General features: G+C 36.3%; 1 protein-coding gene across 1 annotated transcript; it reads left to right on the top strand.

The window, feature by feature from the left end:
• The first annotated feature begins 27,026 nt into the window (after window positions 1-27,026).
• LOC129272476 (solute carrier family 28 member 3-like) lies at window positions 27,027-64,833 on the top strand. The gene is made up of 11 exons (XM_054909620.2): window positions 27,027-27,125; window positions 42,346-42,444; window positions 45,984-46,267; window positions 53,860-54,016; window positions 55,800-55,994; window positions 56,591-56,752; window positions 57,650-57,906; window positions 58,833-59,001; window positions 60,173-60,331; window positions 62,978-63,158; window positions 63,703-64,833. Exons 1-11 carry the CDS (start codon window positions 27,027-27,029, stop codon window positions 63,798-63,800), a joined length of 1,860 nt encoding a protein of 619 aa, XP_054765595.2. The 3' UTR covers window positions 63,801-64,833.
• Window positions 64,834-72,089: the final 7,256 nt, after the last annotated feature.

The raw sequence follows: 72,089 nt of genomic DNA, 5'->3' as shown, positions 1-72,089 counted from the left end.
TCCCTCTCTCCCATCCTCTCTCTCTCTCTCTCCACCATCTCTCATTCCCACCCCCTCTCGCTCTCTTTTCTCTTCCTCTTTCTTCTCTGCCACCTCGTCCTATCAACTCTCTCTCCCTCCTGGGTCCCTCCCTCTTTCTCTCCAATGTTCACTGAATTCATGATCGATAACAAATGCACTTTTGTGGGTGATTTAACCACCACTCGGTGGAACAGGGAGGGAATGAAAAGGAAATGTAGGGCTTTTTAGCTTAGAAAAAAGGCGATGCCAATATAACCTTGATCCTTTCCCCCATGGAGTTGTGATCAAAAATTCAAACGTTAATCAATCTATATCCTACATCGTCTAAATATATTATCCTGACCCAAACGTCATACCGTACAGGTGCATCTAGACTTTATTGTTGTTGTTGTTGTTGTTTATCAATTTCAATTTTGATGACGTACAGATTGGGGTTAAACTTGCCATAAAAGAATAAGAGGGAAGTGTCCACACTGTCAGGTGTAGCATGTTGTAGGTCCATTGGTCATGTTGGTGAAGTGACTTTCAGCCTGAAATCAGAGGAGCAGGTCATTTTATTCGCTTTGCCACTCGCCACCCATGCAGGTGATGCCAAATAGGCCTATACAGTGCGTATCGAAGAAAAAACGGGACAGTTTTGAAAAGTCTATAAAAAATTGTTTCAAATTATTATATCTATATTTTGATGTTAATAGATGCTCTGAGATGTTATCTTTGAAATGCCATTTAAAAAAAATAAATTTTGTTCATGCTTGAGCGAACATGGGACGTTTTTGTCGGGGGTTCAAAAAGAGGCTTGCGCCAAAATGGCAGAAATTAGAAATGTGATGATTAGACTTTTGGCTAATCAGCAGACTTCCTCTTATTCTTTTGATTGTCTTTGCCATAATTTTCGAATTATGCTGTCAAATTTCGTTTACAAATCTATTTATTTACCTGGATTATTTTGTTTTTCATTTAAACTTCTTTTACCTTTGAATTTTCCTTCATAAGTAAGAAAAGAAGACTTTTTGTCAACCCAAGTAAGAAGATTTGCATTATTAATTGGGAGAATTTGTAATTATTCAAATCCTTTTATTATGTGAAACAAATTATGTTATGGTACCTATAAAAGACATGAATCCTATTTTCAAGGGGTTATGGAGTCCTTCACCAAGTTTATGTGCTTGACATGACAAACAGGAAAGGATTCATGTCTTTCAACGGCAATGGTGTATTAGGTCAATTTTGAAGGAGCAAGATATGGCAGATCGGGTAAAATGTATTAAAAAGTTGTGAAGCCATCAAGCAAAAATTTCCACTTTTTTTATTAAAATATAAAATTTTGTGATTTTGACATAATATTCAGAAAATGATATCATATTTCGCTTTCTATGTTTTCTGTTTTTTTTTTTTTTTTTTTTTTTTTTTTGGGGGGGGGGGAGCACCCCAAGCCCCCACCCATCAGTATGCCACTGTTCAAAGGTACCATAACCTTTGTAGCACACAATCAAAGGATTTGAAGAAAAAAAAACACGCTCTCCCATACTTCGGTTTAAAAAAAATGTTCTTGCCTAAAGAAGGAATATTCAAAGCTAAAAGAGAACATATTAAAAAGGAACAACAGAACAATTCAAGCAAATAAGTATATTTGGAAATGAATTTTGACCGCATAATTCGAAAATTATGGCAAAGATAATGAAAAGGTTAAGAGGAAGTCTGCTGATTAGCAAGAAGTCCAACCATCATATTATCATTTTATGTCATTTTGGCGCAAGCCTCCTTTTTAACCCCAGACAAAAACATTCCGTGTTCGCACAAGCATGAACGAAACTAAATTATTTTAATGGCATTTAAAGGATAAGACTTCAGAGCACCTATTGACACCAAAATATAGAGATCATAATTTGAAACAAAAATTTTATAGACTTTTTAAATCTGTCCCGTTTTTTTTTATACGCATGCACTGTATAGCTGCAGAATTTAGACAGTGTGTGAGCATAGACAGATGGAGCCTTTACTGGGCCTATTAGTGGTGAAAATAGAATTCATTGTCTTTCAAAGAAACACACAATATACGGGCTGAAAATACATCGAAGTACGTAGAGTTAAAAGTTTAGAAATGTTCGATCCAACAAAATCTTACACTAGGCCGAGCAGGTCAATTGTACACAATTAACGCTGTCCCTATTCATTACTCGCACAATAATCATCAATAGATTCTTTGAAAATATTTGGCCTTGAGATGAAGCTTCCTGCGATGGAAAAAAAAATCAGTCAGGAAAATGCGAACAGATTGAAGAAAATTAAGTTAATAGAACGCATCGCAGATTTAATTCCCCGAATATGATCACCGTATAATATGAAAATGCAGGTGATTAAAATGGTGGATAACATGCCTTTTCCATTCGGTAAATGAGTGTGTAGCTGGTGGATAATTGAATACGGTTTGTTCCGGGCGACCCTGCACCGATGGAGCAAATCAAATTGGGATTTTATTGGTTCGTTTATGATTTGTCCGTTTTAATTTCCATCCGTCCAAGCACATCGTCTTTGATGGTGGCCGCGGACCTGGGGATGCTTCGTGATCGTGAACGGGGTCGAGTGAGTAGGAAATCCGGTACGGGAAGGGGTGGGGGGGGGGGCTGGGAGGGGCGGCCGCTGCTGGTTTGACCTATCACGATCTAGGGCAGTTAAAGATTCGGGTATCCCCCACTTAAAAGAAAATATCATGTTCAGGCTTACACCACATTACAGTAACGGACTACAATATCAATCATCAGCAAAATCAGTTGCAATAAAATTATAGAGGTGGCCATTCATTAAAAATGTTCATACCTCATTGACTCGAGTCTTTAGAACCCCAATGATTCGCAAGCATGTATGTACGTATAAGGTATTGAGATATTCAACATTTATTGTCTTGCACTAAGTAAAAATAAATCAACATTGGATTAAAATCATATTTCGGCACCGCTGCAAAAACAGAAGTGCCGAAACTGCACTAATTAATAAGTTGGTGCTGCGGGGGGGGGGGGGGGATCAAGCAGGCGCCGGGCCATATTGTTATTCTTTTTACCCTCACACAGTTATTCCCCGTTTTCTTTTTTATAGGGCAAGTAAACCCATCAAAAAGTTGATTTGAATTAAAAGAGAAAGTTTTGCTTAATATAACAAATAATTATATTCATATCCAGGCCGGTATACAAACTAGGTCTGATGACATCACCCACTCACTATTTCTTTTGTATTTCATTATAATATAAAGTAATTTATTTTTCTCCTCACTATCATGTGAAACAATGTTTCATTCCTCCCTCATCATGTGGAATTACCATTGTTTAAACATTTTGTTGTTCAGTCAAATTGGTCTTTGTTGTCAAATCTGTAAAAATTGAAATATCATCTACTTCAAACAATAAAAGATAAAAGAAGTAACGAGTGGATGACATCATTCACTCTCTCATTTGCATAAATTATTACCGAGTTGTGCATATAAAAGTTTTGTGAAAATAAGCGAAACTTTAAAATGTCATAACTTTCTTAAATCACATGATTATGCTGAAATCTTCAGCGTTAAGATTCTTTGATTTTCTCTACTGATTTAAATCTATTTTTTTCTAGGGTGGATTTTCTGAACTGATATCAAACATTATTTTGAGTTCTCTCTATTTGGTCATCGAATATCCGCAGCTGTATAGGAGATCCGTGAGGCCGGTGTAAGAATTGGGGGAGGGGGGTGTTCGGACAGACCCCATCCCCACGTAGGACCTAAATCGATAAGCTAGAGCAAGTGAAATATATATAGGTACGCTTTCTATGTAAAAGGAAAAGGGGGATATATACATGTACCTCTTTAATGTTCTAATGATGGCTCAGTAAATACACCACCGCCATGGTGATATTGATTTATGCGTGCAAGAGGAAGAAACTTGTGGTTTATCGGCGGTGGTTAAAATTCCATAATCTGGCAACATGTCTTATAATTAAATCTTTCTCATGTTTAATGTAAAATAAAATATGTCCTCATGCATTCAGTATACTCAATTCTGATTGACACTTTTATTCTTTTTTTTTTGCATGATTAATGCATTCGTATGCTCATGCAACAAGACGTGCTCATCGAATTCAAAGTAAATACCCCCAAGGAAAATGTCGACCGTTTTTTAAGTTGATGACAGTTTTCTTCTTAATTATTTTGAAGGAGGCAATATCGACTAATTCTACTTCTATGGTCTACTGGTTTTGTCGACGAGAACAATTTTTTGAGCAGTGCACCCTTCAAAAAATTACAACATTGTATCATATATATGGGGGAAATGAAAACTTTCTTTTTTCCACTTCCCCACTTTTTTCCAAAACCGTGTACGAAATGCGTAAAAATTATTATCTGAATGTCATTTTTTCTGTTTAGTTTTTTTTACGAAGTAAGAATGCCCTTCTGTAAAATTGTACTTGATTTGTATTACTTTATATTACTTTGTATTATGTTTTTTGAATGGAAATGAAATAAAAAGAATTGAATTGAATTGAATTTTGCATGGTCAGTTCCCTGGTCAGTCCCCCCCCCCCCCCACACACACTTTCAAAACTGTTCCGCGGCCCCTGTTACCCCCTATTATGGGTTAACCGCGGACCGTCATAAGCCTAAGTGGTCTGTCCAAAAATCCTGTAATAACACGATAAATGCCTATTATAAAACAATAACTTTGCCTTGACCGAATCTGAAGCCCATCTGAAGTGAGAAAGTTTTTATTTCAACTGACCTGGGAATTTGGAGTTTTACTGCGCAAGCGCAAACTCGAGGCAAGTACCTAGCTAGACAAAACCAAAACAATCGCCAACGATCTGCTACACGTGTAAAAATTGAAACCACCGAAGCTTGGTACAGGGGGCACAGCGGCGGCCGACCTACTCAACTCGTACTGTTCCGTTTTGCAGCTCTCTGTGCTAACTCAGTCTCGAGAACCGTGCTCCAAATTTACAACCGGAGCTATTGGCAGAGGGCTACCGCTCTTACAAAGTTTTTATTTTGGAAATATTTTTTGTGGAAGCTATAAATTTCTTCGTAGTGATGGGTTCCAAATACCGAGAAGTTCCTCTGAAAGTGGAATATCACCAGAATTCGTGCGATTACGACCCAGTGAAGTGCGTCATCGAACGAGGCGAACCAGAGACGTTACCCGACGGAGAAGTCCCCGACAAGAAACAGGTGAGGGGTGGGCAGTTTGTAGGCCAAGGCTACTTGCACTGTAGACAGCTGGCAGCCGTCTGTTTCGAGGAGTTTTTAAACATTTTTTTTAATTTTTTTAATTTCTCCTTATACACAGACGGCTCGCTATCGTGCAGCCACCATTAGGGGACTTACAATGCAAAATCCCCCTGTCGGGGCTCTTCAATTTTTGTCTTTAATGAATCAAACTTTTGAAAATTAACGCAACCGAAATGCAAATTAATATTCCCTCTTGGCATTAAATGCCAAAAAACAGGGAAAATCAAGTTAAAAGGAACAAAATCAGTGACTTACCTCGGCTGTCGCGCAACTTCACTGCCCTGTTTTATCCGAACTTAATACACATAAACATATGGCCATTGAGTCCCCTGTACAGATCGCACTAGAACTTCGGTCTCTGTATTTGGTGAGTGAAGCCAACGGAGTTCAGCTGAACAACTAACATAACAGAGACCGAAGCTTTTGGTCTACTTGCACTGCTGCTGCCACTACCAGGCAGTGCAGTGCAGTGGCTACACAGCCTACAGGGTGGTAAAACCTAAACTGGATGTCGATCTCTTTTGAAATTGAATTGTGTTATTTTGAAAATATTTCTTATTTTTTACTGGAATTTCCTAGAAAGTTACTCAAAGTACCTTCTATGAGTATGAATATTAGACCACAGTTGACTGCCATTGCACTAGCAACTAGTTAATGCTCTCGGAGTCTATATCAGTTTTGTGTAAAAAGTACATCCTGGTAACTTTTACTTTTCTACATGCTATCGCCTTTGATTATTTAATGAGGTTTTGATCCTCTCTCAGCAACAAGTGTAAATAAAAAGAAGAAAAACTAGTAAAGGCAGTTGCACAAGTGCATTGACCTTAAAAGAGACCTGCAAGTACAACACCGAATCCATCTCTCATAACAAAGATCTACCAGCAGCAATTTGAAAATGAGTGTTGAACTCCCTGGTTGAAGGATCTGTGCCAAAAGTTCTCTCAAAACGGAACATGTTTGTCCTTTTGATGACTGACTGTGCAATCAGTGTGCATATTTGTTAAACACTTCTCTGCTGATTAAACTCTGAATTGTTAGAAGTGTTGATTTAGTGACATGTCTCTTCTTGTTTTCAGCCATGCTATGAAGGCCTGGTATTGTATTGCTTTATTTATGAATTTATCATGTTTTATCATGACATGATGACTTGTCAAGTACCATTTCTGGCAGTATTGTTTGCCAGAAGGTAGGTAGGTACACAAATGCAACTATGATCGAAACTAAAACAATTCATAAGCCTGTAAGCCTACAACAATGTACAGTTTATTACTGTATTCATTGAAGGAAATTTAGTTTCAATGTAAAACATTAGTTACAGGTCTTGGTGATATTAATTTGTTCGTACTAGTTGATTTATTATTTAGACCCGATATGGATTCACTTTCTTTTAGATAGCCTCGAAATGAGCCTTACTGTTCATTCAGTACATACCGTATGTGAAATGACCGCTCTCTGGCAGGTCTTCATTGTTCTGTGTACATGTATGACTTCCTGGATACTTGGCTAATACCGTAGTTTTGTCAAATAATATGTTGATCTGTTGGAAGCTACACCAAATATTGCAGTGCCCTGTGAACAATCGATGGTGACTTTTTTTACATGATTTGCTCTGAACTTTATGCAGTTATGGGTAGGGTTAAACCCCCTTATTGATTACTTGATACAATAATTCCTCTTCCAGCTCCAAAAAGCTAAACTGGAATGAACTTTGCAATATGTCGTGAAAGATTGGTATCGTAGTGAAGATCTCTATTTTACAATAAAAGGAGAGTGCGATGTTATAATACAGGGGCAGGCAGATTGTTAATGTGATTCCATACTTCTGTAGATAAATCAAAAGATCTGATGGATTCATTTTGTTGGGGTTTGACAATTCGGGCCATGTTTAGGTGTACTGGGGTTCAAATATTTTGAAGGACTCTCGTGTGGTAACTGTGAGTGGTTCTTGTTTGCTGATCTGCTTCCGAGGTAGGATTCGCAGGAACTTTGAGGCAGACCTGCATACAGACGGCGTAAATAGGGATTAGTTCATGCATGATAGAGGATTTATAAGGTGTGAAGACGTATAAAAGATGGAGAAATAGATCTGAAAGGAGGGAATATTTGTGATGATGAGTTTTAGGATGAGAGGGGGAGAAGGTAGGAGAGAGGAAAAAAGAAGGAGGAAGGGAATGGGGGGGGGGGTATTGGTAGAGCTAGAGGCTCGGCAGAGTAAAGCAAAGAGAAGTGAGTCGTGAGGCAGTGACTAGTTAATTTGGGAGAAATAGAAAGGTTTGGAATAAATTAGAACATTCTAAAACTATATGAAGAATGAAGACCTCACATTAGGATGAAGGTATAAATGGAAGAAGAAATGAGGAGAGCCCAGGAGGAAGGGAAGAAGAGTCAGAAGGGAGGTCAAACATGATAAAGAAATAGCATATCGGGGAGGGAGTGACAGAAAAAATATGGAGTAAGAAATATTGTTAAAAGAAGAAGAAGAAGAGAGAGAAAAGTATGGGGAGGGGTACAAAGATAATATATTTATAAAATAATATATATAATTGATTAATATGAAAGATATAAAATCTTCTAAATGATATCATAAATGGTAATGGAGCTGATAAAATCTTGACACCAGAAATGGTCTCCAATATAATGGTTAGCAGTGCAACCTACTCTACAATATTCAGTATCTGTAAGCTAGAGCAGGTAATTATACATGTGTAATATCCATGCCTTCTGAGCACTGTACAAGTATTTTGCAGTTCCAAATTCACTGTTCCTGCTGCCTATTTGTACTTTGGAAAGTGAAAAGGAAAATCTCTCATGGGGTATCACGCTAAGTGGCAGGGTCATGCTTCGAAGGACACCCACAAAAATATGAATACTTCTTGCGAGGAGAATTTTCTTCTTTTGTCCTTTTTGAAGTATTTTTTCTCTTCTTTAGTCTACATGTAGGATCTACATGTAGCTCTTGTTAAGGAGAAACTGTGGAATAACAATATGCATTGGTCTTCAGAGCCTGGTTGGAGATCTGAACATGTTCTCATTGACAGGAAAACGGTAGGCTGTTTGTATGTATCTTTCAATTGAGAATAAGGCAATCTTGTTAAAATTTCACTCTCAGTTGCAGGGATTTAAATAAGTCCAGATGGACTGTACATACTTAAGGACCAATCAAATTCTGGATTTAGTTGGAATCCTAAAAAATTTGTTTCAAATCTCGAGGAATATGAATTTAAATCCTTTGAGATTTTCCAAGAATGTTTAGTCTATGAAATTTGTATTTTGTTTTTGATAAACCTTATTAGAAAATACATTAAACATCTCTGTTATCCACAATAGCGCTAATCCATTACCCAAAGTGCGTCATGTGCAACATTAAACAAAGTTGCCCCCAAATGAAGTGAATAGACTCTGTTCGTTCAGTATCACTTAAACATTGATAATCAATTCCTACCCTGCCGTCCACTCGCAAAGTGTGGTCCAGTGAATTCAAAGCAGTGAGAACAGGGCCGATTGCCTACAGTGTATGAAGAGCTCTCTATAAAAAAAAGAACCAAAAAAAGAAAGAAGAAAAGGGACATTGAATGCAGACTCAGCAGTCGGCTCAGCAGGTTTGGGGCTATGCCTTGCCCTCTGACACCAATTATGGGAACTTTTTTTTGAAGAAAATTTTCGAGTTTGAAAACTATTATGATGAAGAATGCGATCGTTTGGCAGCAGTGAGTTTGTGTATTTATGAAGAAATGTGAAAAAATGCCATTAGAAATATGATTGGAAAAAAGGGTGGACGAAGACTGCTACATGTACATGTATGGCTCGAATGCCTATAAAGTGAGAGAGAAAAAGTTCATTGACTCTGTGTTAAACATTGCAGTTGTTGTTATTTACCACGATTAAATCGCTGTTGTCTTATCTGCTAGAATTGAAATATTTGAAACTTTATCCTGTTCAGTGATTTGATAAAAGAAATGGTGTACAACATCATTGGTTCTGGCTCTGCATATCACCTGGCTACATATTATGTGAAATTCAGCAAATCTTGTGAAACGTCATATCTTCACACTATTTTTATTTAGTTCAAGTTTTTGCTTGCAAGTTTGAATATTTACATTTTGAATCAACTTGGTGTGTGAATTGACACCTTTATTAGAATTTACAAAACGATGACACTGTGTTTCTTCCACGGGGTTAAAAACTCAACATATCAGTATCACATCAAAGACAGATATTTCTGTTGTAATCTTCAGCTATGAAAATGCTTTTATGAGTCAAATTGTAGATTCCTCTCTAGAGATGAGCTACAGTTAGAATACTTCTTGATTCATAATGACTCAAAAGTGCATGTATGCTGTATTCATGCTCATTGCAATTAAATTGGATTCCATACTAGATGAAAAGTGGGTTACTTATCTTGTTCCATGTTTAGCTCATGAGTAGTGCAATAACTGGAACTTATAGAACACAAAGCAGTAATTGCTGATTAGAAAAAAAAAATCATTTCTAATAACATTGCTCGCTGAACAGGCAACTTAAATGCCAGTATAATTATGTAGAGCGTAATATTACATCTTAAAGATCACTTACATACTGGCAATATGTATGTTGGATAATAGCTGTTAAACCATGGAGTTATTATCTAATAATAACATCATGGTTATAATATGTTGTATTAATAGCTCCATGCTTGAAGGATGTCTAGCATTCAGGGATTCTATAATTGTATACACCTCTGTATAGAGATACATACATGTACATGTACACAATTTTTTAAACAATCAGATGGTGTGAATTGGAAAATAATGATGGCATTTCAATCTTTAAGTAGAAAAAAAAAACGTAAGTGCTTGGAACTTGGAAGCATGCTATAAAATTTTGTTTCTTGATGAACATTGTGATATATGTATGAATGTTGTAAAGGGTTCTTAAAAAAGTACTTTGTGTATCATTCTGTCTGATGTTGATGGTTTTACGATTTGAAAAATCCTCTGCTTTTTCTTAATAAACAGATTCTGAAATGTCCCCCTGCATTTCTTATCAAATGTTGGGATAAATTGAATGAATTGCAATTGAAATTTGGTAAATAATGATTATAAATACTTGCTTATATAGCGCTTAACGCTTACTTTTAATTATCAAAAGTCTTTAGGCAATCAACAGTAATTAATTCACTATAGTCCAGGATAGAAGAGGCATAACCTTGTTTTTTTATATATACAATATTTTTTTATGGTTTCTTGTCAATTCGAGGGTGCTGATTACGAATCTGAATGATGCCACTCGTGTAACCTTGAGCATTTTCCGCAAATTAGCAAAATCCAATATGGCCGCCAAAATATGCAAATTACCCATGAAAATCATAAAATTGTCCGCACATTGGCTATGAAATGCATGAAATCGTGTGGCAGGAGTGAAATACTCTGTCAAAAAATGATTTTTGACAAAATATTTATTTTCCTGATATTCAAAATGGCCGCCATAGGCATTTGTATACTCTATTATGTACAATATGAATAGGGAAAACTAATTTTCACAAAAATTAGCACTTACTGCAAAAAATCGCGATGTATGAGCGAAGTAATATATGCAAATCATCATTACTAACGAGATATATCATTTATTATGTCATATATGGGAACATTGCTGTATTTTTTTATCTAAAATAGCCGCCACTGGCCCAAACAGTATTGCGTATAATGGCAATGGGGGCCAAACAATTCACAAGAGTGATCACTAAAATGCATATTATTAAGATTAAATGAGTGGAATACTGACTAAAAACATAATTGTTAACGAAATATATTATTAATATGCCATGTATGTGATGAATGTTGTATTTTTATATTCAAAATGGCTGCCAAAGGCCCTAAAAGTATTATGCACAATGAGAAAGAGGAGCAAAGAAATCACAAGAGTGAGCTCTAAAATGCATATGATAAATGCATTGATAATGCAATGATAAATTAATGGGATACTGTCTAAAAACATATTTTCTAACAAAATATATCATTCAGGTTTCAAGTTTGTGTTAAATATTGTATTTTGACTTTCAAAATGGCCGCCATAGACATTAACTGAATTATGTACAATGCAAAGTGGGAAACCAATATTCACAGGAGTGAGCACCATAAATGCACGTAATAGTGATCTATGAGTAAAATATTGTCTGAAAGCATAATTTCTATTAAGATATATCATTTATTCTGCCAGTTAGGTGATAAATACTGTTATTGGAATGTCAAAATGGCCGCTACAGGCCCTTACGGTATTATGCACAATGTGAATGGGAACAAATCATTTCAACAGATTTTGGCTTTGCTTGGCCAAATGGTGATGTATGAGTGAAATGTTGTCTGAAAACATGATTTATAACAAAATGTATCATATCTTATGTAATTTAGGTGATAAATACTGTATTTCAACATTCAAAATGGCTGCCATATACCCTTTTTGTGAACATTATTTGTCTCCATTCAAATTGCATATTATACGATAAGGGCCTATGGTGGCCATTTTCAATTTAAAAATGCAGCATTTATCACCTTAATTACACAACATTATGATATATCTCGGTAGAAACCATGGTTTTAGACAATATTTCACCCTTAGATCACTATTCACAATTATATGCAATATTTAGAGTCAAGCAAAGCCAAATTCTGTCAAAATTCTATGTCCCATGTTGCAATGTACACAATACTTTTAGGACCTATGGCAGCCATTTTGGATTTCAAAGTACAGCATTTATTACCTCCACGACCAATATGTGATGTAATTAAGTTAGAAACCATGTTTAAGACAATATTTTTACTCGTACATTACAGTTATATGCATTTTATGATTCTCACTCTTGTGAAAATTAGTTTCCCTATTCGCATGTTACATAATATAATTAGGGCTTGTTATTTTGAATGTCAAAATACAGTATTTATCACCTATATGGCAGAAGAAATGCTATAATTTATAAAAAAAAATATGTTTTCAAATAAAATTTTACTCATACAACAGGATTATATGGATGTCATAGTCAAGCATATCCAAGTTCTTACAAAATTATATGTCCCCATTCACATTGTAGATAATACTGTTAGTGCCTATGGGGGCCATTTTGAATTTCATAATACAGCATATAAATGATATGTCTTGCTATAAAACATGTTGTCAGACAATATTTTACTCGTAGATCACAATTACATGCATTTTATGTTTCTTACTCGTGTGAAAATTAGTTTCTCCATTCGCATTGTACATGATAAATATAGGGCCTATGGCGGCCATTTTGAATTTCAAAATGCAGCATTTATCACATAAATGGCATATTAACAATTATGTTTTTAGTCAGTATTCCACTCTTTATCTTTATAATATGCATTTTAGTGCTCACTCTTAACTGTCATTTTTTTGGCCCCGGCCATTGCCATTGTACAAAATACTGTTTGGGCCAGTGGGCTATTTTAGATATCAAAATACAGCAATGTTCCCATATATGACATAATAAATGATATATCTCGGTAGTAATGATGATTTGCATATATTACTTCGTTCATACATCGCGATTTTTTGCAGTTTAGTGCTCATTTTTGTGAAAATTAGTTTTTCCTATTCATATTGTTCATAATAGAGTATACAAATGCCTATGGCGGCCATTTTGAATATCAGGAAAATAAATATTTTGTCAAAAATCATTTTTTGACAGAGTATTTCACTCCTGCCACACGATTTCATGCATTTCATAGCCAATGTGCGGACAATTTTATGATTTTCATGGGTAATTTGCATATTTTGGCGGCCATATTGGATTTTGCTAATTTGCGGAAAATGCTCAAGGTTACACGAGTGGCATCATCCAGATTCGTAATCAGCACCCTCGAATTGACAAGTAACCATAAAAAAATATTGTATATATAAAAAAACAAGGTTTGGTCAAGTTTCTATGGGGCCTATCCTGGACTACTACCCTGGCTTTAGCCGGGTGCTCAGTGCTCTGTGTTTCAAGAATGAATTCCTACCAGGGGCCTGTTGCATAAAACTTTTTACCTGAGAAAACTCTGGTAAAAACTGAAAACTAAGGTTAGTCTGATTTCTGCCATTGACTGTAACACAGGGCGAAAACTCTGGTTAAAACAACCTGAGTTTTCTCAGGTAAAAATTTTTATGCAACAGGCCCCTGGTATACCAAAATACCTTACCTGGGTTGAGTGCAGCCCATTGTGGATCAATATACATGTATTGCTCAAGGAAATTTTGCCATGGCTGGTATTTGAACCCAAGACCCTCTGTTTCAAAGTCTCGAGACTAATCCACTGGGCCACAACACTCCATGCATATAGATGATAGAATTTAGTTTCCAAGTTGGTGATGCTGTGGATTATGACTGGCTGATTAATAATACCAAAATTATTTAATACTTGGAAGAACATCCAAACTTAAAACATGATTAGCTCGAAAGCTTGATGCAGAGACCAGCTGAGATTAAGATTTCATACAGTTGGTAAAATTACTAACAATTTATTCTCATCTATTTGCTGTTTGGGATGGACATAACGTTTGCCTTTCTTCATTTTAATGGAAATTTGCTCATAATCAAGCGCTTACCGTCATCTCCATCACACCCATTTTTGGCATCCATCCAAATTGATTTATTTCAAAGCTTAGTCTTTCCTTTAAATAAAACTACATGTAAGACCCTGTTCTCATCTACTTTCTTGAATTGGTTTGCAGTTTAGATTTTTTTGACTAAGATCACTTTGCTAGCATTCCCATCACCATCTCCTGAACTGGTTCCCTCAAACACTTCACACAAAGTGGCCTTGTTGCTGTGGAAACTCTCTCGGTGAGGTCATATGTTTTGCGCGAAATTTGAAACCACAGCATAGGCACTCTGCACACAGTGTGTACTGAGTAGTGTGCCCAACATGCACAACCTCTTGTACATATACTTCCATGCCTTCAATACGCTTAAACCTGTTTCACAGGTGAAAGTGGTCTTGAAATCTTCATCGAGAGATGGTTTTCCAAACTGGTTTGGAAGACCACTTAAGATCGCTTCCAAGTCTACTTTAAGTGTTCCCATTTCATAGGAAACTGGTTTCCACTCTCCTGGTTTCCACTAAACTACTTTAAGAAAGTAGTGAGAACAGGGTCTTAAAGGTTTTTGTCAACTGTTCTGATAATGGCTCTGGCACTGTATGAACATCTAGAACATATGTAGCTAATCCAGGAAAATCGTTCCAAGCATGGTGTATGCAGATATTAATCTTTGATATAAGAGGCTTTACCAAAGGATATGGATGTATGTTTTCTATAAGAGAGATGTAAGAAAAGGCAGAAGAACCCTCGAGACATTTTCAGAAAATGGGGATTCTTTTCAAGAGATAAAATCCTCAAGGTTATCTTTTAGTAAGGATTATTTTGCTTTTTAAGCCTTTGGAGACTGAGGCCGCACATATGTGTGCTAGAGTCTATGCAAAGTGTGTGTTACAGGGAAATCATTCGGTCTCCAACAACTTAAAGGTTGCTACACCAACAGTACATGTAGTTAAGTAGGGGATTATGACAGGCTTATTGATATTAACATAATGTCTGACTTTTACAGCTATGTGGAAATAGTTTGGGTTCAGGCGACTATAATTTTCTACCCAAGAATTGCGGTTCTCAAAGTCGTTTAGTGAGGAACTTGCATGATTTTGAGCACTTTTGTATTGGTCATGAAAATAAACATCTTTCAAAGTGCAAACTTGAAATGTTGAAGAAATGGTACTTTTGTTGCACAATGCTGTATAAGAAAGGCAGCAGAAAATCACTATCCTGGTTCTGTAACTTCACATAGACATTAGATTGAAAAATGTTCTTTTAAGATCATGAAATACATCCACTAATGTTTAAATTTCAGATCATCCACAACATTTATCACTAATAGAACATGAACTCGAGCAGGGACACTTTATTAAAGGGGATTTTAAATCTTAGAGAGCGGCTTTTAAATGTTCACAGATAGTGTTCATGATAACCTGAAAAATAATGGTTTCATTCTGTACAGTACAGTAGGAGTTTTATATGGTGGAAGAAATGCATGCATGGTCATTCTCCTTCTAAATTTTCTTTCTTCGCCTGTGGGCAGGGAAAAATTTCATCGGGGCTAGAGGTGATTTTTGCCTTCGAAATACTCAAAAGAGCCCTGTGAAGTGAAAAAAGAGTCCCGGAAAACCCCCTTTCACTGCAATAATGTTAAAGTTTATCCAATGTTGCAAATTTAGGCAGGTTGTTGAGAAAAGTAGCCCCAGAGAATGGAAAATTAATTTTTGCCTGCATGTGGGGGAAATATGTCTGTGAGCACTTTAATCATGATCATAATTTTTGTCTCGCCTGCATAGCAGAGCGAGACTATAGGCGCCGCTTTTCCGACGGCGGCGGCGTCAACATCAAATCTTAACCTAAGGTTAAGTTTTTGAAATGACATCATAACTTAGAAAGTATATGGACCTAGTTCATGAAACTTTGACATAAGGTTAGTCAAGTATTACTGAACATCCTGCCTGAGTTTCAGGTCACATGACCAAAGTCAAAGGTCATTTAGGGTCAATAAACTTAGACCATGTTGGGAAAATTATTTTCAAAATCTTAACCGAAGGTTAAGTTTTTGAAATGACATCATAACTTAGTAAGTATATGGACCTAGTTCATGAAACTTGGGCATAAGGTTAATCAAGTATTAGTGAACATCCTGCCTGAGTTTCAGGTCACATGACCAAGGTCAAAGGTCATTTAGGGTCAATGAACTTTGGCCAAGTTGGGGGTATTTGTTGAATTACCATCATAACTTTGAAAATTTATGGATCTAGTTCATGAAACTTGGACATTAGGTTAATCAAGTACCACTGAATATCCTGTGCGAGTTTCAGGTCACATGACCATGGTCAATGGTCATTTAAGGTCAATGAACTTTGGCCGTGTTGGGGGTATTTGTTAAATTACCATCCTAACTCTGAAAGTTTATGGATCTAGTTCATAAAACTTGGGATGTAAGAGTAATCAAGCATCACTGAACATCCCCTGTGAGTTTCAGGTCACAAAACCAAGTCAAAGGTCAGTTAAGGTCAATAAACTTAGGCCATGTTGGGGTAATTGTTGAATTGCCATCATAACTTTGACAGTTTATGGATAGAGTGAATGAAATGTGGACATGGGTGTAGTTGACAGTCTTAAGTCACCGTTCAAATGTCATTTATGGTCAATGAACGTGGTATTATGTCATTATATGAATGGTGTTTTTGTGAATGATTATTTTATAGTAGTTTTCAAAGTTAGCACTGCTGCTATATTAAATTGCGTAATGCAGGCGAGACTGCCAGAGGCGTTCCACTTGTTGTTTAATTCAGATTGTTTCTTCCACAGTAAAAACATCTCAATTCTATAACTGAGCTCATTCGTTGACTTGAGAATGTGCTGTATTATATTTTGTGACAGTGCATTACCCAGGCACAAAATACTGCCAGGGAGGTATCACCAAGCCGCCTGATAAAGCATTTGGAAATTCATGCTCCTTCTTTCGACCTGTAGATTGCAGTGACCCTCCAGCAAATTCCTACACTTTCTCAAGATGCAACCAACGATCCATTACCTTTACCTCTTGCCACAAACATTTGCCAGTTATTTAGCAGTAATTACGTCTCCACTCTTTGATCTTGAACTTCTCTTAACCTTCAGAATTGACTGAAAGCCTAATGATTTATTTCTCTCTTTCCAATCTCCAAGATCCATAAGGGATGGCTAAGTAGGAGTAATTTAAAGAAACTCCTTTGCCAAATTTGTCTTCGATATATCAAGTTTGTTGCGAGCTCGGGATGATGAGAAGGAGCGTCCCTCCCTCTCTGGTGATGCTTCCACCATCCCGTTGCATCTATAGCCGGAAGGGGAAGGAGATAATAGGTTAATGGTTTCCATTTATTGGAGGAATGGAGACCCCTAGAAAGGCGATCAAGGACCAAGATAAGATCCACTTTGAACTTGCTTCCCTGGGCTCTAATCAAGCTAAGATGCTATTTGACGGGGTAAATTTGATGATGATTGCGCCGTCCTTCGCTGCTGATGGAATTAAGACCAGAACTGCCACGGACAATGATCTCTGTCTTGCTCTCTGCCTATTGCGGTCTTCTCTCTGCCCTGGCGTCCGAACAACGTGTAATTGGAAAAGCAGGTAATGTTTTGGCATTGGATGTCGAGCTGGGAGGTCAAGTGAACATGTTCATTTTGAAATATTACCTTCTAGTGTACTGTAGACGGAATAATAAAGTGGAGATATTGACTGCAATCTGCTGTACTTTTTGGAAAAGAAGGAAATACATGTACTATTTCAAGCTTTAATTTTGAGATACAATTCATTAAAAAGTAGCTATACATGTATGTATGAGCTATCTCATTACAGCCATTTGAAATTGAATATGTAATCAATTTACTACTTTTCCATTTGTACAGTTCAAACCTGCTGCAGCATCTACCTGTATAGACTGACACCCGGTCTGTGAAGGCCACAGGTTTGCAGCGAAAAGTTTCCCCCATTGAAACCTGGTGGGTGTTTCATAAAGCTGTTCGTATGATACGAATGACTTTACGCACGACTAGTGATCATTTCTTGTGCTATGTGATATCCCTATGTAATTGAGTTATAACCTAAGAACATGTTCCAGTCGTGCGTAAAGTCGTTCGTAACTTTACAAACAGCTTTATGAAACACCCACCAGGATATTAAAATACAAAACTGTCTATAAAGACCACAGGCCTTCTCGTAACGATCACTTTCCTTTGCACCTTTTGGAGGTCTTTAAACGTAGTTTTACTGTATTAAGTTTGATAGGAGGCGTTATAAGGACACTGATGGTGGCAGTGGTGGTTGCTGTGTGATGATGGTCATAGTATTACTTGAAGTAGTCACCTTTAATCAATATCCGCAGTATTAACAGCAGCATTGATTTTGCAAGATGCACGATATACATGCAAGCAGCAGCAAATAATTGCTATTGGTGAAACTGATCTGACAAACTATTGTTTACAAAATTTGGAAGTAGCTATCTTCAGAAAGTGAAGTTTTTCACAGGAGGGGGTTGGGGGTGATGAACAAATGTATCATTCCCTACAGGAATAGAGGGACATCACAAACATACCCCCTTGCTAGTGCTCTTTCATTTTTTTTGCATCAACTTGTTGTGACTCTAACAGATCAGTGAAAACAAAACATTAAATTTTGTTTAATAGATTGATGAAATCACATTTAATACCTTCATACACTCACCACCAAATAGACAGCAGTTAAATCAGCTCCTAGCTGCACCGCCTATGCTCATGTGGTTAGTATGACGCAATGAGCAACATGTGGATATTAGTACTAGCAGCTAGCAGGATGATAATACAATCAAAACATTTGCAAAGATGGGAAAGATGACCATCTTTCATTTAGTTCAATGGAGGGATTCTTGTGAAGATACATAACGCTATCTTATTCAGATATGAATGTACCTTGCCTGTAGTCTGTAGACAGTTGTTGAGAGAGGTAGATTTTTTATTTTTAGTTTTGAAACGGCCAAATTACATGTAAATGAAATCATTCACAAATGACCAGGCCCGGGGGGTACTCGACCAAAAAAGTGGTAGGTACATGTATGTGCCGCGGGCGAGACAAAAAACGGGGGCTCTGGAGCGGGCTTATTGTATAAAGGAGGGTCCTCGGAACGGACTTCGGAACTACAAATGTTTGTGAAAACGGGGGTCCTTGAACGGGTCTCCTGCGTGTGAGTGCGTATGCATCCCTATGGAACGGGCATACATGCATGGAGCTAGCCCGGCGGCACGGGCGCCGGGTGCGCTCGCACAGAGGCGATGGTCGGACATCGCTCTGCGGCCGCTTTTCACCAAAATTGCAGCTCATTGTAGCGGATCAATGCGGCTGGAACGGCGTAACGAAAAATATGTGAAGCTTTGGAACAGATTTCTATCTTCTTTTTTCTCGATAAGAAGAAAATGCTATGCTTTGGAGCGGCTTTCTTTTTTTTTTTTTTCAATAAGATAAAAATGCTATGCCTTGGAACGGAAATTTGAGTGTAAAAATGGGGGTCCCCTCCGCGGCACATACCCACCACTCATTATATACTCAGTTCCCCCCCCCCCCCCGGATGACCAGGTACCACAAAAACAATTTAAAAACTGCCAGAAACAAATATTTTCTTCAAGCTCTCATCTGGGAGAAGAAAACCTCAGCTTTCAAATGATGTATGAATGTATAACTTGCAATCATTAGAAGATTGGAACCCACTTTACAAAGAAAGTAATTTTTACTACCATACAGTAGAATTTCACTTTTGATAAATAAGGGATTAAAGTTGGTCAATCTTTTGAACACAAAAAGATGATTAGAAATCAATGAAAGGTTTTCATAGAAAAGGTAATAAAGCTTTATCCTGACAATTGGCACACTAATTAAACACATTTTGTATCTCTTGAGTGTAAGAGCTTCTCCATCGCTCAATTCAATGGAATATTTTTCTATTAGAAGAAGCACAAATTTCAACATGATCACAAAGTAAAGAGAGTAAATATGTTTTTTATTATTAAAACTGTCAAAACATGGTAGCCAGGGTTTTATTAGTATACCCATTTTATTAAAAGAATATACTCTTTTTGAAAATACTGAAATCTTACATTCGACCTTCGATACAAAAGCCACATTTTATGCCCTCCGACTAATAATCACTAAGTGTGACTTTGTGAGTGTATTGATGCCTGGTCACAAATGTAATTGCAGATGACAATGAAGGCATAATTGCCATCTATTAAATGGATATGAGTATTGTGACAATCACCAGGCGCTAATCGAGGGCTAGGATTGGTAGATGAAAGATTACAATGACGCTGATCGTGGTGAAAAGTTTAATGCGAAATACCAACGCTTGTAATGATGATGCAATCAATTACATGATGGATAACAATTTGTGCTCCTGTCCTGACTTTAATAAGGAAGGGACCATGTAGAGAAGGCTGAAGTTCCTCTCCAGGACCTGATAATGAGAATAAGTGCCTTCTTTACTAAAGTGCACTAGCGCATCAAATGGGAATTGTGAAAACATCTCTTTACCATTGAGCTATCACGCCTCGGTAGAAATGTTCTGAGCTTTCACGCCTCAGTATAGAAAATTAGGCGTCAGTACAGAAAATCAGAACTGTTTCACTGAAACAAGGCAGAATTCAAAATTTCAACCACTTATGAATTTTCATTTGTTCTAAATGAAATTCATCTGCATTGTATCTATTCAGATCATGTGATTTTCAGCCTTGAATACCCCATAGCATTGTAGATTATTATGTAGTACCTATAGAATAATCATAATGATGATGATGATGATGATGATGATGATGATGGTGGTGGTGGTGGTGGTGGTGAAGATGATCATGATGATGATATTCAATTCTGGTAGAGCAAATATTATGATACCATTTAATGCTTCTATTGGTTTCCAAAGGACTTTGTATATTTTAACCCTATGGCTATTTGAACCCTAGATATATTACCCACTATAAATCACAAACCGGAATCACAAATCAAAATGACAGTACAAAATATGGTTATTTCAGGAGGACATTTATACCGTGTTTACACTTAATCGGCAATTGGTTCTGAACCAAATGCCGATGCAGAATCGGCATTTGGATTGCGTTTACACGTTGTTACAGCTCGCGGTTCAGAACCGCGAGCCGATGCAAAAACCTGAAATGATACGCATACCTACAATATACGTCATAATAAAGACAACGCTGGATCAGTGCGCTTACAATTACGTCACAATGGTAAAGTAATTGAAATGCGCACAAATTGCCGGTGCAGAATCGGCTTTCTGTTTACACGTAGTAAAAAAGCCGATTCTGCATCGGCTCGCGGTTCAGAACCTACTACTTCGGTGGTGCAAATTGCCGGTTCTGAACCGCGAGCCGATTCAAGTTGCTCGCGTTTACACGCTATGAAAAAGCCGATGCTGAATCGGCTCGCGGTTCAGAACCGCGAGCCGATTCAAATGCCGATTAAGTGTAAACACGGTATTATTCACCCTGGTTCCCCTCTATTTTAGTCTGCCCACCATGCATTGCAGATCAGTGACTGTGACAGGGTCAATCTTGAAGTGAAATATACAATAGGCGTATATGTCTTAAATAGGACCCATAGTAGAAGCCTGATTAATCTTTGTTGCATTAAAATTGGCTGTTACACAGTAAAAACAATGTTTGAATTTTTTATACAATACTGTTAACTATATGAACCTTACAGTAGTTGTATAACAGTTTGATTTCTTTAATTCATTGAGATTAAATATTAAGAATTGAATTTTGTTGTTTAAAACTGTTTAAAAAACTACTGTAATGTTCATATAAAGTAGTGAACAGCATTGTGTAAACATTTTAAACAGTGTTTTTATTGTGTAATGCCCATGGTTCTGTAGAATCCCCTTTAAAAACGTATCCTTTTTTAGTGTTTCATGTTTTCATTTTAAAAGACATTCATTTTCATGGTGGATGAAAGACTGAGGAATGCTACCTATGTGTATCTGTTAAAACCATCTTTTTTAGGGTAAAAAAGTATTCCTTGAATGCACTCCTAGGGTTTATTTCCAATTGGTCTAATGCCAACTCGTCTACTTTCATTTGGTCTACATGTACCATCAGTTCGTCCACTATCCTCATGGTGTAATTGCCATTTCATCTAATAACCGGTTGGTCCAAAAGCCATTTAGTCCATATACCATTTAGTCTAATTGGACTTTATTTATCACTCCTAGTACCAGCAAACTCCTTTTATATGTACTTAATGAAAAGCTGTAGGCATTTGGAATCATCCAAAACTCATCATGGTTTCTTGGAAGTGGTAATTACTGTTACCGGGATAAGACACCAGGCCCGAGTTTCATGGAAAGTTTTTTTTTTTTTTTTCACTGACTAATTTCTTCTAAGCCAATCAGATGCAAGGAGTTACAGCAGCTTGTAACATCAGTTATCGAAAATCAATGGCAAAAGCTTTCATTAAAACCCCACTTTGCACACCTTGGTTGATGGATTATTCTCATATTGTCTGAAGTCTCTCTTCAGAGAATCTCCTCATTGGTGAAATGAAACTCTGAATCGATTAATTTTCTCTAACGGGTAAAATCTGTGAAACTGTTGAATAGGAAGTGTGAAGGGGGTACAGTACGGGAAGAAGTTACAATTCAGGTGTATTTTTTAATGTAGATATATGGTGTTTTTGTTTTGGAGTATGCTCTAGGGTTTTCACATTCTAAAATAAGGTTCGAATCCTATGCATGGCATCAATTTCCTTCAGCAAGAAATTCATCTACATTGTGCTGCACTCGACCCAGGTGAGGCAAATGAGTACCTTGCAGGAATATTCCGGAAATGCCTGTCCATCAGGGAATGGCTGGTTGGGCCACACCCGGGTAATAGTGACAACAACTCCTTGAGCACTTTGCAGCATTAATTTGTAAGCTGCATTTTTATTATTATTATTGTTATTATGGACTAATTCCACATTTGATTCTGCACTTTGAATTCAATGACTGTAATACTTTCATTGAATTGCCTCTCCAATATCCGGGAATAGGGAGGATCTGATGCGGAATATTTAATCACATCCAGTTCTTTGCGCATCCCTCTGTAACAAGCACAGGTGTTTTCAGCAGCCCCAGTGTGAACAGACACACCCATTCCCTAGTTTAGTTAAAGGCATTTTCTTCCCCTATTCACACCTGACCTGTGAAGTGAATGGTCCAGGCAGGTGGCGTTTTTTTTTTCCTTCTTATTTCATCCAATTGGTTTGATAAAATTCTGTATGTGTTCTTCTCTCTTTCTCTCTCTATTACTGGGTCGGTCAAGGTTTTATCAGGTTAAAAATTGGGAGTAAACACAATGTAGTTATTTTATAATGTTAATAATGAATATCTCTTTTATCCCGAGGCATTAAATTAAAAGGAAACGTCTCTCTTTACTTCTCATAAATTTCTGCATCTCTGAGTTAATTAATAATTCATCAGGTTAAACGAAATCAGAGTAAACATAAAGTAGTAATCTTGAAGATTCTGTTATTTTTTAAATGATACGGGTTTATTTCTGAGGAAACAGAATAATATAACCTTTGATGCAAACAGTGATTTGAGTTAGATTTAATTTGTTTTTCATTTTATTGGTGATGATTATGATGGTATTTCATTGTTTCTTTAAGTCATCACATACACAACATGGACAGACATTTTTTGGTACTTTTTTCAGTCTCCCCCCCCCCCCGAACACGTTTATTTAGGTAACTAAAATGAGTCCCCAAAGGTCTTGCACTCTTACAGGGATTTTAAATAAATCCAGAATGGGGGTAAAGATATGAGCTGGGATTTGAGTCTGACAGGCACATAATGCATGATTTTAATATCACGCCTCTCCCCAACCACCACCACCACTACTGTATATAGTGACCTGATGAACTCTTTGATTTCTGTTCAAATTTTGATATTCTTGATTTAGATTCCAATCTTTAAGATGTACATCTAAATCTAGAATCGAAATTTTTCATAATACTCAGTGGATCTGGATTAATTCTGATTTCATGATATTTAAAGTGCACTGCAAAAACTCCGGTGTAGAATTAGCACCAGACCGGAATCTATATATGTCCACACAAGAGAAGTATTGAAACAACACCAGTTTGGAATCAAACCGATGCTGTTTTGATACTAATTGATGTTGTATAAGCACATATCTGGTGTTAGACCAAAACAAAACTGGTGTTGTTTAACACTTCTCTGGTGTGGACATAATAGATTCCAGGCTGGTGTTAAATCAACACCAGAGTTTTTGCAGTGTGAAGGATATCTTTTACCTTGGTCTTATCTCACCCACATTATAAACCTGGGTCAAGTGCAGCAGATGTAGATAAATTTCTTGTCTAAGGACGCAAGGGCAGTATGATCTCCAGAAAAAATACCCAAAGACCTATGTTTCTAATGCGACAAAACCCACCAAAAAAATGCAAGGTATGTAATAGTGCATTGCTTTATTCCACCCAGATAAGAAAGCAACACTGTAATAGGAGATCACTTCTGTTTTGTGCGTTTTTATAATTAGAACATTTTAAGTTAAGTAGCTCTCCAAGGAATAGATTTTGTGCACATCATTTTTTTTGCCAAACTGGGCATTACCTATATGCAAAACACCAATAGATAACATTAGGTACTTCTGTGAACAGACTTAAATCATAGGGAACACCATTGCCCTTTCTCTAACCCCATATTTGCCTATCGAGTGATTGACTTCTGTTCATTTGATAGGTCTTGAAGTGATACGATACCTAAAGAGCTTTTGGCAGATTCTTGGTATTAAAAAATGATTCTTTATTACTTGCAGTATGCTGTTCATTAATTTTGATAGGTCTTGAACTGAAATGATACCTACAGAACTTTTGGCAGATTCTTGGTAAAAATGATTACTTGGAGTATATTGATGTTCAAAGATTATTATTTGCTGTGATTTTCCTCCTGGATCTGTCTTGCATGGTCGGCTAGTAATGAAGAGATTATTAATCAATTTTTTCTTGGATTCTCTTATAAAAAGACATTTATTCTAGTGTTGAAGTAACCTTTACCCAGGCAATCTTGCCCATATAGTATTATCTGATAATGACATTGCGTTAATGTTGAAGCTTTAGTGTTTCTACCTGTGGTCATATTTGTTATACATTCCCTGCAACAAGTCCAAGCTATCACTTTCTTTCTTGCTCAGAGGCTGTTTCTTTTATCCCGAGACACAAGTCATCGATGCTCTATCAGCGCAGAAATTAAAAGAACAACTCTTGTGAGTTTGAGCAGGTCTTCGGGATAAAGAGCTACGCAACCCCAAAGTTTACAGCAGGCAGGGGTTTTCCCAGTAGAGAGAAATGACTGGTAATATTATCCACCTATCAAGTTTCTCTCACTCGTCACAAATAGGCCAACTTTCTTTCCAGATTGAAAGGCTATAAATTTAAAGATTTTGTTAGTGCTATCCATTGGCAGCCAGATGACATTTTCCCTGGCACAGATCTAATTTTTTTCCTACAGTTTTCAGAATAAATTTACTTGATTTTATTAGTACAAACCATTGGCAATCATAGGTGATTTTCCCAAAAGGATTAGAAAACTTCTAATAGGAATAAATTTTCCTACAGTGTCTTTATTTTTGAAAACCATTTTGCGTTGTGTACCTTACAACTGCTAATTTAGGGCTTACATACATGTAGTTGTACCTTAATTGCAATTCGTCACGCACAGTATGAAAATAATTTCAGAGTGTACTCTACCAAAATGTCACGTTCAGGTATTAAAGGGGAAGTTTACCCTGACAAAAATTCATTGGAAAAATAGCAGAAAAAAAATAAAATGTATTGCTGAAGGTTTGAGAAAAATTCATTAAAGAATAAAGTTATTAGAATTTTAATGATTTGATTTGTGACGTCATATGCGAGCAGCTTTTGTACATTTCGTATGGTAAAAAATCTATGAAATGTCATTTTCTCTGAAAATTGAAAATGGTTTTTACTGTACTTCCAGTATATCAATAGACAAACAATTTCACACCTGTTCCTAAAAAGAAACCGAAAATAAGTCATCACAAACCATTTAAAATTAAAAAAGTTATTGGGAAGCTGTTCGTCTATGACATCACAAATTAAAAATTGCTAAATCTTTAACTGATTTTCCTCAAACCTTCACCAATATTTTTTATTATTTATTCTGCTATTTTTACAAAAAACTTTTATTTTGCTGCTTATTTTTCTTTTGTTACAAGTGTACTGATTTGATGTTTTGTAAACCTTTGTAAATTAATAAAAACATTAAAAAAACTTTTCTTCAGAGTGAACTTCCCTTTAAATGCCAATTTGAAGATCATATTATTTTGTCATAGGTGTGACCAGATGTGTTAAAGAAATTTGCATTTAGAGAGTCAAAGTCTAGCTTTTGTTTATTAAAGTTTATGTCAGCCCATGTATTAGAATAGACAAATTGAAAGACCAAAATAAAATGATATTATCTAGTGCCTGGTGCAGTTTGAACTCTGATAATTGCCTCTTTCGCTTGGTAATTTCTTTCATTTATAACGTGAAAAGAAATTGCAATAAAACATGCCATAATAACAAGGATAGTATTACAAGTATATGAAATGCCTGCTTTATAGTTCGCTCTTGGACTTTGATGACCTTTCGACTTACAATGTAAGTTATATCCAAAGAATTATGGCCAAGCAAAGTGATGGTGATATTCCAATCCTGATGTGCCTTCAGGTAACTATTTCATATTCTTGAACGGTGCCCTCTTTCGTTAGTCTTTACACCGAGGAAAAGTTGGCAGGAGGTACTACTGTTATGGTAGTAAAAGTGTGGGTTACCATTCTCCCTCTTTAAAACTCAATACAAGCAGCTTTTCATGGCCTGTGCGTGACTATGCCGTAAGGATATCCAATTTGCCAAACTTTTTCTTAGTTTGCCGAGACCCACTCCACAGGTCCTGTTTGAGATCAAGCCCAGTGAGTTTGTGCGTTTGTCGGGGCTGAGACTGCGGGAGAGAAACAGAGAGTGGAAGAGAAAGAGATTTGGAGAATAGAATAGAATGCATGCTGGTGCCTGGTGAATGACAGGTCTTGCAGCGGAAAACTTGGCTGAAGTTTGTGAGCTTTGCGTGCTATGCCTGTGGAGGGAAAGAAGGACTGCTGAGCAATGACGGACAACCAGAACCACAGCGGGGAGAAAGGCAAAGGAGACCAAGAAACAAGCATTGAGCTGACAATCGTGCAGCCTGCCCCTGAGGTGACCCAGGTATGATTTGATTGTCTTTACCAGATCTCCATTGTTGATATCATGGTCAGTCAACATCTTGCTTGAATTGTTCTCAAACATGGATTTAAGTGTTTGACAAACATAAATGCCCTTTCCACCACAAATCGGTTTCCACCGTCAAATCGGTTCATGTGAGCAATGTCATGAGTAAGTATGAATTACCGTGCTCTTGTTCACTTTTATTCATTGGACCTTTGATTGTCTTTTGGTCACGCCTCCAAACAGGTTCTTATTCTGATGAAGTTGGCTATGGAAGAGATCTTTGGAAGGCAGTAAAATTCCGCTAGCAGCCACTTTACTCCTCTGTACTATGCATTACACAGTGTAGAGCAAATCTGTATTGAAGCTCCAGCTCCATTGGGTAGTGTAGTGCTTTAATGCTCCGTACCTTGTAAAAATATGATTTATTGCCAGAGAAGAATCTTTGGCTTCATGAGCCAGGTTGACTTCTGCATTATGCAATTCCCATGAATTCCATATTTGATGGAAACAATATTTTATCTTGAGAATATTATTATGTATCATTCTGCAGCAATCTCCTGAAAAATTATATATCCTTGTACTACTACTAGACTGGTATAAATTTTGGGTCATCTCATTTTACCCCTTAGAATTATTACTCTTCACATTTTACCCCTTAATGTCAACAAGATTTACAGAGGTATATATCCAGGGGGTTTGAAAAGAGCGGGCATGACATGTACTACAAATTACTTAGATTGAGATTAACAATCTATAAGTTATCATGGGTACAAACTAGGATACTGGTCAAGCCAGGACCTAGGAAAAATAAAGGTGCCTAAACATGGCTTGATGCCCCCCACCCACCCCCCCCCCCTCCCCCTATCTCCAAATAAACCTTTAGTAGTCACAATCACCAGCCACTGTACAATGCTCATTATACCATTGATTAAAGCTAAATTGGCTTCTGTGAAATACCTGTGGGTGAGATATGTACTATTTCCCAGGGTGCAATATAATAGTAAAATATATCAAATGCATTCATTTCAGAAATTTCATTACATGGGGATTAGAAACAGGTGATATTTTCTCATAGAAAGCTAAAGCTGATAATGATTAGCTGGCCTTGAATCTAGGATGTAGTGGAGTGCTGGCCAATAAATTCATCAATATGTCATAACTAGGTTCATCATTGTGTTGATAGAGCTGGTTTATGAAGTGGATATGTCAAGATTTAGGGGAAATGACTAACTTATGAAACTGTCTTTCTCTTGTTTCGCTCCAATTTCCAATTTCAATTGTACTGTTGGTAGCATGTTTGAAGTATGAAACTGCCACAAAATCAAATTATTTTGTTAACTAACATGAAGTATCATTAGGTCAAGGTCAAGTCCACCCCAGAAAGATGTTGATTTGAATAAATAGAGAAAAATCAAACTAGCAACACGCTGAAAATTTCATCAAAATCGGATGTCAAATGAGAAAGTTATGACATTTTAAAGTTTTGCTTATTTTTCACAAAACAGTGATATGCACAACTCAAATAAGACAGTCTATGATATCTGTCACTATTTCTTTTGTTTTTTATTGTTTGAATTATACAATATTTCATTTTTTATAGATTTGACAATAAGGACCAACTTGACTGAATCATATAATATTAAACAATGCTCATTCCACAATTTCAGGAAAGAATTAATCGTTGTTTCACTTGACAATGAGGAGAAAAAAGAATATTCCTGATTTCATATAATAAAATACAAAAGAAATAGTGAGTGGATGACGTCATCGGTCTCCTCATTTGCATACCCACTAGGATGTGCACATAACTGTTTTTTTTTAATTAAGCAAAACTTTAAAATGTCAGAACTTTCTTATTTTACATCCGATTTTGACGAAATTTTCAGTGTTACGCTTGTTGGATTTTTCTCTTTTTACTCAAATCAACTTTTTGTTGGGATGGACTTGTCCTTTGATAGTAGCTTAAAAATCAATTTTTTGGGGGAGGGTAATTATTCTTAGTCACATTTTTATTCAGAGTAAAATTCATTCTGATTTTTCTGTGGGCTAATTTAGTATTTATTTTTATGAGAAGATATTTATTCATTTAGTGGGACATGCCCTTACACAGTACATTAATATTTTATTAAAAACTATATGGTCTCAAATTATGGATATTTGTTCTGCACCAAAATATCTTGCAAATTTATTGCTATGTTGTGAAAATTTATGATAACTTCTAGAATTAAGAAACATTGACAGCATACATGTAGAATATGACATTGACTGGGAATTACTGCATGTATATATTCAAATCAGTTTTCAATGGTTTATTCATAGTGCTATCTAAATGAAATTGTAAATATTTATCATTAATAATTTAGTCATTTTCCTACAGGAGGGGCATCAGAGTGCCCAACAGATTTTTTATGATTTTTTTTGCTTCTTAGAAGTTATTTTGACACAAGTATTCCAAAAGTGGTGTTAACTCATATTTGCCCAAAATATTGTGCCTCTCTGGACAAAGTCTTCTAGGTTAGCCAATGCAGCACATACATGTAGATGATATTACAGGGAAATAAAGTCCAAATTCCTTTGGAAACGTACAGAGACGCAGGTTTATGAGGTGTCATGTGCTATAAAACAATTCAGTATTTAACAGTATTAAAGTTTATGAAATAAACCTCTCAATTTTTCTTCATTATAGTCCTGTCACACGCGATTTATATTTCTTCTGAAAAAAATGAACAGTCTTGCACATGCACCTCTGTACAATTGGAGAAGAAATGAGATAGCCAGCTGTTGTTTTTGCTTGAGTCTCATATGCTTGACGCTTTAAATCAAATTTAGCAATATCGACCATGACTTAAATCTGGAATACTACAGGAAAAAGCTGTGCCCTCCTTCAGAGGAAGTATTATGTTCTCTCTATCTTCCTCTCTTTGCAATAATCAGTTTCACTTCAAAAATAGTCTCTAAAGGTTCATGGGCATTCAATTTCATTTTTTTTTCTTCGTAATTCTTGATTTCAATTTTCATATAACGTTATTTGTCTTTTGAATGGGCAATTAATTCTGCCTTAATGTGAGCTTTGAAGGTTTGCATGGTGGTAAAACTGAATGGAGAGTTCTTGCGGTAATACCATGTTGGTTAGTCCTGAAAAGGACTGTTGGTTAGTCTTTCTGATAGTAGCTCTGAAAAGAATTTTTCTCGACGTTTCCAGCGCATAAGCTTTGCTCTTTGTCAGGAGAGCAAAGCTTATGTGCTAGCTCGAAGTGTCGAGAATAACAGTTCTTTTCAGAGCTACCATCAGAAAGATTAACCAACAGTCCTTTCAGGACTAAATTACATGGTATTACCGCAAAAACTCTCCATTTAGACCCCCCTGCCTTGTGCCCCAGAAAAAATATTTCAGAGACAAATGCTATTAAATGTTTTATCATTAAGATTGGTCAAATCTGACACATTTTGGATAATGATTACCAGTGATTTTTTCAGACACAGCGAGAGAGATTATGACGTTTATCATGTATGTTGGCCTACCCTACATGTCTTAGTACAAATAGTAAAAACTGGTCAATTTTATGCCAATTTTCTTCTTGCCTCCAATATTGTTATTGAGCTTCAAAATGCATAAATTTTGCATTGTTGACTGTTTTGATGAAAGTTTTACAATGCAACCCTTAAATTGATAAGCAACGTCATTTAGTGAAAATGATCCTGGTACCCTTTGCTGAAAGGGAAAGTGGTGAACTTATTTTCATACAAATAGTCTCTTTTCCTGCCAAAAGTGAAAATGAACTTAATTGTTTTTGTTTTGTTTTGTTCATGTTCAATGTGTGAAAAATGCACTGTACACAACTTCAAAAAAACACCAGACATTTAGAAATAGAAACTGATTGCATCCTACTGGGAGAAAGAAGGGATAGCAAGAGCTAATTAGTATGCTATCTTCTGCCTGACCTTCACTGGAATTAGATTTGATTTATTCAGTCATTCACATTTCCATTAAATGGTACTTATTAATGCATCCAACAGCTTCTTTAATGATGAGTTGTATATAAAGGATTTTAAGAATGTCAAGGTTGTATTCACTGGACTGTAATTTTTTTTTTTTTTTTACAAAATGTAGTTTTGATGTTTGAAATGAAGTTCATATGAAACTTTGAGGCTGTTCTCACTACGTTCCTAAAACTAGTTTACTGGAAACTAGTTTAGTGGAAACTAGTTTAACGCGTAGTGAGAACAGTCGAAGCGGTCTTGGAAGCGATCTTTCAAACCAGTTTGGAAAACCACCTCGCGATGTAGTTTTCAAGATCGCTTTGCCTCGTTAAACTGGTTTAAGCGTAAGTGAGGACACAACCGTTCTTCGGGACGCGATCTTCGCACATTTTGAGCGCGCTACTCCACACGACAGGTGTAGAATGCCTATGCTGCGGTTTTGAATTTCGCGCGAAACGTGTCACCCCACTGAGAGCGTTTCCACAGCAACAAGAGCGCTTTACGTGAAGTGATTTTGAAAATCACTTTCGTGTGATCAAGTGGGAACGCTGGCAAGCGATCTTCCAAAGTGGTTTCCTGAATCTGTTTCCAGTAAACTAGTTTTCGAAAGCGTAATGAGAACGGCCTCTTTGTAGAAGTTTGTACATTCAGTTATATGTGACAAGGAGAGTTGATTATGGTTTGTTACAGACTTTGAAATATTTACTACACTTTCTCCACTACTCCCCCTTTCCTCCATATTCACCACATTTTTACAGTGTTTCTTGTTTCAGTGATTCTTTAAGTACCTGTTTTCATTAAAATTTCATGTGGGCTATTCCATGGTTACCCACGTTACATTTGGAGACACAATAGGCGGTTTCAAACCGCCTCGATCACAAGAATCCCCGTTAAATTACGAGAACATTTTTAGGCTAAAAAATACCCATTAATTATTCCTGCATTCACACCGCCCCGAAACATACCCTTCGGGATAAATTCCTAAAGTTAGGAGCATGCGCAGTATGGTCTAATAAGCAGGCAAGGCGCGAGATTCAAAACCACTAGCCCAGCAGCCACCCACGGCGCCCGCGCCCAACGACACGCTTGGCTAAAAGTTCCCGTAAATTGCTTTCACATTGCCAAAATACCTGCGACCTTGGAAAAATCCCAGCGAAAGTTCTCGTAATTTCGCCAAGTACCTACTATTTAACAGGTATTTTCTTTCGGGGAAATTACGCGTAGTTTGCTTTCACATTACCAAAATACCTGGTATTTTCTGATCGGGGTAAATTTCCCGATCAGAGAATACCTGGAACTGACGAACTTCGAGGCAATCTGAAACCACCTCTTGACTCATACTTGGAGCTGTAACTCCATTATTATTGATAGGAACTAAACATCTCTTTATCACAACATAGTACGCATTCTGACTATCCTTTGTATAAAAACAAAACTTGGGAAATTTCATTATGCTCCTGGCAAATCTTTGAAATGTCTCGGTTACTCATGTTACATGATTTGGACATGCATAAAATGAAAAGTGGACATAAGTGAAAAGTGTCCTCATACAAGGCTTTTATGAAAGTTGATTTTATCCATTTCAAAGAAGTATATTAGGGAGACAAATTTGTGTATGATTAAAAAAATAAAGAACATATGGTTTTTACTAGGGGTGCAGATAAAGTGGTTACTCATGTTACGGTTCAGATGGGCTATATGTACAAAGACACATTGAGCTCATGTCCACCAACCTATGGAATTGCCCATGTGTATTACCTGACATTGTTCCTAAAATTATTATTTTTTACCCCTGCAATACTTTTTTAGCTTCTGTTTATCAGGTACATTTGTATTACAGTGTATGTAATTTAATGCTTTCTTATTGTCAATTAGAGTTGAAGTACCTGTAATTTGTTAGATATTATTTTACCTTTGTTGCATAACTGATTGAGTTTATTATACATCATCAGTGATTTGACAAAGTGGCCTAAATATCATCTGGCCTCCAAAACACTATTTTGAGATAATTGCATTCAAATTTTAATCTGAAATATGTCGATAGAGTTAAGACAGGCTTGCAGAATATGTAGAAAAACTACATTTTTTTACTTTGACCGAAGATAAGGTTTATCGCCATTTGCAAAATCGCTGACTATTGTTCTGCTGCTTTCTTGTAGATAATAGTCCTGAAGATGATCTGAATTAATTAAAGGTAAAAGAAAATGACATGCCTCTATTATGACCCTACTCAGAGTTTTATTTCTTTTGTTTATGACTACAATGACGGGGAGGGTTTCAATTATTTATTATGAAAGATTTAATTATGCTTTGACCTCTAGCTGAAGGTGTCATGGATTGATATCTCCTAGACAATTACTGATGCAGTAAAAACTCCTACATTGAAGACATTGTCAACAACTAGTGTAGTTAGCAAAGGTGTTACTTACACTTAGGACAGTGTCAACTTGTAGTGTAGATAGGAAAGTGTTACACACATGTAAAGACAATGAATATATTATGCAAATAGCAAAGGTATTGCTAACACTGAAAGCAATATCAACCTCTAGTGTCCATAGTAAAAGTGTTACTAACACCTAAGACAATGTCAACATCTAATGTAGATAGCAAAGTTATTACTGATACTGAATGCAATATTAATGTCTAGATTAGATATCATTTGTGTTAATAACACTGAAGATATTGTCAACATCTAGTGGAGATAGCAAAGATGCTATAATGCTTAAGACAATGTTAACATCTTTTGTAGATAGCAAATGTGCTACTAGCACTGAAGATTATCTTGACATCTAGTGTAGATGTCCCTGGTGTCACCAACACTGCAGATAATTTAAACATCAAGTGTAGATGTCCCTGGTATCACCAACACTGCAGATAATCTCAACATCTAGTGTAGATGTCTTTGGTGTCACCAACACTGCACATAATCTCAACATCTGGTGTCACCAACACTGCAGATGATCTCAACATCTACATGTAGTGTAGATATCCCTGGTGTCACCAACACTGCAGATAATACTGAATACAATTTCAACATATAGTTTACATGTAGATAGCACAGGTGTTATAACACTAGACAATGTCAACAACTATTATTATGTACATGTAGATAGCAAATGTGTTACTAACACTGAATACACCAGACAATTCCAACATAACTATGATGAAGATGTCAAAGGTTATAAAACACCAATGAATAATCACATTAAAAGTGATGGTTTTAAAATGTCAGCATCTTGAGTAGATACCAAATTTGTTACAAATATGAGACACATTCCAAGTTCCAATATATCCTTTCTTTATCTACTTCAGCCCTAATCATTTATTAATCTTTTAAAATCTGAAGTCACTTCACATGGTGAAGAGAAGTTAGAGAACATTGCTTTAAGTTCAAGAATGTAGACATCAGACAAGAAATGTGTTAAGATGGACACCCCACCTTAACAGGCTCTCATTATTGATCTGGCCTCCTTAGTACATGAAAGTGAAGTCCAATCCCACTTTCAACCCCCATCCCAGGAGTCTTCAACCACTTGATTTGTCCCATGGTCTGTCGGTAGATAAGCTTTTATCTTTTGACTGGCAGCACATTTCTTGCCCACTGAGCTAGAAAATATGAGTTTTATGTGGGGTGCAAAGGGCAGTGAATAAAAAAGAAATCATCATATTTCGTCCTTTTGCTTCAAAGCTAGTAAGCTTTAATCTTTGATATTAGAAAAATAACATAGTCAAGAGGATGATATGTCAACTGGGCCTTGTCTCGCAAAGAGTCAAGATTGATATGTTGAATCTCAAGTCCTCTCATATGAAAATCCATCCATCTCATTTCCACTTGCAATTTCCAATGGATTTCATTGTATTTCTAGAATGAGTACGATGTACACAGATGCATTTTAGATCGGGCCTAAACTGGTATTGATGATGTGAATTTCATCCTACATGTATAGCATAAAACTTCAACATCGTTTTCACTAAGTATGATGATGATTTACACCATAGTATAGATCATGCCGGTGGCTACTCATAAAAACATTCAGATAACATTGATACTCTCTGTAGATTGAAATAGATTGGCTATTAAGGACCAATCCAAGGTTGGAGTGAAGTTTTCAATCTTGTATAGATTTATAGTTTAATCCTATTCAATTGAAACTTTTGATCCAATTTTTGATGGGTTCCTGACCGTGTATATTAAAAAATGTCCAATGCTGATGCGCGCTTTTGTCACAGTGCGCCAAATTGAAGCCAGTTTTTATGAGTCCACTTTTCAAAACAGCTTTTCAAAGACTTTTCAAATTACTTTCAAAGCAAGATGGATGTATGTATGTATACATTAAGCTATCTTTCTAAAGGAAAGAAAGCATGTATATCCAGTTCACCGAAGAAGTGATAGTTTGTCTCATCGCTCTAGAGCAAGAGGTGATTGGTTGCTTTATATTTCACATTTGTTGCATCTAAAAATGTTATACATAGATGTCAATGGCATATTTTCTACAAGTATGAAGTTTGTTGAAGTAATCAGGGTTTTCTTTTAAAAATGATTGTTTTACTGCTCACTGTGTTTGAACTAAGAACTGACCAGGGCCCCGTCTGACAAAGAGTTACGATCGATCCGGTCAACCTCAAGTATATGGAAATCCATCAACGTCATTTTTTATTCAGGAAATTTGCATAATGTCCTTAGTAAACAAAGAGAATCAAACTGAATCTTCAAGAGAATGATGAATGTATGAATATACATCATATCTAGAAATATTTTGAACAAATTTGTATTTTAGATGTTGACGTTGCTGGCCGTCCATAGTTGTGATTGATCAGATCAATCGCAAGTTCTCTTTGTAAGAGGGGCCCAGTTGGCTTATAAAGTTCTTGCCATTCCTACTTGACTTGAGGATTGCTGCGTGATTGAATTGGCTGAAGTATCAGTGAATTTTTATTTTGAAATCATGTACAAAGTTACACTGGTTTCAAACCTCCTTTTCCCCATTCAACTCTACGTTTTGTAGACAATTTGTTTCTGTTTTTTGTCATACTATGTGACTGGAATTTGGAATTATCAACCCCTCCAATTGAATGATATCTTAGAACTAAAGGAATAGATATAAATAAATTAATATATAAGTGAATACAAAATCAAATGACTATAATGATAGCAGTGCAATTTTTATACATATAAAATAGATATAAATATATAGGCCTACATGTACTGTGCATGGAAGTTGTGAATCCATTTCCAAATCATTTTTTTACGGACTTTCCATCCTATGGTTTGAAATTTTAAACAAATAGTTAAAAATTCCTTTGACTGGTATGACATATCTATAGGCGATACCTTACAGGCTTTTGGAGTATATCAACCATCATTTGTATGAATTGCCTCTGTTTAGTTTGACCCATATATGTTACTTTTAATGATTCGATACGATGGAGGTTACCGACTTTGAAATCCCAGTAGTGAATGATCGGTGACTAGAAACGCCTTGAATTCTATCAGCAGGTTCCATTTGCTGGTGATTTTAGGCAAATCTTCCTTCTCCTCTCATCCATCATTGATCCTATGGAAGTAATGAGATGTATATTTAGGATTTGAATGAAAGCCATTGGAATATGGACTCTAAGATCATGGTTCTCAGCCCATCAGGGAAATCAGGGAAAATTATTTTACTTTTTTCCAGTCAGGGAAAAATCAGGGAATTTTGATTGGCCCAAAAGTTGAAGACATGGTAGTTAGTCAGACTCTGTTATTATATTTTGTTGTATATCAAAGTGGCGGCTTTAACACAATGTGTTGTAATTTAATGATATGTACTAGGATTGCATTGAACCAACCTCTTTCTGTACAAGGTGAGGAAAGGATGGCTGTATGGGGAGAACGGAGGCCATTACATGTGTTTGTAATAGAGCTAATAAGTTTTACATTGTTTTTATACTGAAAATACATGTAATTCACTGAAACAACATAGAAAATATGCAAAACTGGGAATGGGTTTAAATAGTTATCAGGGAATTTTTAAATGTCATGTTTGACTGGTCTCAATTCAAAGCCATCCCTTGATATTGAGAACTTAGAGTAGACAGTGCAATATTCTTTTGCAGATATAATAAGACTTTCATGTCAAAAATGTTAAATTGAGAGATCAGTGAAAATATACAGATCACCCCTTTCTGTTCCATGGTGAAACATCAGATGATTCAGTTAATTACACATTGGACTGCAGCATTATGCTTGTGGAATAAAAACAATTGCTACGTAACAGTCCCCAATCTTTATGTGTTTCCAATTTTATAATCCATCACGTTTTGGGGATGCAAACGGACCAAACATTAATATGTAACCTCATATTGACTTGTTGACCTACCAAACTAGCATTAACTTGAGTTCTGTTCCCGCAATCCTGTGAATATGTTTTCAGGGATTAGTCAATCTCGACCACTTTCAGTTCTTGAGTGTGAATGTCAAGACCTCTTCAGGTCCATTTTTTCCCTTATTTTTGAGGGCTACTTTTCACTATACCTACATGTACTGCCTTAATCTCCAACGTATAGTTTAACATTGGAGTGAATGGGGATTTTCTGCGGTTCTTTTTTTTATTATCATTTTCACGGCTCTTTTTAGCATTCCAGGACAAAAATTGCCCCGAGCCCATACATAATTTTTTCCCTGCTTGTGTATTTTCCATCTTTTCTGAGCTGAGCTGAACAGATAATCCAACTTAAAGCACTCTCTTTTCTTTGGTCTGAAAGGGGCTTATAGTTCCCCTTCTTTCCTGCCCCAATGTCTGATCAAGTCCTTGGTCTGATCGTGATGCCCATTGAATGATAGAAGCTGAAGGCTTGAAAATGAGGATATTTGGAAGGGCATGACCTGTGCATTAAGATCTCTAGCAGGGGGATGTTTTTATGTTGGTATTTGAGAGATTTACCAGGGCACTCAGGCACTTGCCTGGGGTTGACAAGAGTAGAATGCGCAGATTGATTAGTTTGACGAGCAGTGTGAACAAGAGGCCTGCAAACTCGATCATTCAAACCTGTTCTAATGTACATTATGTTCGTATGATTTAAATTCAGCTTTTCAACTAGCTCATGTCCTTAATTTCATTCATTTCATAATTTGTTTTATCACATTTTGTGACCAAATAACAATAAGCTATTTGGTCATTACAATTTGGACATGAGCTGATGAAGGTCATTATGGCCCGCATATTGGAATAATGCTTTTTGAATCACTGAGATTAGCATGATTATTTATGCTATCGGAAACTATGCTTGTGATGCCATTTAACAGGGAAGCTCACCCTGGTGATAACTTGGTTTTAATAATAAACAGAATCTTGGAGAAAAATATTGATGAAGATTTGATGAAAATCAATGAAAAAGATAAAAGAGTTGTAAATTTTTTAAAGTGTGATATCATTTGTGATGTCATATGTATGCGACTAGCTCCCCCATTTAATAGAAAATCCATAAATTCCCTTTGTAATGGAGCATGATGATTAAAAAATATTGTTCTTATAGAAGGGGATATGAAGTGATGCGTCTGATTATATATATATCCCCCTGCACTTTTAGTATGATCAAGTGATCTAAATAGAGCAGCGGAACACTAACACCTGAAGTCAAATCAATGGGTCAGATGCATGAAAAGTAGCAATTGCTTTTGCTTGGCTTTTGCTTGATTCCGTACGCATAAAAATGAGCAAGCTAATGCTTTTGCCAGTAAGCTCAAGCAATTGCTAGCTGCCTGCTAGCATTTATTAAGCCATTGCTTAAAAGCGTATGCATATGAAGGCCAACATTTTGGTTGTGCGTTTAAGCATTTGCTTAGGTTATTTCAAGCTCTGTAAGAGCAGTTTGAGTGTTTGATTGATCAGAGCCTTCGCGTTTTATAATCATGTTTATGCACGTGAGACAGAATCGTAGATGTACAGTAGCCTACATGTACATGGACATGTTTTCTTCCTAGTAAATGCAAATCGAATGCCAAATGTATAAATTAATTAATTAGAAACAAGTTAAAGGAATAGTTTGACACCACGTGTAAAGAAAAGATGTTGCATGAGAGAAGTGGTAATTTGCAATGCTACACTTTTGCAATCGAGTCCCGCTTTTGATGTGTGAGTCGTGTCCGCACCAGTGTGACGTCGCTAATCTTCAAACCGCTAGCAGTTGCTTTCTGAAGGGCAAGAAAAGGGTTTAAGCACAAGCAAAGGGTTACATGTATGCATACGAAATAAAGCATGATCTTTTGATTGGCCAGCAATTGCTTATACTTGAAGCAATTGCTACTTTTCTATGCATCTGACCCAATGTCTTGAAACAAGTATTGGTAAAATCAACCCTGAATATGACCCTTTCTGAATAAAAAGTCTGTGAAGGACTTTATAAGAGGCTGTTCTCACTACGTTCCTAAAACTAGTTTACTGGAAATCGATTCAGGAAACCACTTCGGAAGATCGCTTTGCTAGCGTTCCCACTTGATCACACGAAAGTGGTTTTCAAAATCACTTCACGTAAAGCGCTCTTGTTGCTATGGAAATGCTCTCAGTGGGGTGACACGTTTCGCGCGAAATTCGAAACCGCAGCATAGGCATTCTACACCTGTCGTGTGGAGTAGCGCGCTCAAAATGTGCGAAGATCGCTTCCCGAAGAATGGTTGTGTCCTCACTTACGCTAAAACCAGTTTAACGAGGCAAAGCGATCTTGAAAACTACATCGCGAGGTGGTTTTCCCAACTGGTTTGGAAGATCGCTTCCAAGACCGCTTTGACCGTTCTCACTACGCGTTAAACTAGTTTCCACTAAACTAGTTTCCACTAAACTAGTTTTAGGAACGTAGTGAGAACAGCCTCTAACTCTCTTAAATTCTTGAGCAAATAGTTTTACACAAAAAAATGGTTATGCTCTACCTGAAATGGGAACCTTTTGACCAACAAAATATTTCCCTGGTAATCGGGTCAAAAATTTCCCTCCTGCTGTGCATGGTGTACGATTTCATCTTTCATCGTTGAAGGATATATCTTTCAATATTCTAATGAAATCTTTCATATTCTTCAAATATATTAGTCATGGGGAAGTTTAATGCACTGTTCACATTGTGCATAATGTTCTGCTTTAATATATTGAGCAAATCGAAAGTTGCTGTTAGGGGATATGACAAATCACAGGAGGAATTTATATAAGGATGCAACATTGGCACTTGTAGTCTGTGCATGCTTGCCAAATTATTCAATTTATAGAAATAGCGACGTACTAAAAATATGAATGATGTGACATGATTTATATGGGTGACATGTTGCATTGTGTATTTACATGAATTTAGAATGATTCTGCAATTTGTACACATGTTTATATCTTTAAGGGTATTTTATGGTTAGCAATGGCTTTATGAACCAACCTGATGGCCTATGAAATAAAAAGATTTATGAATGTTTTCTCACCATATATGAACTGTTCTGGTTGTATATTTTTCATTTGAGTAATACCTTCATATTGAATTTTGTGTTTAGAAATGTGTGTTGATGTTCACTGACCTGATATGAACCAGGATTTGGTAATCAGCGGTTCTTTTGCGGTGAGGTATGTCGGATCCACACACCGTTGAATCGGCAAGCAGACAGGAGATAATCAATGTTCCTTATATCATACTAATTGCCTAGCTCTTTACTCATCAGGATTGATTGCCTTTAATGATAACAAAGTCATGATTCTTTTCCCTTATAAATTCTGCTTAAATTTAGTCTAACGACTTTCTCTCATCCAAAGAAACAGCTGTAGATGTAGATGTATTCCTGTTCTTATTACCGTGCATTGTAATTCATCTCTTCCTGTCCTGAAATTACAGTAATTCAATTTTCTGCCTTGCTGCTGTCTTGGTGCGGTTTATTTTCAATTGGTCTAATGCCAATTCGTCCAATTACCGACTCGTCTACTATCACTTTGTCTATCATCAGTTCTTCCACTATCCACATGGTCTAATTGCCATTTTGTTCACTCACCATTTCGTCTAATAACCAGTTGGTCCAAGAGCCATTTAGTCCATACCATTTGGTCTAATTTGGACTTAGTGTTAATTAGGCAAAATTAATGAAAATAAAATGGATATTAGACCTACTGGTTATGACACGAAATTGTCATACACGAACTGGTGATTAGATGAAGTGATGATTGGACCAAATGGTTATTTGACCAAATGGTTGTTAGACGAAATGTTGATGGACAGAATGGCATTAGACTAGATGAAGGTAGACCATGTAATGAGTGGACGAGTTGGCAGTAGATGAATTGGTAATTTACCCTTGTAACAGTCATATATCACTTTCTGATAATGGCATTTGGGGATAAAAGTTGGTCAATAGGTGGTTTCAGACCGCCTCGAAGTTCGTCAGTTCCAGGTATTCTCTGATCGGGAAATTTACCCCGATCAGAAAATACCAGGTATTTTGGTAATGTGAAAGCAAACTACGCGTAATTTCCCCGAAAGAAAATACCCGCTAAATAGTAGGTACTTGGCGAAATTACGAGAACTTTCGCAGGGATTTTTCCAAGGTCGCAGGTATTTTGGCGATGTGAAAGCAAATTACGGGAACTTTTAGCCCAGCGTGTCGTTGGGTGCGGCGCCGTGGGTGGCTGCTGGGCTAGTGATTTTGAATCTCACGCCTTGCCTGCTTATCAGACCATACTGCGCATGCTCGTAACTTCAGGAACTTATCCCGAATTGTATGTTTCAGGGCGGTGTGAATGCAGGAATAATTAATGGGTATTTTTCAGCCTAAAAAAGTTCTCGTAATTTAATGGGGATTCTTGTGATCGAGGCGGTTTGAAACCACCTAATGTATGGTTTGACCCCAAGTTTGGTATGAAAACTTTTGCAGCTGTTTCTGGTAGAATTTTAAGTTTGGGAAAGCTACGAGGAATCTGAGAAAACCAGAGGTTTGTAAAGCTGTCATTACAAAATAATATCCACTATACCTGAAATTTGCCATAGTTGACTAATTATCCACCCAAGAGAAATTAATTTATACATTTATGATTATTTTTGTGCCTTCTTTTTGGCCTACGTGTATTTCAAAGGGTTTTCAGGGATAATGAATCGAGTCTAGTGATGTTATAAGCAAACCATGATGCAGTATCTGAAAACTCCAAGGTCACATCCAAACTGACTGTCACTGTAACCTGAAAATATCATAATTTGTATCACAATTTTCTTGTAACCTTGTTTCCATTTTGTCTATTTTCAGGATGGCATCCCTGCATCGCCCACCAACACACATACGCTCACTAATGATGAAGAAGCTGAAAAGGATGAACTTCCATATAAGACAAATTGCTGCACAGATGTAAGTATAGCTCCTCATACATCAAGTGATGTTCCTTGTGGCTTGGTTGATAAAACCTCATATCTAAATGTTAAAATATTTTTATGACAGCACAGAATAAGCTAGATTTAAGTTATAACATGGGTAGCAACATTTTTTTTGCCTCAAAACAGTTCTTCACTGGTATAAGACTTATTTCAGACAATATGAGCCTTTTCTAAGCTGCCCTCAAATTTCTTGAATTTTGAGAGTTTTTATCAGCCCTACCACGTCGTATTTATTCTAAGAAACCTATTACCTACAAATGCAGTCTGCATGCACAGACCTTTGGTTTTTGCATAGTGCGTAGTGAAGAGTCTGAAGTAGTTAGACTAGATTCACTCATGTACTGTGGCTGCTGCTACAGACAGAGTTTGGAGTCTAGTCTTCACTATAAACATGCTGTAATATGTTAAAGTGTGAAATTTGAATGACATGGAAGTGAGCCTATACAGAGCGAAAAGATAAATTATAATAAAGAGAGAAACTATTCTTTTAATCAATTATGTTATTTATAATGATTGTCTACAGGGGATCATAGTTTGGAGTGAGATTTTTTTTCAACATTAAAACATAGCATCGTGTTGCTCCTGTGATTAAAGGTATTGTTTAACTTTGTGAGCAGCCGATTTAAAAAATTCTCAAACCAAGATGAAACATGTGTACAAGTGCATGTATTAGAACTAATAAACCCTGAAAACAACCATTATTGAGAATGAAAAGCTGAAACTACAAGGCAAACCCCGATTTTGTAAATAGGCGTCTTATAGACGCCTAAATAGTACACATAAGTGTATGGGATGAAATTAAGATGGTGTTTTCGGTCACTTTATATTTCAATTTTTGAAGCACTAAATAATTATTTTCGAACGCAATTTTTTCTGGGCTTCATTTTTGTAACATATCACAGACACAGGTGACAAGTGTGACCTTCTAGCTCAGATTTTTAAAAAGTCAAACCAATGTTAACCAATCACTTTAACCAATAAATTGCAAAGAACCGTTTGCTACTTCCTCCTTTGTTTTTTTTTTCAATTTGGGGGGAATTAGTTACATTTGATATCCAAAAGGAAATTTTGTATTCCTTCCATAATAAAATATTGATATTCCGCTTTTATATGGTGCTAAATAGATTGGATTGACGACTCTAAAAACTTAACAAATGTATCATTGAAATATCTACACAAAATTGAAATCCTTTCTAAGAAAAAAAAGTTGTATTTTGATTTATGATGGTAGTGCTTGTAACTCTGTTAACATGTCATTTACATGTAGATAGATTTTTTCAGTTTTGTAGTTTAAATTTCATTTGAAAAGTAAAAATTGTTCTTTTATGTCAATGATCTCAAGAATGACTGACAATTTGAAGTGGATCACTTTTCTTTCTCTTTTGATTTTAGTTCATTGTTGTTATGGAGGGTGAACTTTCAAACCTTATAGAGGATAAATGTGTTATTTTTGCATCTTCCATTCCATATTTTCTTTCCTCCTATTTTCTCTTTCATATTTTATCTAACTTTATATTTGTGTTGCTTTCAATTTTCTGTCACATTGATATATATACACTTATATATGGTTGAGGCCAAAAGTTTACATACACCCATGGATTTCAGTGAAATTTGTTCGCTTGCCAAACATCGTAAAATTTACTATATCTTCAGAAATATAAATACTACCATGACGAATTTGATATCGAATGAAAGAGCGTATTAAGCTCTTTCACATGATTGGGATTGTATATTTTAGGTGGAATTTTCTTTGAAAAAAGTAATATTCATGCCAAATGTATTCTATTGTTTGTTATTATGTTTTCAAATATTGTTTCATAGTAATATATAAATGTCAAATTTATGATTTATATTACATCAAATGCGTCATGATAGCAGAAATATTCTATACGATACAGTAAATTTCATGATGTTTGGTAAGTATCAACTTTTCTTTTGAATTTCCTGGGTGTATGTAAATTTCTGGCCTCAACTGTATATTTAATATGCTGTGATTTTATTCGGTACTTCTCTTGGAATCTTTTCATTAACTTGGCTTATACAAGGTACACATTATACCCCCGTCACACTTATTCGGAATCAGCAGGAATCGAGCAGAACCAGCCGGAATGAAGAACTTTCAAAATTTGTGCCACATTCGGAAGGGAATTTGAAATTTTCACTACTTTTGCAAAAATGTCGTTTGAATACTTAGAACGTCCTTTGATCCCGCCTCGAATGATTCTTGCACATTCCGGGTGTATTGACTGTCGAATGCAGCTCGAATACAGTCGAAACACAGGAAGAATATTAAGAATGCTGTTAGAATGCAGCAAGAATATTTAGAATGCAGTCAGAATGCACTTCGAATGTCGTTCGATATTTCTCCACTTCGAATGCACTTCGAAAGTTTTGAACATGAGCAAAACATTGGGGCCGGTCACAAGAATGGACCCGAATGTCTGGAATGCACTCAGAATGCAGTCAGAATTTTTAGAATGCGCTTCGAATATCCAGGAATGTACCAAGAATTTTCATTCCGACGGCATTCCGGCTCATTCCGCCTCTAGTGTGACGGGGGTTTTAAGAAAAGAATGTGCAAGTTTGCACATTCGGAAGCTTTGAGCACCATAGACATGTTGTTAGCTTTATGTGGCACCATTAAAAGGTGCATAGTTGTACCCTTCAGTGAAGGCGAATATCAAAGGCAATTTGAAAGCAATTTATGCATCCTAGAAGGTGAAAAGTTGCCATTTCTAGGGTGCTACTGGTTTTCTGTGTACAAATAGGAAAACAAAGGTATTTTTGGCCTGCTTTCAGTGAGACAATTTTTCTTAGTTTTCATCGTGTGTTTCAACTCAAAATGGCACTTAATTTTGTTTTCCTTAATTTCATTATAATTTGAACTTCGTTTATTTTTTTTCCTTAATTTTTGTTATAATTTGATCATCATTGACATACATGTAGTACACCAACATTTTTTTTTTCAACATAGCATGTATCTTGCAAAGGTAGCTATGCACAGATCATGGCAATAGAGCATCTGTCATTTAAAATTGATAGAATTTAAGAAATTATATGTGATTTATAACAAAAATTGTAACAATTCGAATGAATTGAAATATGTGAAAAAGATACAAGTTTGTAATATTTGGGCCTACATTACAGACTTTCAAATGAAAAAGTGGAAATTACTTTTTAGAGAATTAATGGTTTGACGAGATTGTATGATATTATTCCATTCATCTTGGTATATTGTAGGAATTGGTAAATAAGGTAATTACAAAAGTGTTAGTTCTATTTAAAGAAAAAAATAGAATCAGTATATGCACAAATTGTGTAAAAAGCGGTAGTTTGCTGCCAAACTTTAAAGTAATAATGCCTCGTCAAATAGCTTTTATATTTTTAATTTGTTTCAAACAGATATGTGACAAAACCATGAAAAGACAACTTTTATGAAAGTGCCTTTTGATTGTTAAATAATTAGCTGATATAGTTTTTGTATTATATTTTGTTTTACATTCCACACCATAGGGAGTTGAACATTTCGAGGAGCAGATCCTCGACTTCTACCACGACAACCACAACACCATCCACTGGAGCGTCTATGGCATCCTCCTCCTCCTCTACCTGGCTTACCTCATCTTCATCCTGGCCCACGACGCCTACCAAGCCATGCCCCTCTTCATCCTCACCACCCTCCTCATCCTCATCCTGGCCTGGAGATGGCTCTGGAGGCGCTTCTCCGGGGAGATGCACACCTTCCTGGTTCGCTACTCACAGTCGTTGTCACGGAAACGGAAGATGACGATAAAAGGGTAGGGAAGACCTCTGGGGTTTAGATCCCAAAGCATCTCCGGGCTTGGGTGGCTTAGTTTTAAAAGTATGTAATCCAGGTTGTGGACTTTCAAAGTTTAATTAATACCTTCATATCTAATGATACACACAATCCAATTTTCAGATTCTGGATACAGTAAAAATGCAGCAGAAGATATTGGTAATGATGAGTATTGAATATTCATTGATATCATATGGATTTCAGATCTTTTTTAAATTATTCCTTTCCAAGAAGTTTTCTGAATTATCATTGATTGGAATTGAGTTTGGAGCAATATTGATTGCTCTTTGGTATTCATTTTGTTATAGAGAGTAATGGCAAATTCATAATTGAATTTAAGAATCTTTAAAAGCACTTGATATCAGCCCTATCTTTCTGAACTTTGATGACATTTTGGATGGATTATCTCTGTGAACCCTGTAAAGCAAGAAGCAAGTTTAAAATACAATTCGAGCATGTGTAGTTCAAGGTTAGTTTTAAATACCACAATCCAAAAACCCACCGACATATAAAAAATGCACTAGAATTTTAAAATGTATTGAGAAACAAACATCAGATGGGACAAAACAAAGGCACAAATGAATTTGGATATGAATGACAGAATACTTTGAATAGGAGAAACAAACATGTACAAACAATCAAGACACATGAACAAACATATGAGAAAGGTAGTCAGAACCGTACAGTTAACAAATAAAGACAAAACAAAACAGACCAAAATTTAAACAAAAATACAGTTTTTTATGTTTGGATAGGAAGTACAGAATAATGTGGGGATTGTTTGGGGGGGGAAGCCAGTATACATAATTATGTGCAAACAATCCAGGTATGAAAAGTTTGCAGCTATATTATGAGTATAGCTATTGTGAACCATATAGAGTAGAGATGTCAGTGTGGTGATACTCTTGTTGCAGAATAAAGTGGACTTTGGAAGTACATGTTGCCATCATTTAAAGTCAGATGTCTCTGATGTTAACCTATGAACTGATTTATTTGGTGATGTTTGAGCACATTGAACACTTCCTGTGTCACTCCTTTCGTATCTGGAAAATCTATTTCCTCCTGGGGACAGATAATTGTGTTGAGCTCGAAACACGGGAGCCATTCATTCTGAAGGTTATTTTTTCAGATGATATTGCATTGCTCTGAGTCAGTGAAGGAAGTGAAGAAAATACTTTTACAAGCCAGTGCCGATATTTGCACAATATTCACACATTTTCCACTACAGTTATTTATCCAAAACCTTGTTTAAGACCCAATTAATAGTGCTGGGCCTTTTTGATTTTGTCATATATGGGTATATGATATACAAGGGCAGATCCAGGATTTAAAAAAAAGGGAAGAACTTCAAAATTTCAGAATTTTTGACAAGTAAAGAAAATGTGATTGCTCTCAAAATTTTGATGGACATAAAGGAGCGCTCTTCCTGTAGATGTTATGGTGGGACAAATGCCAATTGTGGCATAAAAAGGGGAAGTAGTCGGACGCATTGATCTGCCCTTAATCATTTATTACAATTCCTATTCCTTGTGTGGAAGAGAAAAAAAGACCTGAATCTGATCAAATTCAACACTTCATGCACACGAAAAAGCCCACTGAACATGGTAGTTTTATTTGTAAACATATAAGATGACATTCCCAAACTTTAACCTACATCAGTAAGTTCCCATATTCAATATATGTGTTACCACAGCATCATTCCTCAGACTGGCTGGTTACCAGTAATGCCATGAAAAGATAAAAACTCAACTGTGATTTCAGGCGTGCTTCCTAACCAAAATAATGTTGACATATTTTCAATGTCATGGGAATGGAAAAAATGTAGAATAATATTGATTTGGAGTTGAATATTGTTATATTGATGATAGATGGATTCTGGAGCTCAACTATAGCAGAAGGAATATTGATGGCATATTGATGAGTAGGTTTGTAGATTTAAGCCCTATTCAGTGACTATTGCAGGTGACTTGTCAATTTGGATAATCCCACTCTGGTTTCACACCCATTCGGTCTTATCAGATATAGCTCATATCAACTTCACCTAATAACCAGCTTGTCTACATGTACTTCCCATTCATCCAATTTCAGGAGCTAATTTTGAAGGGCTGACCATTCATAAAATCACAATTATATTGTCATCATCTTATTTATGTACATGGTTACAAAAAAAATGGGGGCCGGGCTGAAGCCCCCAACCCCCTCCCCTTTTCCATTTATAGTTGAGCACTCAAACAAATGAATGATTTCATTATAAGCTCTTAGAGACATAAGATACAAAACAATTTTTTTTAATTACGACTAGAACACATTTTCAGTTCAGAGCATTACCAGAAATGAGCTCTATGAAATATACTTAACCAAAGTACAGGTAATATTCAAAAGCACCTTAGCCCGTAATTATGAGGTTTTGGCCAAATTCTCTCTGGAAAATTCCATTTAGTATTATTGCCTGCAATGAATATCTCTTGTTTTTTAAACAGAACATCAATTATGATTACAAATTCAGGTTGTACCCTTGTACAAAAAGGAAATTACTGTAAATTAATGAAGGTGGGTGTCATTAGGCATGTATCTGGTGAGCTGCCATTGAGCTGTTGGCATGGTAACAATAAACATAGGCTGCTTGCCAAGGTATTCATTAATTTCCTTTCCCTTCACAAACGCCAAAAAAAGCAAAAATCAAACAAATGGAACAACCCTTCTAGGTCAGGGGAAAGTTGATACATTTCATATTTTATTGTAATCCTTTACTGGATCAAAATTTAATTTTAGCAATCACTGATTAGCTAGGCCACCCAAAACATATAGCTTTGTAAAGAGAAGAATAAAAAAATTGGATCAGAGCATTTTTTAAATATAATAACTCTATATAAATTATTTTTTAAAGGGAGGCCGGACATATGGTGTTTATTGCTGGACCACATTATTTTGATGCATATTATTCGAGGAATTAACAAAAGGGATATAATGTACACTGTATATTACAATTATAGTTTTTTGCCTAGAATTGTCCCCCTAAAAGTGATATGTCATATTCATATTTGCTTAAGCATACGTGGGCTTATTAAGAAACCCCTCATCAAACATATTTTTTAATTAAAAAAAAATCAGATGGAATTAAGTCAATATTATGCAACTTATTAGAGATTTCACCAGGAAGAAGTGTTTGTTTTTTTACAGGAATTTTGTTTTTAATATTCACTTTTTTATCATTTTGTATTGAAAGCATAGCAATTGTTAGATGGCTCTTCTTTCTAAATGGGCATTTTTTTCTGGGGGGAGGGGGTGATTGCCCTTTTGCCCCTCCCCATGTGTATTATTACTCCTCTGGGTTAAAGGGGAATCCAGCCTTGGCCATAAAATGTTGTGTTGGGAAGGAGAAAAATAAATTAAACAGAATGGTGAAAGTTTGAAAGAAATCGGTCAAGCAATAAAAAAGCTATAGCTGCTTTGAAATTGAGATCACTAATACTATGTAGATTTCAAATTGGCAACTGGGTAAGTAAATTACACTGATCTCTCCCTTATCGTTAGTGGAGAGATCAGTGGTAAATTATGACAAGGGGCAAGGACAACTTTCCCATAGGCCATGTACTTTATTATCAGGGATTTGTGGTTTTCTCCTAAGTACCCATTCCCCTGGGGCAGTAATCTAAATATAACCCAGGTAGTATATTGTTTTATGTCCTCATGAAAGAAAAATATAATTTTAAATAATTTTTTTTGGAAAAATGACATTTTAGCCATAATATGTATTGGAGTACATGGAAGAGTAGTCCTTGCCTTACATCACTATGCCATCCCATATGCGGCCAATTTGAAGTCTCCATGGGTATAGTGATTACCAATATTTACAACTTAAAAAAAATATATCTTTCTTGTTGTTTGTCCAATATTGTTCAAACTTTCACCTATCAACTTGTCTGATTTTTCTTTTCCTTATAAAAACAAGTTTTTATTTGGGTTGGATTCCCCTTTAAATATCGAGAAACTGTATCAAAGTTCAAAATGTTACAGAATGGAATAAGAGGATGAATGCCTGATGTTGATTTGGCATGACCGTCGAGTTCAAAGTATTATCTCACAGGGCGCATCACACAGAGGTAATTGGGACCTTTCGCAATCCTCACGGACGCTAATATTAGGGTCCCCTAACACAAAAGTTAACGCTTAATCATACACTTGATTTTTAAGATTGAATGTGCATTATAGTCAATAGAATCAAACGTAGAAAACTGCTCTACAATCAATGCTAAACTTTGTGTTACAGGGGGGTTACAGGCCCTACAGATCTGCTTTTCGTGTGCAAAATCCTTTTCTGCGACACTCGCACCATACATAGCATGTATATTACGACTGATGGTTTGAGATATTCGAAATGAAGACCTAAAATAGATTATGACATGGATAAGAAAGTGGTTTTTCAAACAAATCGAGTACATATTGAGTGAGGAAAAACTTACTGAATGAAGGCTTAGATATAGATCATTACAGTCCATCGAATCGATATTACATTTAATGTGGATTATTGGTGTATCACTGGCAATTGATTTCATGGGTCAGATCAACCTCTCCAGCCGAACATTTCGCGTGAGTTGATATGTGCACACCATTATGTAATACATTTGAACTCGTTTCTTTTTGTTTCTTTTGTTTCTTTTGTTTATTCCTTCTACACAAACGATATGCCTCTCGCACACGATGTAATGGGCATTATGTTTTACTTCCCCCAGAAATGGGGATTAGATTCAAATTCCGGGGGGACCACTTCCATTAATGAGTGGATACCAGGCACGACCATGGGGTTTCGAAAAATACCCTAAACAAGCTGGGAAGTAATTCTTTTCCAGATTATGAAAATGCATCTCTTAACAAGAATTTGGCTTGTGAAACCCTACAAGTATTGGATATCCCTTTTTTGTCAGCATTTTAAACATCGTTTTGACACCCTTATAACGTTACATAGGCCTATACGTAACGTACCTGCCCACTCTGTCCCCTTTTACGCGTGGTCGCTCCTGGGATCCACTAATCAATGGAAGTGGGCCCCCCGGGCGGCCTCTCGAGCTCTAGGAGGAGTCAAATGTGGCTTTGGAAAGTCGTCCTCAATGAGATATATCGCTGTTACCATAGTAGCAACCAAAATTTTGCACACGAAACGCATATTGAATGTTTCCGTCGCAGATGCGAAACGAAAAAAAAATCTCATGTCACACAATTTGCATTGCAGGACGACCATGATGACGGGCCCAAAAAGTCTCTTCCAAAATCAACTAACGTCGTAAATAAGCGTGCGCGTCCTCAAACGAAAGGTCCGGAATATCTTCATTTGGTTCTCGGCCCACAGTATAAAGGTCAGGGGTCAGCTTAGGGCAACATTGTCCATGGCATTATACTGATTGTAAGTTTGTGGCAGACAAGTTGGACAGCTGAAATGGTCTGTCAAGCAGAGATGATGATAGCAGATCCAAAGTTTGGGTTAAAATCCATGGTATGTAGGCCTGCTTTCCCTTTGAATTTCTGATATTCACTGTGTATGTTACAACGTAGGTATCTGACCACTTGATCAGTCTCTAGCTCTTTTAATTACTGTGTAGGTAATGCATATTGATAGAAACATGAAAAAATGTTAAAACACAAACAATTAGAAATATTGAAAGAGTAGAGTCAACTTTGGCTTTGAATATCCTTTTTTAGAAAAAAAATGACGTCTGGATATATAATCTACATGGTAGGTTATCTTTCTTATGCTGATATAATTTATTTTACTACTGACATACTTTCTTTATAAACACAATAAAAAGTAGCACCCCCTTTTCAAAAGACCAAAACTTTTCAATGGAACAAGGTTTTCAAAATAGATTGGCAGGAATTTTTCCGGCATTCAAAGACTAACTACTGAGTGAACAAAAATTATTGAATCAGTCCACCATGTCATGCATGAGCAAAATTTGATTGAAGTAAAATTGCTACTTTTCCAAAGTGACAAGGGTCATTTCTTTTGTCAAAGTAATACTGAATGGTAGCAATTTCCTTGTAAATCCATGCAGCATTATGAAAGTTTATTTTACTGAAAAGTACTTGATTTATAACTTTAAATTATCTTTACTTATTTAAAAATTAGTGAGTATATTATTTATTTTTGAAGTGCAAAAAAGCAGCCGAAAGTGTAAAAATATAAAAGAAACAAAAAAGGTGAAAGGATGTCAAACAATGAATAATTTAAATTAATAATGATGATGATAATAATAATTGAAAATGATAATAATAACAACAGCATATTTACCCAGGGTAGCTTCAGTTCCAAAAACTTCTCCCAGCGGACCCTGCTATTGTAACCCTGGCTTTAGCTTGGCTGCCTAGGCGCTCAAGCATTCAAGGAATTATTTCGTACCGGGTACACATTCACTTCACCTGGGTTGAGTGCAGCACAATGTTGGTAAATTTCTTGCTGAAGGAAAACATGTCATGGCAGGGTATCAAACCCACGTCCCTCAGATTGAAAGACAAGAGACATAATCACTAGACCACGACGCATGTACAGATTAATAGCATTTAATCATTCACCAAATACAGAATTGTCACAATTTTGTTTCACAGATCCCACATATAATCCCTTCATTATATAAAAAATACTTGCCAGCTCAATCCAACTTCCAGCCAATCAGACAGCAGAGTTACACGGCGCGTGTATGATAAACAAAGCGCAAAAGAAAGCGCATGCATGAGTCGCACACAGCATGGAAGTCGGATCGTAAGGTGTGCGGTGTCGAGGCTTATGACTACCTTGCGATTCATCTCCCCTCACTCAGTCGCAAGCCAGTCGTAGACCAGTCGGGTCGTAAGTTGTGCGGTGACCTTTAGACATAAGGTTAATGAAGTATCACTGATCATCCTGCATAGGTTTCAGGTCACATGACTAAGGTCAAAAGTCATTTAGAGTCAACAAACTTTGACCATGTTGGGGTATTTTTGACAATGTCATAATAATTTCTAAAGTTTATGGATCTAGTTCATGAAAGTTAGACATAAGGGTAATCAAGTATCATTGATTGTCTTGCACAAGTCTCATGTAACATATCGAGGTCAAAGGTCATGTAAGGTCAATGAATTTATCAACATTGAAATCTAAACAAAGATTAAATTTTTGAAATGTTAGCCTATCATAAATTTGAAAGTAAATGGATCTATTGTATGAAAATGGAGTAATCGAGTATCACTGATCATTTTGCACAAGTTTCAAGTTACCTGATCGAGGTTAAAGGTCATTTAGGGTCAATGAACTAAGTATTTTATTTTCATATGAATGGTGTTTTTGTGAATAATTATTCATCTTAGTTGTTTTCAAAGTCTGCACTGCTGCTATATTGAATTGCGTAATGCAGGCAAGACTTCTTCTTCTTCAAGCTACACTGCCTCCTTCAATCCTGAAGATTCTTGCCAGAGGTGTTCCATTTGTTTGCTTATTTCAGTCATTTTGTTAATAATAATTCATGGTCTTTTGAAAAGTGGGAATTACTCTGTTACTGAAATATACTTCATGGTTTTTTTTCTGTTTCTTGTTTTTAATAGGCTGGTGTATTTTTTTGTAAACCTGACATTGGTGATATTGGCTGGAGTGACGGGGGTCTTTAAATCACTGGCTTTGGAACCAGAACGTCTTATCTCCATCCTTGGAATCTTCTTTATGCTTTTCTGCAGTTTTCTCATTTCCAAATTCCCAGCTAGGGTAAGTATTTAAAGTAAGAGGTTGTGGGTTCAATAAGTAAGAGGTTGTGGGTTCAAAACCCTCCCTGGCTGCCTATGAACTTTTTTTCACAGCAGTCATTTTCCACATAGCATTTTTGTGTATTGTACTGTTGGAGACAAAAGAATAGCATACACATCTGTCTATTTATAAGTTTTTGTCTCACCTGCATAGCAGAGTGAGACTATAGGCGCCGCTTTTCCGACGGCGACGGCGGCGGCGGCGGCGGCGACGGCGGCGTCAACACCAAATCTTAACCTGAGGTTAAGTTTTTGAAATGACAGCATAACTTAGAAAGTATATGGACCTAGTTCATGAAACTTGGCCATAAGGTTAATCAAGTATTACTGAACATCCTGCCTGAGTTTCATGTCACATGACCAAGGTCAAAGGTCATTTAGGGTCAATGAACTTAGACCATGTTGGGGGAATCAACATCAAAATCTTAACCTAAGGTTAAGTTTTTGAAATGTCATCATAACTTAGAAAATATATGGACCTAGTTCATGAAACTTATACATAAGGTTAATCAAGTATCACTGAACATCCTGCATGAGTTTCACATCACATGACCAAGGTCAAAGGTCATTTAGGGTCAATGAACTTTGGCCGAATTGGGGGTATCTGTTGAATTACCATCATAACTTTGAAAGTTTATGGATCTGATTCATGAAACTTGGACATAATAGTAATCAAGTATTACTGAACATCCTGTGCAAGTTTCAGGTCACATGATCAAGGTCAAAGGTCATTTAGGGTCAATGAACTTTGGCCAAATTGGGGTATTTGTTGAATTACAGCCATAAATTTGAAAGTGTGTTGGTCTAGTTCATAAAACTTGGACATAATAGTAATCAAGTATCACTGAACATCCTGTGCGAGTTTCAGGTCACATGATCAAGGTCAAAGGTCATGTAAGGTCAAAGAACTTTGGCCACGTTGGGGGTATTTGTTGAATTGCCATCATATCTCTATAAGTGTATTGGTCTAGTTCATAAAACGTGGAAATAAGAGTAACCAAGTATCACTGAACATCTTGTGCGAGTTATAGTAGTTTTCAAAATCAGCACTGCTGCTATATTGAATCGCGTGATGCAGGTGAGACAGCCAGAGGCATTCCACTTGTTATAATTATATAATATTTTCATATTATATGCATTTATAAAAAAAATCCCTGCAAAATTTCTTGTAATTATGGTACTATTTCAATAAGTACCTGCGATTTAGCAGGTATTTTCTTTAGCAATTTTTACAAGTAGTTGCTTTCAGATTGCCAAATATACTTGGTATTTTCATTTTTTCAGTCAATCTGAAAGCACCTAAGATGGGACACTTAAAGGCATAGGCTACCATTGATTTGACTTTATAAAAAATCTGAGCTGAAAGGTCCCACTTTTCACATGATAAGTTGCAAAAATAAAGTCCAGAACAAATCACCCAAAAATCATTAAGTGCTTAAAAAAGTAAAATATAAAGTGATCGGAAACACCATCTTAATTTTATGACATACACTATATGTGTTCTATTAACGACTCGAAGACGCGAACTTGTAAAATTGTAGTTTGCAATGTACTCACAGCTTTTCATTCTCAATAATGTTTGTTTTCAGGGTTTTTTAGTTCTAATACATGTACTCACACTCGTGTTTCATCTTGGTTTGAGATTTTTTTTTAATCGGCTTTTTGCAAAGCTAGCCAATGCCTTTGTTTTGCCAAATCCTATGACATGATATGTATGATATATTATATTATTCATTTATTTTCAGATAAGATGGAAAACAGTGTTTTGGGGTATCTACCTTCAGCTCTTTCTTGGAATACTTATCCTGAGGACGGATCCAGGTTTCGTTGCTTTTAACTGGTTGGGTACAAACGTTGAGACATTCCTCAACTATACCACGGCGGGTGCCGAGTTTGTCTTTGGTCCTGCCCCTCTCTCTCTGCACTCTTTTCTCTTTATAGTGAGTAACATTACTAAGAAATATTATGGCGATTTCATATTTGAATTTGTGCTTGCATTTAGCAAATATTGCTTTCTGCAGCCGTGAAAATTATCCATGATATTAAACATTATGTGAAATATCTTCATATATACCACTGTATAAAAAACCAGGGAGTATGAATGTCTACATTCTAAAATATATGTACATATAAACAAAAATTAGAGATTTGTAAGATCATTGTTTATTTGGGGCTATGCAATGTATTCAATTCTTTTTTTTTTTTTTAGTTATTTAAAGTAGTTTATTGATAATTAGAAGTTCAATATCATTGCTCTCTGCAATTTTTTAAACTTATAATATTTGTAACTTAAAACTTCTATGTGTGATAACATAATTGCAAAACAAATCATACAGACACTTAATAAGAACCAACATTTGAAAATAAAATGACATCAAATATGCATACCCCAATTGAATTAGTATGCAGTTTTGTGGCAGATATACCTGTCTATAGTTTTTTCTGCTTTTCAAGGGAGTCAAAAAAGATTCCTGTGGCCCCAATTAAGAGAGGTGGATTTTTATCGTTTGTGTTTTGTTCTGCTTTCACTTTTCAGGCTCTTCCGGTAATAATCTTCACCAGTTCAGTGTGTGCGTTGCTGTACTACATGGGGGTAATGCAGGTTATCATCAAGGGTCTGGCCTTCGTCATGCATTTCACCATGGGCACGTCAGGAGCAGAATCATTCGCTGCTGCTTCCAACATCTTTGTCGGAATGGTAAGCAAAATAATAATCACCATGTATAACCCGCCACCCCAAAGCCAACAATTAATCTATAGGTTCTCTGTAAACAGCCAAAATAGTAATTTGGTCTTAAAATGTAAGAATTAGAAGATAGTCTTATCTGAAAGAGTGATTATTCTTCTTCATATGGTCAAATTTGAAGATGAAATTTTAAACAAAAGATGAGATATTCTTTGACCCTACTTATATGCCATATGTAACTGATTAATGTTGATGTTGTTTAAGTGTTATTCTAAGTAATTCCTTATGTTGTACTATTTTCATTTCTGTAAAGTGCATTGAGAGTCTTGGTCAGGTCTGAAATGCGCTATAGAAGAACTGCATTATTATTATTATTATTATTACTTTTTTCAGGACTGTTTAGAAGTTTCATTGAGATTGGACAATATGCATATCACATAATTGAGTGAACTCCAAACCTTGTCCCTTGTACACTCCTTTTTCTTTGAAGCTCTCACTGAATTATTTCTTCATTCAATCAATTTTTTGAGTGGGCTATTGTTTGACAATTTTCACAAGTTATGTATCATTTCAAAGCTTAGGATGTGCATTTGCAAGCTCAACGATGACCTCGAAATGAATTAAGGTGACTTATTGTTCGTTTTGGAATGGCTGGTCAGATTTGTGAAGGTGATAGGCAATCTATCTCTTCTGAGGTGAGCTGGATGTAGTTATCTTTCAAAAATTGTTGTCAAGTTATGATATGATATAAGGCAAACTTTAAAACAGGCTAAATGGCAATTAGACCAAATGGTTAGTAGACAAACTAGGATTAGACCATGTGTGATGAGACCAAATGGAAAGTAGACCAAGTGGGTGTAGACCAAGTGGCAATTTACCCCTTCAACCGATAATATGTTTATTCTGTAGACCACAGCACCCCTAGCAATCAAGCCCTATCTGAATGACATGACAAACTCAGAACTGTTCTCCATGATGACCGGGGGATTCGCCACCATTGCTGGTAACATGCTGGCTGTCTACATCAGCTTCGGAATCAACGCGGCCCACCTCCTCTCGGCATCCATCATCTCTGCTCCGGCAGCACTGGCCATCGCCAAGATCATCTACCCTGAGACTAAGAGACCCAAGACGGCTCGGGTTTTCAACGTGGAGACGGAGAAAGTGTAAGAGTGTTTTCTAATAATAGGACAGAAATTCCCTTTTTATGAGTAGGTCCTATTTTGATAACAAATTGTGTAAAGAGTGTAAGTATGTTTTCAAATGATAGGGTATCAATATTATTTTATGAGAAGGTATCATAAATTTGCGTAGGTTAAAATGTATTTTCATCATTTCATCAAATGAATTAGCATTCTTGAGGAACAGCATATTGTCATCCAGGGATATCCTAGCCTTAGGAGATGGTTAAAAGAATTACCTTTAAAAAGGGCTAAGGTTTCGGTTTGCGTTTGAGCATGAGATTGGTTCCGGTATAAGCTATAGAGTTAATATTGAAGCAAAGAAATCATTAGAATTACATGTTATGTTTTGAGTTGAGCTAGTCAGTATTATTATTACCTACAACTGTACAGAACCTATAATTAAAGCAGATTTTCTATGCACTTTTGCCAGTTGTTCCTCTACTTTCGGGTTATTGCGGCATCTGTGTATATGATAATGATTATCTTTGTCCTCTATAAATTGTAGGTGAGTGAAAACCTATGCCTATTAGTTATACTATTTATAAAAGAGAAGGGTGTTGGTTTCAGGGGTTCATATGCACCACCTGCTAGTCTCTGGAACTTCTGCCAGAATAGATTGAGGAAAAGGAGAAAAACAAGAAGACACTTTTATTAATATAAAATGTATCAAGGCCACAATAAATGATTTTGTAAGGTAAATTAACTTAAGTTGCATCAACTGCTTTGTTTCATGGAAGATTTCACTATGGCTATCCAGATCACCTATTTTGGGGTTTACATTATAAATATTCAGAAATTCAGTTATTGGGCAGGAAAAGATGCTTAGCAGAGTCCCGTTAAAATCTGCAATCATAGCTCAAACTTTTGTTTTGAGTTGCGTCTTTTTTGTATTCTCTTCCTGTTAACAGTCCTGAAAGAAATTGTTTGGAAGCATTCTTCAACGGGGCGGCCGACGGCTTGAAAATCTGTGCCTACATCATCTGCAATATCCTGGCTGTGATATCCTTCCTGGCTTTCATCAATGCTGTCCTCAAATGGCTCGGAAACATGGCTGGTGTAGAGAACTTTAGCTTTCAGGTAATGACGTGTGTGGTCTAGCCTCGCTCAAACTCAATGAAACAATGCCACTTAGTAACAAAGCTGGGCATCCTTTATGTTCAAAGTCGATTCGATTTAAGGCAACCAAAAATGTTCATTGGAAGGAAACAGAAAATGCTATGAATTGCAAAAAAAAATAATAAGTTGCTTGCAAGTGCATTGACAGCCCATATCGACTAGACTTAGAAACACATAAGTATTGTTGATCTTTGATGCATCAAGTCAGAACAAGAATGTATTTTCAAATTTCACTCGTTCCTTCTAGCTGGTCTTACCTGTTTCCACCTTTGGCATATATCTCAGTGGGAATAGGTAAATGTAGATGATACTGAGATGTATTCTGTGATTTCCTCTTTCCAGCACATCTTATATTGTTCTCTCTGTTGGCATTGTTTTGAAAAACATTTTTTATTCCTATTTCTATGTCATATTCTAATGAATGACATTACCATAGGTGTCAACTGTAACAAAAATTAATATTTGCTCTGAAAGTATGACATGAGGCATCCATAAAGTACAATTGGGGGCCAAAAGAGGGGATAAAGAGGGGGTGAAAAAGCTACTTTCATAAGGAATACACATAATATTGTATGAGAACACATACATGTATGCAAGCCCAGAAACAATCTAGAATCTAATAGTGTTGTGCACTTGAGCTGCATCAGAATGGAGAACAAATAATAAAAGAAGTAGGGTTGATGGAAAATATTTTCATTTGTGACGCAGAACGGATTCAAGAATATAGAAAATGTATTGCCTAATGCTCTTCATGACAAAGATCAACCAAAAAGCTTTGTCAAAAATTGGTGAATCAAAATAGTAGTTTCATCCTGGACTCTGGACAAACGACATATTTGCAATTTTCATCAGCTCCAAACAAGAGACGAACTGCTGTTCCAGTTAACCAATTGTTGACAAAGACCTTCCAGCTGATCGCTGTCATTTGACAGGCATTGTGCAATACATTTACTGTGTTCTTGAATCCATCCTTCATCATGGTGCAAAACTCCCTAATAAGTTATGAAGTACATAATTCTAATTTGCTTTTCCAAAGGATGGCAGCTATGTATTACACCAGACAATCTAATTTTTCAATATTTTTCCAAGCCTTTTGACCTAATTTTATTCTATTTTTTTTGTCTGTTTCCAGCTGATCTGTCGGTATTTGTTTTTCCCTTTGGCATGGATCCTGGGTACAAACCCCTCAGAATGTGGAATGGTAGCAGAACTAATTGGCATCAAGACTTTTCTTAATGAATTCATCGCATACAAGGATCTTGCTGCTTATATTGAAGATAACCAAGTCAGTGTAAGTATATATGGATCACATTGTAGTGCTGAGCGAAATTTTGATAATATGATAATAATTACGGTATTTACCCAGGGTAGCCACTTCAGTTCCGAAAACTGTTCTCCCAGCAGGCCCTGCTATTATTATTACCCGGCTAAGCTAGTCTACCTATTCAGGTGCACACAGCTTTTTGAGGAATTACTTCCTGCCGGTACCCATTTACCTCACCTGGGTCGAGTGCAGCACACTGTGGATGAATTCCTTGCTGAAGGAAATTACGCCATCGCTGGGATTTGAACCGACAACTCACTGTTTCAAAGTCCGGAGACTAGTCCACTGAGCCACGACGCTCCATTGATCCAAAATGTCAAAATTATGCGATGTTGAAAAAAAATAATATTCAATATGGTTTAAGGATTATGTTGATAGCTCGCAGTAATTTTAAATGACCAAAATATTGTCTGCTATGAAAAGTTCATCACTATTTATTGACCACAAAGGCTACCCCAGGATTGCTTTAAACCACCTCAGAACTTTGTAAGTTGGTACCCAAATGGCTGCTGTCAATGGACAAGCAACAATGAATGCTTTACTTTCATTCCCCCCTTTTCAGTGTTCTCACAGAATTTCAGCTCATAATGAACGTATATCATGAATCTTCAGACTCAGCGATTGTGTTATCGGCGATATCTTGCTGGCCATCAATTGACTAAGATTGAATTCAAATATCAACAACCACTATTACACTGATCATAACGTAAAAGTGGTAGAATTAATGGAAGTATTGATTACAATGTTTACATTGATTAGATATTTGAAGATATAGAATGGGTATAAAAACTGATTGTATCATTATCAGGTGTTGATCAAGCCGCTAGGATAAGCATATATTGTAATTATTGAATACATTGATAAAATCAATTTTACTAGAAAAAGGATAAAGTGATTGATTTTGTATCACTTTATTCAAATATTCATAAAGGATCAGATGACATACAAAACATTTACATAGTAATTTACAAACATAATTAACACAGAAGTAAAAGTAGTCCAGTTCCTGGCGCATGACTGCCAAGGCAAGACATACAGTATAGAACATAATACAAGATAGAGAACAGATTAACATATCATAGCAAAGATCTTGATTGCGATTATAAAATCAACCTTGGTCATTAATCAAATGATATTATTCTTAGTATTAATTGCATTGCTACCATTAATTATCAGTATTAAAAGATATGAAGTCGGTGGAAGTGTTTGATAGCATTGATACAATTCATTATCAAAATTCAAAGGCTGAAGACTATGTTATTAGTGACTGCATTGATGCAATGAATTGTAATAAATATAATATATAAATATAATGGGTGAAATAAAGTGGAATTGTTGATTGCATTGATGCAAATTAAAGGAATAAAATCAGTAAGTATTGATTGCAACAACACAATCAGTTGTCACTATCAAACGAATTAACTTACTGGAAGAATCAAGTTTCATCAGTCATGGACTTAGGTGATTTCACAATCAGCCTGTATCATGTTAGTACCATACCTTTAATTCCCCAAAGGGTAGATTGTTCCATGAATTTGCTCGGACGACAATTGCTCCGCTGTAAATTCCACACACTTATGGAATGATCAACTTCAGCCCTGGATTTGACAATATACCCTATCCTAAACCTATCATAAAACCCTATTGCAACCCTATCCTTAATGCTACATGTATATCTTAGATGAAATAAAGCTTGGAGCAATTGGTGCTGGTGCAAATGTCGTGTCACTTTTCAGTTATGCACCAGGCCAATAGTACATCGACTTCAATGGGGCTAATTATGTATTTCTGAGGTCATATCTTGGGGCCCCGTGGACCGATTCCTACCAAATTTGGGTTGTGGTGTTTTTTCATCATACTCGACAGAAATATGGTATAAAAAATGCTGAAATTCCAAAAAGAAATTGTGACTACATCACTTTTGTACTCTATATCTCTCATTTCCATTTCTTTATTTCCTTTCCATGCAAAGACTTGATTAATTCCAACCTATGCATTGTGTGGTGCTGTGAATCTGGGTAGTTTTTGTATTATTTAAGGTACCATGGTACCATTCATTCCTCAAAGGGTAGCAGTCATCTTTCAGATGGTTGTCAACTTGTCACAGCTCTCATTATTTTCATTTCTCTATTTCCTTTCTAGCCGAAGACTCAAGTAATTGCAACCTATGCATTATGTGGTTTCACAAACCTTGGTCGTCTACAGTAGGTATCATTTTAGGTACCATGGTACCATCATCCCTCAAAGGGTAGCACACATATTCCAGATGGTTATCACAGCTCTCTCTATGGATGTCTTTTCTTTTCTATGGTGTGGTGTTGTGAATCTTGGTAGTTTTGGTATTATTTTGGTTCCATGGTGCTATTCATTCCTCAAAGGGTAGCAGTCATCTTTCAGATGGTTGTAGCAACTCATCATTTCCATTTCTCTATTTTTCATTTCCAGCCGAGGTCTCGGGTGGTTGCAACCTATGCATTGTTTGTTTCATGAGCCTGGGTAGTTTTGGTATCACGTAAAGCGTGATGGTATCACTCATTCTTCAAATGGTAGCAGTTATCTTTCTCATAGTTGTCACAGTTCTCATTATTTATGTTTCTCTTTTTCCTTTTCCAGCCAAGGACTCAAGTGATTGCAACCTATGCATTGTGTGGTTTCACAAACCTGGGTAGTCTAGGTATCATGTTAGGTGCAATGGTACCGCTCATCCCACAGAGGGTGGCAGACATTTCTCAGATGGTGGTCAGGGCGCTCATTGCTGGCAGCTTAGCATGTATGCTTACTTCTTGTGTTGCAGGTAATTGCTTTTTTTTCTTCTACTCTCTTTAAAAAAAATCATGAGAAACACCAGAAATTTAAAAATAATTCAAGAGCTTCATGACATGGCATAGCAGAAAGTAAAAACAGAAGATGGACATTTAAGGCACCTTACCAAAAGTCTATGCTGTGTCACTTAAGCAGGAATCTTGCTGTATAGGTTTGATGTGTCTTTAAACTGCAGATTTTCTCTATTCTCCATTGATTAGTCGGTGATGAAATGTGAGGATTAAATATCAAAAGATGTTTTTGAGAGATTCTTGCGGGAAAGACATAGCTATGAATTTAGGTACAATTATGGTTCAAATCCTTGAAATCAAGTAGAACTGTTGGACATACTAGAAAATTATACAATTATATAGACGATTTCTGCATAGAACAGCTGTGACCAATTTAACACAAAGCCATTCTTTTTTTTAATCAGTGCTCTCTTTAACTGTTTTGCTTTTGTTTTCCCCTCTACCTTTTTGGTTAACTCGTTATTGAATATTTCTCTTTTGCAACCTCCCTCCCCACCTCTGCAGGTCTTTTGTACGACCCAAGTAGGTCATTTTTCGATGGACCAATCTCATCTCTCACAACATTAATGCCCAACATAACATCGTTAACTCCAGTCAGCTAGAGATGAAATATCTCAAATGAATCATCAAATCCTGCCATGTATTGTTCTTATTTCTAGTAGTGGAGATTATCTTGCCATGGTGTGTATCAATGCATTTTTATTTGGTTTATTGTTATACCGACCATTTGGTATTTGAATGATAGTCTCTTAAATTGTAAAATATACCATTCAATTGTTCAGTGTTTTCGATGTGAGAAGTTCCTGGTTAAAGATATTACCGGTGCATTTGACTAATGCAGTATTATGCATGGATTGGCCAGTAACTGAGTCTAGTCAGTGATAGCAATATCCCATGTGCTGGTACGTTATCAAGATGGCATCCATTTGAAGTGGGCAGTGGGGTAAATTCATCACGTTTCCTGTTTTAAAGGAATAAATATTGACCCTTACAAACCATATACTGTTGGAAAGCTTTAAATCCAAGGAACTCATATTAAATTTTGTCTACCATATGATGGAAGTCGAAAGTGTCATAAGATACTTGATTAAGAAAATGAATACCCGGTATGTGAAGTTTGAAAAGTTCAATGTTGGAAATGGTACTCCTCAGAACTGAGTAGGTGCACCCATTATTCCCACTAAAAGATGATAACCATGCTAGCTACAATTTAATGATTGCTTTTTCAACGAGAACTGATATCATGATGTGAGAAAGAATCAAAATTCCCCCAAAAATGTATAGAAACTGTCTTTTCTTGTTTGATCCCACAAGTAATCCCAAAATTCATCATTGATTTCTTGCTATGGAAAAACAAACACTCTCTCCACATTTCAGCAAATTTGAAGGACATTTTTAAGTTTTAGCTAGTATGCCTAATGTCAAATCAACTGGACTCCGGGGGGGGGGGGGCACTTACTTTGACGAGTGGATACCATGCGCGACCCAAAAAACATGTAAAAAGGACGTCTTTTTCAAGATAGGGCACGTTACGTACGTAATGTAATAAGGGTGTCAAAATCACTAAAATAATGAAAACATTGTATCTATTTCGCTTGGAAAGCTACGTGTTTAGGGTCAAATTTGCGAGGGTATAAAAAATTAAGACTAAAATGTTTTATAAAGGATGTACTTTTTGCCCCAACAGTCAACACTACGTGTTTAGAGTACGATTTGCGCGAGGTGTGGTAGGTTGGGCCGTACTAAACCCAATGGTGTAGGTAAAGGTAACACCGACGTCCATGACATAACAATTAAATATCGCTGTACTTGTTTAGGGGTTCAATTCAGGGAATACCTGCCAAGAGTATCGTTTTGTTTCCAACACTTGTTAAGGGTAGGGTTTCTTACGCCAATACTTGTTAAGGGGTGCATTTTCATATATGGAAAATACTTGTTTAGGGTGCTTTTTCGAGACCCCATGGTCGCGCATGGTATCCACTCGTCAATGGAAGTGGCCCCCCCGGAACTGGACTAAATTCTGTAAACGTGATTGAATTTTGAATTTGAATTTATTAGCAAACTTCATTCATATGGCATGAATATTTTGTTTTAGAATATATACAATGATAACATAAACAAAAAAATTCATAACTGTATGTCGTATAAATCAGTAATACATCAATACATAGATTTCCAATTATTATAAAGATATACATCTATACAAAGAGAAATGACGAATTGAAATTTAACATAAAGAAGGTGTAGCATAATGCAATATACATAAGTTATCTAATTATAGAATACAAATCAGGAAGTAAATAAATGTATAACGTTAGAGATATATCTTTGGTAATGGTGGCTTTGGTGGATTTTATTGAATTGATTGAATAGTACTCAACGCACAAATCCAACAAGGCTGAATGTTGTTTTAATATTGATTATCAAATTTTGATGTAAAATGTTTCGTACCAATGAACTGCATGCAACCTGTGATGAGAATTGACCAATCAGAGGGCCTGTTTCATAAAACTTGTTTCAAATTTGCAATAACAGTTTAAAGCTTTTGAAATCATTCAATTGGATTGGCTGGTAATACACTTGTTACCTTCCAACACTTTGATGACTTCATGCTTCAACAAAATCCATGTTCTTTTTTCATCTTTTCTTTCAAAAATCAATTCGTCGTTCACAATCTACCTTATAAATACTGAATCGGTGATTTATAATCCTGCCAATGAAATGCTATGTAATGGAAATACTACTTTCAATATTAATAAAGGAATCATTTCTATATTTGAATATGATTATTATTTGATTACATTTTTCAGGTGTAGCAGGACATGTGACTGTTTGGTACATTGCAAAATATTTGTGAATATTGTACATGTGTTTGTTTTTTTCATTATTTCATGTCTGTATTTCTCAATACTATCATAGATGTAAGTCACAGAATATATATGAATTTGTACATTAAATATTCAAATGATATATTATTGTATATTTTGTACATAGTGCACTGGATATTGGGTTTTTACTATTATTGTAAATGGTTTTGAATATTTAAATGTAATGTTTAGTATATCAGTGTGGAGTGGACTATAATATTGAATATTTGATATCCTAAATCTACATCATTATCAGTGATGTCGGACCGATCGTCTGTGTTATTACCACATTCAACTGTGTGTGAGTGTGTCTAGTGCACAAAAATACAACCCTGTTGGAAAGTACATGTATCGTTACAATTATCAATGATGACCGTTTGTAATTCAGGTGATTCTTTAATTTGTAAATTGTAAAATCAGGTCTTTGATAGAGTAATGTGCTTGCATTTTTATTTTCTTCCCTTGTTTACAAACATTTGCAAATCCTTACCTTGTTTTTTTTTTAAAGGAAAAAAAATGCACCTGACTTAAATTACCCAAAGGAGAGAACAGAATATGGGCAATCACCTTCGAATCTTGAGCATTCAAATCTTCATTTTTTCACACTACATTTTGTAATGAATTTTGATCATAAGTATGCTTTTACTGCGGGGGGGGGGGGGGGGGGGGGGGGGGCTAGGATGCATTACGTCGCAGCTCGTTATAGGGTCAAACCAACTTGTCAAACACCCCCTAGATCCGCCACTGACTGTAGTCATTTTAAACCTTCGGGGCATGCGTGTTTCGGAACGCCGATGTACACAAACATGATCATCAGCCTCATGGGTAGTCCCCTTTCAATGCTATCACAGATTATTTCATTTTAAGCAAAATACAATTCAGGTATTCAGGAAAATATAGTTAAGTCATTGAAGTAAGTCGATGCAATAGACAAGACTTTACCTCCATTAGCCTTGAAAAAAAATAAAGAGCATTATGCGAACATGCAATCAATAACAAAAGAAGTATGACACTAAAAATGAAACAGATTTAAATTCTGTGAAAATGGAGAGGCCCACTAAAAAGCAAATTCTTGTATTTTGTGGGCTCCTCAACCTAACTTACAAAGCCTGTCACGCTTTGTAGTAGTCTGATTATTCAATTTTATTTCACCCCATTTTCTATTGTGCATGGAATGTTCCCAAGCAGATTTGGTGTATCAAGTGTTTTTCTAATACGGTATCTATGTATTTTTAGTACTCTGGTATACAAGTGTATATGTTTCTTTAATTGTAATTAAAGGAAATGTTTATAAAGTATGAAAAAAAGTATTGTCACTATGTATTTGTGTATATTTTTTATAGTGAATAAGCAAGCAGTTTGGCAGTATACTCTTATAGAGGTCTTCCACTCTGAATTATAGGGATGCTTTTGTGGAGCCTTGTGGCCCAGTGGATAAGTCTCTGGACTTTGAAACAGAGGGTCGTGGGTTCAAATCCCAGCCATGGTGTAGTTTCCTTCAGCAAGAAATTAATCTACATTAAGATGCACTCAACCCAGGTGAGGTGAATGGGTACCTGGCAGAAATGCCGAGCGCGTAAAAGCTGCTTGAGCTACAGCCAGGGTAATAATATCCAAGTCCTTAATTTGGAAGCGCATAGAGACGTTATTCATAATGTGATATGCGCTATACAAGAACTGACTATTATTGATATTTATTACCATTGAAACTCTAGATTTGATGTGGATTCTACAGAAGGGCAATTCCATAAAATGATCAACCTTTTTGTACGTCCGACCCCCATTTTTCTCAAGTCGTACTTCACTTCATAAACTGACCAAGTCATGGTCAATGAGAGAACTTTACAAACTGTCAAACGAACAAGAAGTCAGAGACAAAATATTTCATGAAGGTCCCACGTATAGGGGGTCGGGTGTACATATTTTATGGAATTGCCCAGAATAACTTAAAAATCTTTAGGGTTAAACTCTAACTGAGCAGATCTGAATTTATGTGAAATATGAACAACAAATTTTGAATTCTCTGAGCTACCTCGGTGATTGCATTTGTTGACATTCAAGTGATCTTTGAGTAGTATAGTTACATGCCAAAATCTACATATTCTCTCAAGAATTCATTACTCCCTTCCAATTCAATTTTTTAATCTATTTTTTAATCACCTCACCATTAAGGGAAAACATTAAATGTGCATGTTTTGATCTCATAATCTGTGGATTTAAATTTTGTTTATATGCTTTCTCAATATTTCTTAAAATTACCTTCACAATGACCCCCCCCCCCATCCCCACCTCCCCTATGGCCTGATGACTCCTTCCAAAAGATAAATAACACACGCATGGACTGATCCATTGGGGCAGAGGGGCCTTGCCCCCCCCCCCCCCCCATAAAAAAAGGGAGAAGGGGAAATGGTAAGGGACATAAATAAAAGGAATAGTAAAAGAGAAAGAAGAGGAAAAGGACGGAAAGATTGATAGGAAAGAAAGGGAGAAAAGAAGAGAAAGAGGAAATAGAGAAAGAAACAAAAAAAGGATAGGGGGTGAGGGGAAAGAAAAGAAAATAAAGAGCAGGGAGAGTAAACAAGATAGGGAAAGAAAGAGAGGAAGGGAGAGAGTGGGGGAAAAGGCGAAAGAAAGGGAGACGGTATGGGGAGAAAAGGAAACGGGGGGGATGAGAAATTGAAATGGACATTTAAATAGAGGGGCGCAAAGAGCAATTTTTAAACTTAAGCAAAGAGGGCAGAAATGATAATGCATATCAATGCTAAATGCGGGGCTAAATGGCTGATTATCAAAATATAGAGAAGGCACCTCCCTTGCGTCCCGCCTTGATTCGCCACTGGTGAATAATTTTGCATTTGCAAACGGCTCAAACTCCAAGTAATTACATGTTATAGGGAAGATTTTCATGCAAGAAATTGTTGGATGTTAGTCCAATTGTATCCGACAGTAACCATAGAAACAGTGCTTCTCAGCCAATCAAAATTAAAGAGAGATGCAAGATCTAACAATAATTGTCCGACAAAAATGTCGATGAAACGCACCCCATGGCTTTCAGGCCCTTTCCCTTGCAGTGAACTTGGCGATTACGTAATGCGCACTCAGGCGACATGAGCGCACAATGGCGGGAAATTCGAATAACTCCCTCACAATAAAAGAAGGTGCCAAGGAAATACACACATCTGGGACATAAATGGCCGGTATTCAGATAATATAAAAAGAAACGATGGTGCGATGCACAACGACCGCAGAATTAAACAGCTTAAAAGGCGGAGATGTGTTCTCAAACAAGATATCAGAAAAATCAATAACCCTTTCCTGATTAACACTGCATATGAGAGGAAAGATGGAAATTTCAAACATTTCAAACGCCAACATCAGATTAGTTTGATAACCAGGTAAGTGAATTAATCGTCTAAATGTTCAAACACTATCTGTCAATAATGGTTTAATGGTTCTAAGAAATACTTATTCGCCAACTTGGTACAAATGAAGTAAAATAACAATTAATTAGTGTTTGCCAAGATCATTTTAAAGGGATATTATGTCAGGTATTGTGCAAATCCCACAAGATTAAAGAGGATTTTCACTTAGTTAATTCGCGAGGTAACTGCGTTTTTATGGATGATTTTTTTAGGCCTTCTCTCCTGGCTGTACATGAATCCATGAATCCCATGAATCCGTGCAGGGGAGCGTTAACTTTCATCAACATTTTTGTCCGACAAGTTGTCGGATCTGACATCTTTCCCTGATTATGATTGGCTGAGAGGCACTGTTCCTATGGCACTTGTCGAGTAAAACGTCCGACAAGTCATTTCATGAAACGCCCCCCCCCCCCCTCAGATCACTCCAACTTATGGCGGCCATAACTGACTAGGGCTTACAAAGAAGAATAAAAATGGTTATGCAATGAATCTGGGGAGCGTTTCATGAAAGGACTTGTCAGACGTTTTATCCGACAAGTCCCATTTTATCCGACAGTTGCCATAGTAACAGTGCTTCTTAGCCAGTCAACATCAAGGAAAGATGTCAGATCTGACAACTTGTCGGACAAAAATGTTGATGAAACACTCCCCAGGAGCATTGCTATGTCAATGCAAACATAATATTCCGTTAGATGTACTTGACCCCCCCCCCAGAAATTATAATAAATACATCATCCAAACCGAATTATAATTGTCAATAGGCACAGCCTCGTCCCGCAAGAGACAACGGGAATGAAGAAGAAATATAGATGAGTATTTTTTTTCAGTGGAATTGGGTTTCTTGTGAATGTTTTCCATTTCGTCATTGATCACCATTGGTTGTGCGCCTTGATTTTTCACCACTTGGAAAGTCAAAGGGCGCCCCTCCCCCTGTATATCATAGCGCCGCATAATTACTTTATTGTTAGAACTGGCTTTCAGATGATGGGGGGGGGGGCTTTTTCACAAACAAGGAAAAAAGAAGAGGAAAGGAAAGCGAGAATGATGAAATATGATACTATTATTGTTTTCTGAATACAAGTTATGTCAAAATCTATCACAACATTGATTGTTGTAATTAAAATGTCAAAATTTTTGTTCACTCGCTTTGCTTTCTCGCAACTTTTTATAAATTTTACGCAATAAGCCATATCTATTCCCCTCAATGTTTTTGCTTTTCATGCCACTGGGTGTACAGATGTCGGGGTTGGGGGACATGGTCCCCGAAGTTCACGACCAAGAAAAAATAAATAGACGAAGAAAATGTAGGGAATAATCAATATTATATTTTTTTACTCTACACACTCTCTCTTTCGTTTTATTTTCTTCCTAATATTTCTTTCTTTAAAAAAATCTGAATTGAATATCAAATTCTACTTTCCTTCATTTTATGCTCTCTTGTAATATGTCATGGGACGAAGCCATTTCAGCCCTGTAAACTTCTTTCTCCCTTCGTTTTCTTCATTTTTTTTTCGGGGGATTAACTGGGGCGGATCCAGCCTTCGCCAATAGGGGGGCCCGGAATTTTTTTTCAGCAATATTTTCCCCGATCGGCCGCTCGAAGGTGATTTTTGGTTTCTTTGAAGGGGTATAGTCCTAATAGTCACTTTTTAGCTTCATTCTTTTGTAATCAACATAAATATATAATATCATAATCCTTATTTATATAATGCGAGTGCGAAGCGCGAGCTAAATTTTTTGGAAATCTTATGTATTTTTCCTAAAATTTGAACATTCTGGGCAATGTTTGTTATCCTGAAAAAGATGTGTGTGCAACTAAATAATTACTACGAACGCGAAGCGCGAGCAGAAATGAACTGATGGAAAAGGTACCTGTTAAAGATTGCATGCAGTTAGCCATGAAGACATTACATCTTTTTAAAATGAAATAACGCGAGCGCGTAGCGCGAGCTGATTTTTTTTACATTTTTACCCGAAAAATTGTAATTCTAAGCACTTTTTGTAACTTAAACAGAAGAGGTATATAACTAAACATTAATGCGAGCGCGAAGCGCAAGCGCGAGATTTAGGCCTACTAAACGAGACACTCCATTCATGTTTTGTAAATCATGAAAAGGATGAGTAATTGGGGATCTTCCTTACATTAATAATGCGAGCGCAAAGCGCGAGCAGAAAATTTTCAAATCTGTTTGAACTAATCAAAAAGGTACCTGTTAAGGACTGCCACTTAGCCATGGAGACGTTACGTATTTCAACAAACAAATCATGCGAACGCGAAGCGCGAGCTGAAAATTTTTGACATTTCTACATAAAGAATGGAAAATTTTAATCATTTTTTATAATCGTAAACAAGATAGCTATATAACTTAACAATTGATGAGAGCGCGAAGCGCGAGCGGAAAAAAAATCGAGATTTAGACCTAAAAACGGGACACTCTATTCATGTTTTGTAAATCATGAAAAGAATGAGTAATAGGGGATTAATAATGAGAGCACAAAGCGCGAGCAGAAAATTTTTGATATTGCGATCCGGAATTGAATAATGATAATGTCCTTAGGACATGTCATCAAATTAAAATGAAGGCTGTCTTCTTATTCCTCT

This window comes from Lytechinus pictus, chromosome 12 (genome assembly GCF_037042905.1).
Source record: "Lytechinus pictus isolate F3 Inbred chromosome 12, Lp3.0, whole genome shotgun sequence".
Taxonomy (NCBI): Eukaryota; Metazoa; Echinodermata; class Echinoidea; order Temnopleuroida; family Toxopneustidae; genus Lytechinus; species Lytechinus pictus.
This window is presented reverse-complemented; position numbering and strand designations above follow the sequence as displayed.

Coding starts and splice junctions, on each gene's coding strand:
- LOC129272476 (XM_054909620.2), top strand. CDS start 27,027: ATGACGGACAACCAGAACCACAGCGGGGAGAAAGGCAAAGGAGACCAA. Junction 46,268..53,859: donor CGGAAGATGACGATAAAAGG/GTAGGGAAGACC, acceptor TGTTTTTAATAG/GCTGGTGTATTTTTTTGTAA. Junction 55,995..56,590: donor TGCACTCTTTTCTCTTTATA/GTGAGTAACATT, acceptor TTCACTTTTCAG/GCTCTTCCGGTAATAATCTT.